We start from the raw sequence: 65,760 nt of genomic DNA, 5'->3' as shown, positions 1-65,760 counted from the left end.
AAAAAAGCATCAAATGTTTTCGGCTGTCAGTAATGAGGTAGTGGACCTCATCAGGGTCCAATCGCCAGCTATCCTTGGCTTTTGTTGGAGCTCAATGGCAACCCTTGCTTTGAAAAACTCAAAGGCAACTTTTTTGAGGAGTGGAGAAGAGATAGAAAGAGAGAGGGAGAGAGCAAGATGGACAGAAAGAGAGACAGACTTCAGTTTCATTCGAAATGGTTGTGCAGGGAAGCTGTGGGCATCCAGCACATGCAACAATAAGAACTCTTTAAAATAAACTTTCACTTTAAAATTGATAACTAAATAATCTATTTTATTTGTATTTATTTATTTAATTTTTATTTTTTGTAATGACGTGGTGGGCATTACAAAAAAAAAAATACTATTATTATTAAGAAAAAAACATTTATTATTTTTAATTCACTTATAATAAATAAAAACTAAAATTATTATTATTATTGATGATGATGATGAAGGAAAAAAGTAAGTTTATATTTTTTTTATTTATTTTTTATTTTTTTTTATAATGTCTGTCAGGTAACTTCATCCAATTTTATTTGTATATTTTTATTTTATTTATTTTGCTTTTTTTCCACGCATATATGTCCATGTGACCTGACGCATCAATGGTTTCTTCAGAAATTATACCTGCCTCTGTAAACAGACAGACAAATAAATAAATAGTGGGCTGCTCATCTGACTTATTTTTTATTTATTTTTTTGCTGTTTACAGAGGGATCATTTTACAACTTTTGCTAACTTTGGGTTGGATTGTCATGGGCAAATTTTAGAGAGAGGATGTGTTGTTGAAGTAGGGGTGGTCTAATTCAGTGGCTAAATAAAAAAAAGTTGTCAACATGGCTGAAATTGTCCACTAAACAACAGCCATTAATCTTACTAATAGCAAGTGCTAGTGCTAAACCTAAAATTATATCATTCTAGTTGCCATTTTAATTTCATAGAAACAGGTTTTAGTTTTTTATTAAAAGGTCAGTCAGTTAGAAGATCCTGCACATTTTGAGCGGTCTGGCAGGTCTTGTTGAAGGCTGAGGACGCACATCAGATTTGCGTGGCAATGTGCATTCTGAGTTGAGAAGGGCCGACGATGAAGATCTTTGAGGAGTTATGAGTCCTTAATGAACCCATCAAAGGCCATAATCATGCAATGATCCACAAGAGGACGTGTCTTCAACTGATTATAAAGAACCATGTGCTGGAATCATTACTGATTGTATTTCTCTCCCCCTCTCCCTTTTCTTTAGTTCAAGGAGGAGGGAGGAGGGGGCGGAAAATTCACTGATTTCCATAGATTCGCTGGAGCTGTCATTGAGGAATCGGGCCAGGACCAAGGCCTCTAGCCTAAATACCACATATTATCCACATCCTGTTTTAAAAATAATTCACCCTTCCTTTTCATACAGTCATTTTTGTCACCGGTTCTCCAGAATGCATTTTGTTACTTTTTATGTGTATGTTTTTTTTTTTCTACACTCGACATAAGTGTTGATATGCGATGCTGGTTCCACCACAGACACTCCATGAAAAGTGAGCGGACCTAACCACCTTTAACAGTGTCCAGTGTTGACAGTTAATACGACATAGTTTATTTGACACCGTAAACTACATATCACTTTGTTTCAACAGATGCTATTTTTAGCAGTAATTTCATTTATCACACAATAACAAGTTGCACAAGATCCCATTATAAATTCTCTATTACTTGCATTTGAAACTCCTGACTAAAGTTTATCCCTCAATCTTTTACTGTTTTCGATAGAGTTAGATAATACTATGAATTACCTGGATGCTAACAGTAGATTAATAATATTAGAAAAGGTAAAACTTAATGTATTTCTCAATTATATGGCTCTTACAACAGGATAATATGGATTCACAGATTAATTATTTTGTTATAACAATTAAAAGCGTGTTGTTTATTAACCCACAGTAAAGTTTCATGTGGCATGTCACCCCCTAGGGGTGAGCTGTGTATTGCAATACAAAAATTTACATGGCAAACAAACAGAAACTACTGTCATTAAATTAAACTGCTTCATGTGAAAACGTCTGCTCACTTTCTCTCTTGCTTATTTGTAAACTATTCTCTTATACCACATTTTCCTTTGCTGCTTACAGGAGCACTGTTCATACCGTCAGTCTTGACACTGGAATAAATAAGAGTACCGGACAAGGGAACTATGGACTTTTTTTTTTTGTTTCTTTCTTAGAACCGGATCAGGCAGGAAGGAATTAACTGTACACTGGTAAGACAAACCTCTCTCTCTTGTGAAGAAAAGAGAGTGAATGTTGTAGCAACACATTCAAGTCAAATAAAGTTTATTGTATTTAAGATCTTAAATTCTTTGAGAGATGGTAGGATTACTAATTAAAACCAAGGCGTGAACGATGACGGTTCATTTGGGGGCAATTGTACTTTTAATATTTGATAAGAAGTATTTCTTTCTACAAATGTTTGTGTGTGTGATGTCCAGTATTGTAGACCTTTATGGCTTCTTAATCACGCAGAAACCGCTTTCCATATTGATAATAAAATAGATATACCCTTGTTATTATTCCTGACAACATCTATACATAGTATGCGCTACTCTTTCAAAAAGGGTATTGAAGAGAAATGTAAAACTTTCAAGGGCACATTGAAAATTAAAGAGTCCAGCCAAAATGGGACAGAAAATATAAATCGGGGCATATATGAAAACGGAAAGGAAGTGTCATTCAGTTTCAAATAAATTCTGTTCTGAACCTTTCTATTCATCAAAAATGTAAAAAAAAAGAAAAAATAATAAAAAAAAGGATGTTGTCAAGCAAGCACCACCTGTTCTCAACATTGATAATAATTAAAAAAATGTTCTATCCGCTCTGAGCAGCACCAAATGAGCCAATAGCGTGTGAATGTGAGCGTAATGGCTTTTGATAAAATAGAAGACTTTTATTTGGAGTGACTGGATCGTGGATTTTATTGGATTTATATGATATAATTATATATTAGGTATATATATATATATTATTATAGTAGAGATAGCCTTATATATATAATATAGCTATAATATTAGCAGTTATATATATATATACTATCTCATATATGCAGGCTGTCTAGGGAGCATAACGTCTCTAGTTTAAAATATTGGACAATTATTACTACACCATATAACTTTTGAATGGTAGTTGGTATTTGTACAAGTAGCGATACGCACAGAATAGGCTGGGTTATGGATACTGTAGCGTAATGGAAACAGTGATTTTTACCATACACAAGATGTCTTGTCATATGAAAAGATGCCAGTTGTAATAAAGGGGGAAAAAATTTAAATGTTTCAATTGCCTCTGATCTCAACTAACAACTCAGAAGAGAAAAAAGAACTGATAATAAACCGCAAGGGAAAGAATTACATATCATGAGTGCACATTAATATAAAATACACATGAGCAATCTTTTCTGACGGTATTATAAACCCTTTATCTCAACAGCTGCTCTTTTATAGAGGATGTTAATATGGCATGAGTTTGTTGACAACTGAGATTGCTGTCGTCCGCTATTATTCACACTCTCTCCCCCACAATGTTTGCGTTTTGAATCCAACATCCTGTTCTATTGAGGCACTGGTGACGAAATTCAAACACAAGCCTTCAGCACGCACTGTTTGATAGTGACCACTTCAAACCTGGTTAATTTCATATTCAATATCTTTCTCTTTCCACTCGCGATTTCCATAGATCAAGTGAGCCTGATGCAGAGCATGCTGTCAATACACTGTTTGAGGAACTGGGTACAGACAAAATGATGGTAAGCGAGTTAATTTGCAATTTGCATAGATGGGGGTTTTAAGTTTAAGAGTGGATGTTTTCTGACTTAGTGTGTGAGGTTTAATCTTGTAGTGTTGGCTGATTTTATGTGTAGACCTTATAGTTTAATTGCTAAAGTGTTAGATCTTTCTATTGCAGTCAATAACTGTATGTCTGCCTCTAACCATTTGAATTTTAGTAACCAGGCCAAGAGTTCCTGAACATGCAAGGAAGAGAAGTAACCATGAGCAGAACGTGTGGAAACCATGTGCAGACTGCCACCTTCCAAGAGCTGGGTGAAGCGAGTGAGTGTGACATAAAATTCTTGGTTTGGGATTTGGATTGTGTGTCTTTTCCAAACATTTTAGATGTAGATATAGGAGGGAAGTGGTTAAACTGGAAAGGAACAGCATTCTGGCACCTTCAGGAAAGGAATACTAAAATCTTGGAGCTTGCCATTCCCCCTTTATGTAGTCAGTGTAATCACTCTAGTAAACAAATAAAAAAAAATGAATAAATGGAGTAAGTGTCATTGCATTTAAGCATTATACTTCCCATCTTCCAATGTGGGCCACTCTCAGTTCCAATAAATTTTATCTTATTGTAATATGCTGATTTGGTGCTCAAGAAAAATTCTTAGTTATTAACAATGTTGTAATATTTAATATAATATAATAATATTTTTGTGGAAAACCACTTTTTTCAGGATTCTTTGATTTAATAAAACACCTAAAATAAAATTTAAGAGAGCATTTAAAATAGTTTTTTGCAACAATATTAATGTATATTTATTGCCACTATTGATCAATTTAATGCATCACTGCTGAATAAAAGAATAATTTATTTAAAAAATAACTTACTCAAACACACATACATTTCAACATAGGCTATTATTCTTGGGATGGAAAGGAAAATCCTGTCTTTGCTCCAAAATCATCACCACATTTTTAAAATCCACCAAAATCCCTGTTTAACCTTTGCTTACTGCTAAGGATTGCTGATTTATTCTATCTTATGTATCACTCGCATTTTCCTCTTTATTTTCCATGTTCATCTACCACTACCATATCCCCATTCAATCCATCATCTCTCTACACATTTAATTCATCATTGCAGCCTGGTGTATGGCCAGTCTAAGCCAGCTTGTATGTATGTGTGTGTCGGCTGTTTTATGTATGTAGCACCTTGGACTAGGTTGGTTTACCAGTATGATGCTCCCTTTTTTGGTGTTTGTGAAGGAAAGAAAAGAATGGGGTATGCTGCTCTCTAATGGAGCCGAGACACTGTCTCTGGTCCTTCAGTGCTTTTTGAGAGCGCTGTTCACTTCAGTGTACTGACAGGGCGAGCGAGTGTGTGTGCGTTTGTGGGTGTGCATGTACATGTGTGGATTTGTCTGAAGAGTTCCTCAACTTCTTCATCTTCATGGTCAGGCTAATGCAGTTGGGACTATGTCAGCATGTGTTAATGTGCCTTTCCAATTAGTTACCACAGAGATACATGTGCCCTAGAGAAGATACAGGATATAGGATGAAATAGAAGAATAGAGACAAAAATTCAAGAGGGAATAAGCACATGAGATGAGAGATGGATGGATAAAAAGGGATGTGCTAAGCTTCAGGACATCAGTGAAGTTTCCCTCTCAATCACTGTCATGGTGGGGAGACCCCTGAAGATAAAGCAGATGAATGTGTGTTTTATATTAATTTTCAAACATAATATTACACTGTTCAAAAGTTTGGGGGGTTGGTAAGATGTTTTTAACGTTTTAAAAGTAGTTGCATATGCTCATCAAGGCTGTATTTTAATTGATCAAAAAAAAAAATACAGTAAAAAATTGTGAAAATCTATTGAAATTTAAAATAACTTCTATTTTACTCATTTAATTTAGTACTGTGATGCAAAGCTGAATTCTCAGCAGCCATTACTCCAGTCTTCATTGTAATGTCAGTTTTTAAAACAGCTGTGCTGCTTAATATTTTTGTAAAAACCATGATACTTTTTCTTCCAAGGATGAAAAGTATAAGTTCATAAGAACATCATTTATTTGAAAGATTTTTTTATTTGTAACAATGTAATACACTCTTTAATGTCACTTCTGATAAATTTAATGCATCCTTCATGCATTCATTTCTTTTTTAAAATCATAATTTACTCAACCCTCATTTCGTTCCATATCTGTATGACTTTCATTCTTCTGTTTTGAATAATGTAGTGGTCTTTTTTTTAACATTTAACTACAATGAATAGAAATCAAAAATTAAGCAAAAAGCTCATGAGAATGAGTGAATAAAGATAACTGTAGTTTTTTTTTTTTTGATGAACTATCCCTTTAAGCAGAAGAGCTCACTTAATATGGTTAAACATCTCTGTTTAATCATTAATGCTACCAAATTTTTACAGTGTGTGATGTGCTTATCTGTTGATTGCAGCCTTTGGGTGCAGGAGATTATTTAGAAATCGCACGGCAGTTTGACACGGTCATCATACGGAATGTTCCTCCACTTTCGAGTCGGAATGAAGGACCAGGCTAGACGCTTCACCACCCACATCATTGACAAACTTTTATGACCAAAAGGTAATGACTCTTCAAAACACATACTACTGTAACTTTGACATCTTCAAGCTCATGCAGGGCCTGTAAACATGTCCATCTGCAGCAGAATCAAAAACACTTGTTATTCATGTGCAATCCTCAAATACATTTGTTTCATAATAACTTTGCAATTCATCTGGTAGCACCAGCAACCTATGGACATGGTTCAATTATGTGTTTAAACTCTCAGGTAAGAGTGGTGATACGGCTGATGCACCATTACACCGCCTCCTGATCAGGGACCCGATGACTGGAGGGGAAGCAAGGGATCGCCTAATGATAGATGAACTCGGCCTGACCGATGTAATGACAACACCCTAACAGTGCCATCTATTGGCATTACATTATAATTCTGAATCTATACATAAACACTGAGAGCACACATTAATGTTGCATGCATTGTAAATAAATATACTTAGTCATGTATAGATAAAATCTTTCTGGTTTATTTTAATGAGCCTTGGTTCTTTGCTAATTTCCTGTAGAAACACATTTGTAATCATTAATTTATTTTGCTTAGGAGGCCAGTGAGAGGCTGACATTGTTCACAGCAGATGAAGAGGTCTTTGCCTTCCAGAGGACAATATCCCGCCTCACAGAGATGCAGACAGAACAGTACTGGAAAAGTGGGGATCGGAGTCGAACATGAACTGAAACTGGAAACTCCCTTGCAGTAACCAAATGCTTCTTAATCGAGGCGACAGGAGAGTCTTTGTCGCCTCCAAAAACATTTGGGATGGTACATTTCCATTAGCAAAAACAGAAATCCTCTAAGCCTAATCTTATTACTTAAAAGCAAGTGGAACTGTCCATAGCTCACATCACCATTAATATGTTGAAACAAAATATCATGGACTGCAGGAGGACAAGGCATATGTTGCCAAAATAAGATGATTTCTAGCCCCCTCTAGTGGATTGTGTATTCTGTTGTATTTAGTACATTATGTACTTTGAAATACACTCTTGCTGTGGGAGAGGGAAAATATATTTATAAATGATTTCTAATGTGAATTTATGCAGTTATGCTTTCTTAAATATCAAAGCATATTTACATATTTAAGGAGTAATAATTGCTATAAAAAGCAATATAATAATTTACATAGAAAGTAATAATTATGAAATAAAAGTTAAAATCATAAATTATCAAGATTTACCCAAAAGCAGTTTTTTTTTATGTGGTGGAAATGGGCTTCCATTCCTTAAATATTAAAATGTTTATGATAAAACATTAAACATTGGTTGTAATGGTTGTGGTAATGTTAATGAATCTCCACAAACATTTTATTTTATGACTTATTACTTTATTTTATTTACTTTACTTTTTGTATTTTTATTTTATTTGTTTTGTTTTGATCAACTATGATGAGCATAACTTCCAAAAACGGTTATTAATCAAGTTTCTTTAAAATCCTAACATTTAAAGGGGTCTATTTTCTGTAATTTCTCATTTTGGTCTGAAGGTGGCAGTAGAAGATGGTTATGTTGCTTATTCACACCCACGTGCTCTGTGTTATTGTTTTTACATGACACAAGCAAGGCATACTGCAGCTCCCTATCTGTTCCTCCCAGAGAGAACTAGACTTAGACACCCTCACCTACAAACAAATCTGCAGCCTACAAACAATACATCTATTACCATATGCGCATAGACGCTAAAGAAAAACAAGTATCATAATACACGTCTTACAAGAGACCTTGGACCAACACATCATATCTCCTATCAGATTCCACGTGACTATATATATATATTCAACAGTGACATCATTGCAAATGTAGTGTTTCAGGTACTGAGGAACAGTTTTAGACATTGACAAGAGCTAGTGTCTACACGGTTATTGTAGAGGACACCTGCAGACTTTTCCATCCACTGCAGGGTTAGGAACAAAGGAAAGGGAGACGAAAGGGGGAGGGCTGATTTTTAAAAAGATAAGGAGTGAATAGAGGAGCAAACAATGATAATGTTACATCTTTAATGACTGAATAAGAAAACAGTCTTCAGTGACACTTGTTGGCCATGTAATAGCATCACAGAATAGCACCACAAATCGTGCAATTGTGTAATATTAGTTCTGTGTGTTTTTCTTTACAGGTATTTCTGACTGTGAACCTGCATAAATGAAATCTTGTATCTCGATTTATGCGATGTGTCGTAACGTACAGGTGGAAGAAGAGCGCATCCTTTACAAAGATCGCCGCTTTCACCGCGCACGAGAAAATACGCATCTCTGCAGGAACAAAGGCGTGCTCGTGTTTTGATAAGACGTCACCGTACTGGAGGAGCGCAAACGGCAGAGCAAATTTCTTTATTATGAATTACGTCATGTGTTTGAATAAAACGAGGCTGGCAGCAGGGGGCGTGACGTGTCATGAAGGACGACTTCACGCAGGGATTAAAGGGCCAGCGGAAGGCAAATACAAGACATGCCTCAACGTTTGTCAGTGGCCCCAGAGCACGTAAAACAAGAACAATTTTCTTTTAATTAAATACCGATATTTTCGTTATTTATTAATTAATGGTTCCATTAAAATCTAAATGTTATTAACAATCATTATTTTCTTTCTTGGGGTAGAATAGGCAATTTTTACATCCACTGAAAGTGCAAAGTAATTTTAAATGCCAAGATCAAGAAAGACAAAAAAATAAAAATAAATAAATGCAGCCTCTCATTGCAGTCTATTCTAAGTACTGTGAAAATACAATTTTGAAACCGAGCTCTGCTTTTGTCATAGTTCTGAAACATAATTTGTGGTTACGTTCAGATAAGTGAACATCCTTTGGATGTTTCACTCTGGGTTTGATTACATGGATGACAAACTCCATTGATTCTTGACTATAATGAATATATAAGGGGAAGTCGTGGCCTAGTGGTTACAGAGTTTGACACCTAAGTTTGTGGGTTCGAGTCTCGGGGCCGGCAATACCACGACTGAGGTGCCCTTGAGCAAGGCACCGAACCCCCAAACTGCTCCCCCGGGCGCCGCATCATAAATGGCTGCACACTGCTCCAGGTGTGTGTTCTCGGTGTGTGTGTTCACTGCTGTGTGTGTGTTCATTTTGGATGGGTTAAATGCAGAGAACAAATTCTGAGTATGGGTCACCATACTTGGCTGTATGTCACGTCACTAATGTGACTGATTGTAGCATTTTCAAAAATTGATAGTGGGAAAAAAAAAAAAAACATTTGGTTACCAGTCATATATGGGCTACTTTTGTGGTTCTATTACTTACTTGTCTGTTTTCTAGAACTTGGGCATTTAAAAACGCAATAGCAACAAATCTTCTCTTCTTTATTGTGACATAACAGATCTGTCACTTGTTTATTGGATTTTGAGAAGTGGGCACTGTGTTCAAAAAATGGGGAAAGATGAATGGGTTTTTACAGGCGAGTTTAAGCAGACTTAAATTATTGGAGAAAACCTGCCTAATTTACTAGAGAGAAGTGTGTTGTTTCCTTGGAAGATCCAGTTATGACTTTTTAGGTCAAATAAATAAATAAAAATAAGATTTGTAACATGCGTTTCCAACATCATTTCAAACCACCATACAGACATGTTTCAAAAAGAAGACAATACTGCACTGGAAAAGTGGAGAAAATGACGATAATTTTGATGAACTATTCCTTTAAGATATTAGGCTACCTTATCAGGCATCTGATTATAGCAATTTTTTCACATGAACTCTCTTCATACTTTACTATTGGCTATTATGGGTTACCTGAAAATGTTGTCTCTAATCTATAACACATTCCAGATAATATGCCCAGATAATGTTGTTTGCGTGTCTGAACTACAATTTCTAGCAACTGAATCTATATTTGGAAATCCGATTAACTGATAGTGCTTGGAGTGACTTGTTTGAACATGTTTTCTCGTCTGTTGGCAGCTGTGATGCGGAGCAGTGGCCCTTTAAGAGGCAATCCCATGCGCGGATTCTAGGGGGCAGGTCCCTGTCAGCTGTAACGTTAGAGGCTGCGCTCCTCTTCTCGCCCTCCTCCAGTCACTCAGTCCTAAATTGAGCTCGCTCGAGTGCTGACAGACGATTAGAGTAGATAGTCCTCCTGTGCCTTTAGATAGGTAGATAGATAGATAGATAGATAGGTGCAGAGAGAGAAAGGGCTTTCTGGATGGGAATTTTCCTCAATGTACCGTTCGTGACATCGAGGCACTGACACGCGCTCTGACAAGACACTGCGTTGTACATTTAGCGATAGTTGCGTCTCTACCTTTAATGGTTAAAGAGACTCCGGAAAGCGAAGAGACATCGGGTCAAACTGGCAAATAATGCAAAATGATCAGTGCAGTCTACGAGCACGCGTAGTTCTGTCCTCGTTATTGTAGTTGTCTTGATCTGACATAACTGCGTTTTGATACTAGCCCGCTTTGACAGTTCAGTTCTTTTGTCACTACAGTGACTTGCTGCTTGTGATGGTAGTGTGCAGTAACGTTGTGGCGCTTTGTCCGTGGCTACTGGCGAAGTGCGTTTGGAGAGATATAGTTGTATTACATCAGTGCAACCAAGTGACTGGAGTGCGACACAGAGAAGAGAAAGGGCTCTGGCTGAATGGTGCGTGTTGAGGTAGGCTATTGCATTTTGCATTCTAATATTATAATGAATACTCATGCATGTATATATACACATACACACACACACACACACACACACACACACGCACATTGTATTCGTGTGGACTGGACTTATTTACATTAGGTACAATTGTAGTGCTGGTTGACAGTTGCTATTTACTTGCGCAGTTTGTGCAAATACACCTTAAGTAATTTACTGATATTTTTAGGCTGTGAAAACGTTGAAAATATTGCAAATACTTGTAGACTCACATAAATAATGTACTTTTAAACATGACAGATTTTTAAAAATGTTTCTCTTATTGGTCCCCTTTGCATTCAGGCAGTTTTTCGGAATCCCGCCAACTATCATATTAATAAAACTGACTAATACTGATATTGTTATGGAATAGCAATACGTTTGTGTCCTAAATTGTTCACTTTCACAATAACAGTGGTTTTAATATCTCATTCGTGCGGTCATCTCCACTGGGACACGAATAATCTAGTATGAGTCAGAGTGTGTCATTATGAAAGTGTAACGAGCAAGAATATGTGCCATCATGCAAGTGTTAAATTGAAATGAAAGCGGAGCACTTTGCGTACAGTAGAAACGCTAATCTTTGTTTATATCTTCACATGAGTGTTGCGCGGACCAACGCATACGCGTACGCGCGCATCCTACATCTCCAGAAGCGTTTAATTTTCACTGGTTCATCAGACACATCGAAAAAGAACACGTTTAATTGTACCTTTAATGGTTTTTGAAATAGTATCTTAAAATCGTCTTATTTTGATGGCAAAATGTTAAATTTAAAGTGCATAATAATCTCACTCTCTGTGTATTGTAATGTGTATGTGCATGTATATAATGCACATTTGCATATAAATGATTATGATATATTTTATGTCATATGGCTTTAAATTGTATATTGTATTTTTTGTCTTTCTTAAATACAGGGAGGGTTGTTAATTATCATTAAGATTTGCACTAGTCGTTCAAGAAGCATTTAAGCACCATTTAGAGTAGAGGTGCATTCATGGAATGTGAATGTGGCTGCTTCCCACTGCCTATTTAACTTTGACCAAGACAGTACAGAGGAGCGTCAGAGAAGGCTGGTAGAGGCGATGGCAGAGACAACCCTGGAACCACTGTCCTCTCTGGACGTAGCCATCGATCCAGATTTTGAGCCACAGAAACGGCCGAGATCATGCACTTGGCCACTACCAGAGTCCAGCTCAGCGAAGCCTGCATCCAATGACACTGACATAATCCCAGAGGAAGAGGATGATGAGGATGACAATGCAATGGCAATCAACACCAACAGCATGGGTGAAGGAGAGGACAATGGCAGCCCAAGCCTGGCTGAGGAACTGCATACCGCTAGCGGTCAGGAGAACACAGGCTCCCCACTTTCTTCTCACCCCACTTCTGCAATCACGGCGAGTCCGGAGACGAGCGGTCAGGGCAGCCAACAGCAAACTCCCCGGAAGTCATCTTCAAGGAGGAACGCATGGGGCAACCTGTCCTATGCAGACCTTATCACAAAAGCCATAGAGAGCACCCCGACAAAGACTGACATTGTCCCAGATCTATGACTGGATGGTCAGAAGCGTCCCATACTTTAAAGACAAAGGCGACAGCAACAGCTCAGCTGGTTGGAAGGTAAGCACTTCACTCAAGCAGTGCCTCCCAGCTGTGTTCCTGAAGGCCAACAGACACTACACATTCTGGATGTCTCTACTAATAAGCTGATGAGTTTAATCAAGTATGAAGGGACATTCTGTCATCATTTACTCACCCTCATGTCATTCCAAAACAAACTTTCTTTCCTCTGTAGAACAAAAAAGAAGATATTTTGCAGAATGTTCAATAGTAATTTTTTTTGTCTGTATTATGGAAACCAATGGCACCCCAAACTGTTTGGTTGCCTACACTCATCAAGATATCTTCTTTTGTGTTTTACAGAAGAAAGAAAGTCATGCAGGTTTAGAATGACATGTGGGAAAGTAATTTTTGGGTGGACTATCCCTTTAAGCAGACATCCAACATGCGTACTGTTGGAGGGCCCCTTCAGGAACAAGGTTGAAATCCACTGCGCTAGAGAATGCGTGTCATAATGTGCGCAAGTGTCTCTTTTATTCCATGCGTGATCTCATTCACCAGAAACACATGTTCTGGCATGTTTGGCCACGCTTACTCACGCGCAGAAAACTGGAAAGGTTTTGAGGGTTCACGTGTGCATGACTCAACGGTGCAGTGACATCTCCTATAAACGAACTATTTGGATGCCAGCATAAAAAAAATATATATTTTTATGCTGGCAAATTAGACATGATCAGTATGGAAAATTTGTGTAGCAAAACAATTTGTTCAAGTTAGTTTAGATGGACTTTGTCTTGTGATAATGTTTAAAAGCCATAAATAATATATCCTCAGAGCCAAGCCTAATAAATGTCCATGCATCCAAATGCCTTTATGTTCATATCCACGCAGCACAGCTTACATAAAACTTGGCAAGGTAAATGTACCCACTCTAGAAGCTGCCCAGACTGTTTATGTAGGAGTTGAATGGCATTAGGAATTGCGTAACATCTTAGAATGGCGCAAGCTTCTCCTTAGCAGTCAGCAGACAGAACTGCCTTCAAAGGGAATGTCATGGCCATGGGCAGGAGCCAGCACAAGACATATGGGCCTTCCATTTACAGAGCCAGGGCGAGTTGGGGGAGGGGGTGGATTGGTGGGGTTGTGAGTTCAAGGTCAAGGGCTGAGTTTGCGGCAGGGGGCCCAGCTCGCCCGTCCCATTGGCCGTAAATAGCCATGAATTATAATAGTGAAAGGAGAGTTACTGCTGGGTCTGTGGCAACGGCAAACTATGTGGACTCTAGCTCAGCATGAAACTGTTTGCACTCCGACTCGTCTAGCATTCAGGACTGTGTGTGTGCACGATCATATTTCTCAAACTGCTATGCAAAGCATTACCTGTCAGTCAAACATGTTTTATGATCAAATACTATTATAACCACAATTCTAGCATGAGTACACACAAATAAAAACACCTCCCTCTGGTCTCTATTACAACCAGCAGTCCAGTGCCTGCTGCCATTTCTGATATTTGGAAAAACGTCTAAACGTGTTCCACTGAACTTTGCTACTGTGTCACCTTCAGCTCTAAATATGACACCTATTCCAGCAAACATCTGACAACTCGGAGCAGATCTGTGTGTACGGAGTGTGGGTGCCGGTTGTAACACAACCTCAGATAAACACTCCTGCAATTAGCAATTAAGTAAAACTTGCATGTACACAATGCATGATATATGTATGCACACACATACAAACGTGTTTTGCATCATTTAAAGAATTTGCCATTATTTGCCAAAGTTGAAGTTTGCATGAAATGGAAATTTTTCTATTATAAACAATTAATGCAAATGTTGATTTTTTAATATTTTTTTATTTTGACCTACTCAAAATATCTCAACATTCCAATAAAACCACTTCACTTAAACCCTGTCTTATTGGATAGATACTTGATACTTGAAAAACAGATGCTTAAAAGATGAAAACATAAGCTTTGAGACGCACTTGGACCCTCTGAAGTATTTCAGGTATTGTCAACATTTGCATTTTACGGTAATTTTTTGCAAAATCTGCAAGAAAGGCCGGTTTACATGCTAATTAGGAATAAAGGTGAAAAGAATAAGTTAAATTAAGAAACCGAAAGAGCATTAAAAGATAAGTAGGCCTTAGATGTCTTATCCAAACACAAAAGGCTGGAATGGCCAAGTACAGGTGCAAAAATGACAGGCTGCAACACTATGGCTATCAGGTCAATGGTCCTCTCTGCTTTAATGAGAGTGTTTGGATGACGTGATCTCCTAAAGGCGTTCCTTTGTTTCTGTTGAACATACTGTTGTGACTGCAGGAAAGAGAGAGAGAGGGAGTGACTGTTGAAGCATAGATGACATTACAGCACCCTCCTCCTACTCTCTGCACTGAATGTGCTATGTGTTTATTTAATGATCTGGTTATACAATCGTGTTGAATGTGAATAAAGTCCAGAAGGTTTCCTTTGGAGGTCTACAAGTGATGAGATTTTATTGATTTATCGTTTTCCTTTACAATGAGCTCTTGCAGAGACAGATCATTCCTCTAGTGCCTAATGATGATGTACTCTACTCTTAAGCCTTTAAATTATTCAGTGCTTCGAGCATTTATTTGGGTCATTTTAATCAATTTTTCAGAGACACCTCTAGAGGGTTTCTCACACACACTTGCACATTTGCCAGCTCACTGCTTTTAATCTTGTAATCTTGTGTCCATCACACACTTGTCTCTATCCTTATTACCCTGCGTAACCCTGCTGTTTATCTCACATCTGAAATATAATCAGATTATGTAACTTAAAAAGAACAAGCTACTACTATAATGTGTTGCACAATTCTTGTTCCTGGAACACTTAATATACTGAGCTGCCAAGCGAGGCCCAATTGAAATCTTTCAGTCACTATGATGAAAGTGGTCTGGTCACCCTCCTGGGGGTCTGTATTCTGCCAATTTAATTCGGCACGGTTCCAGGATGTAGGTGGGCTATTTTCTTGTAATCTGTTTATTGTCAAGAGGGTGGGGTAAACAAATAAAACATTAATATTATATATTCACATTATACGTGCAAAACTGCACTCCTAGAAGTGCTGTATATAGACTTTAAATTTGCGGAGAAAATGTGTGGGAGGTGTGTGCAGACATGTTGCTATGGCTGTAACTGTTAAACTCATGTACAGTCACTGTTTTCAATGTTAATGTTCATGACTGCTTTTATACATGCCTGGTCATGTTTAGGGTGAGTGAGAGGTCTTGAAGTGAGGGTCACATAGATGTTTTGGGAACACAGAAGTAAGCAATTTTCAGTTAATTTAATTTTACCAAGGGCCGTAAACCGTAAAACTACTTGCTCTAATTCGTATGCACTTTTCCCCCTCACCCAGTAGATATTTTCATATTTGAAAACATTTGATTAAAACACTGACTTCCTTATGGGACAGAATCTACAGCGGCATGTCAGAAGCAGATATGCTGTGGTTAAGACATTTGAATGTATTTCTACTTCAGCCTTTGCTTCTTCCCACCTTTTCCGTGCCCCTAATGTACCCGCTCAGTTTTCTAAAGGTGTTGCAGCTCTGACATGAGGCTTTTGAAACAACTTGTTTTGTTCCCGACCCGTCATTTCAAATTACGTATGTCTGCCCGTCACGGTGCAGATAAAGAGTTCACGTTTAAACTTTAACGGAGTACAATAAAGCTAGATTTCTATGTCAGGAGCTTTTGGCCAGACAAAGCCAGCAGTAATGAGAGGAGATGCGGCTTTGTAGAGAGTGATTATTATAGTGAAGGGAGGGAAATGACAGTTTTAAGGAAATACATTGTCAGTGACAATCTCATGCATCAGCCCTTTGAGAGATAACAGAGAAACATTGTCAGACAGGAGTGGGCGATTATTAGCCTGGTTGTGGTGACGCAGAGGGTCTATTTTGGTGCTCATACAAGGGTGTGCGTGTGTCGACTTTTGATTAGACAAAAGATTGGATTGATTAACCCAGATTATGATAGATTGAGTGTGGTTTCTATTGTGGAGCAGGTGTTTAAATATGGGTTTGCGATGATGTAAGGCTTTCAGATCCTCCTTGACTAAGCAAATTTATTTTCTGTGACATAACACCCCAGCGGCCACATGGACGTCTTGAATTTGGTAGTCAAATTTATGAAGGCTTGTGTATCTGACAGAGCCATAACCACACAACCTAAATCACTGGAACACAGGACAACATTTTTATGGGCCCAATAAGTAGGCTTATATGACACCTGACACCTAAACAAAAATCTAGGAACTTTACAAAGCTACAGGTTTGGATGGCCATCAGGTAGATTATTTATTAATCTTCACATTGAATCCTAAGAGCAACAATCACAGAGTAGATCCAAAACTATACTGCACAGTTTTATATCAAATATACAAATAATTATATTTGCAAATAAATGCTGATTTAAAAAAAAAAAAGCAGTTTCCACAAAACTATTTAGCATTGATCAACATTTAATTGTTTTCTGAAGGATCATGTGACAGGGAAATGGCTGCTATCAATTCAGCATTACCATCACAGTAATAAATTACATTTTAAAATATATTAAAATAGAAAACAGTTATTTTAAATTACATTTGTAAATATTACTCTTTCTAGTATATTTGTTTATCAAATAAATGCTGCCTTTGCAAGCATAATAAACTTTAAAAAATGGTAGTATAGCTAGATTAAAATAAAATGAAAATTATCTGGTTAAAATAAAACATTTTGTGCATGGATGAAAGCTTGTAGGTCAGGGGCGTCTGGTCTTGCTCCTGGAAGGCCGACATCCTTTAGTTTAGCTCTTGTCTCAATACAACTGCCTGATTTCTAGCAATCCCAAAGACCTTGTTTGAGGTGTGTTTAATTGGGTTTGGAGCTAAACTCTGCAGGAAAGTGATTTTTTAGGATTGGAAACTATGTTGTAGGTAGTTTCCACCTAAAACTCTTAGGGATTTTTTTCCACGTCACTGTGGTCTTTGGATTGCTCACTAAGTGTCTCTTTGTCTGAATGTTTCTCAATCTGAATTTCTCTTAAAGTCAAAGTCTTTTTCAAGAACTGATATCATAACAGTACAGTTTGTGACACAGCGCCAAACTAACACCTCTTATTGATACAGTGTGTTCTAAATAACAGGCCAATCAGATGTTCCACAGGCGGTGAGGTCATTGCCACATGCATGTTATCTGTTTTAAGAGTCCATTGCCTTGCACATTATCAGCAGAGGCTTATCTCTTTTCATTGCACCTTCAGTTTTTACACACCCGTCTTTAACCTGCCCCGGGGTCAGTTCTGGTGATATGGATGTTAGTTGAGGCCAGTGGATCAAGCTGAATGGGGCCAAAGTGCTGACTTAGCAGTAAAGTCTGCAATGGTTCCAGCTGCTGGACACATCAGCAGTTTGTTATCAGCCAGCTCAGTCAAAGTGAGGAAGCAGTATATCAGGAACATTATGGCCTAAAGTAATGTGGCACATGCCTTTTGCCACGTATTTGAAGGCAGCCAATCTAATTTCTAACACTGTCTGTATTTTTAGTTAGATTTGCTCATTTTTGTCCCATTTACCTTTGCCTGCCCTCCTCCCCCATCCTCTTTCTATACTCCCATGTGTGCCACAGTGTTTATGGGGGCATGAAATCGCTCCACAGCTTGTGGGCATCTCGTGTGTGTCTTACTCAGACTGCCATCACCGACACGCTGCTCTCACTGTTTGTCTTTATTTGTCTGTCTTTCATTTGACCTTCCTTTACAATGCACATTCTCAGAAAAGATCATTCTGTGTCTTTGCCTATGCCAGTCAATCCCTATAATAAAAATAAAAAAAGTTCAACCTAGTCAGTCTACAGTAGCTCCAATGCACTATAAACATTATGGATGGTAGAAGAAACTAACCCATTTAAATTAATACTTAATCATTTGGTTTACTGTATATTTAATCATTTGGAATGCACACACTCATAAAAAAAAGAATCACAGTGCCTGCTTGAAATTTGACAGTGATTGACAACAAGAAATCACTCAGATGCAGCAGACAAGGAGATTTTTAGTGCAGCTTTTATGGAGAATCTTTACACAGAATTTGTTTAAAAGAATAGTTTTAAAAACATTTTGCCATCACAGAAATAAATTGCATTTTAAAATATATTAAAATAGAAAAACATTCTCTTTTTTTTTTTAGAAAATTGTAATAATATTTCACATTTTACTGTTTTTACTGTATTTTTGACCAAATAAATGCAGCCTTGGTGAGCATAACTGAAGTGTATATAAATAGTTTGCTTGAATGGCATGGAGGGTCACAGGGTTTAATGAGTAAACATGCTCCTCATTGACTGCACTCTCAAACAGTCACGCTTTCTGAATCCCACAAACCAAGCATGCAGAGTTTACACATTCTGCAGTATATACAGATACCCTCTACGACACCCCCTTTGTTTTTAAGGAGTAGTTAAGAGGCCCTGAGTCTGTTTCTTTCGTTCCCATAGTGTGTGTTGATGCTTTTGACATGCACACAGGCAAATGGGCACAGACATACACACACACACCCCTTTCTGGGAACAGTCATGCATTTCCTTGCTCATATGCTTCAAAGATAGGCCTTTTCTTTTATGTGCGGATGAAAGCATGTGCGCATGAATGACCGTATGCTGTAATGTAGCGTGAACTCCCACATTGCAGCCTATTTGTGTGTTTGTGTATATATTTATATACACACAATTTTTATCGTCATCACTGACAGGAGCCACTAAACATGTCTGTATCTGCGGTTTAACAGTGTCCTTTTCTGTTTCTGCTTTTTATTTCTCTCTGTGTAGAGGCCCAATAAGGGGTTACAAGGGGTACCAGAAAAAGGGGCCCCTTGCCTTCTTTCTTCCTTCTTTTTTTATCTGAGTTTTTGCAGAGGTTTGGTTTTGGTAAAGTGAAGTACATTATCTTAAAATTAATGTGAAGTTGTACACAATCCACACTGTGCACTCTTTCCAATAAAGCTACAGTAGAAAAGAAATGGAAAGAGACAAATGGATAGATAGAGATTGGTCCAGTGGGAGAGGATTGCTGATGATCTAGCTGGGAATGACATCAGCTCTCGACTGAAAGGGCTTTTAGACTGATTGATTTGCACATATGCGAGTGAGAATATGACGCTGGTGTGAGTTAGCATTCACAGTATCAGTGCCACATATGATAGTGTGTGTATTATTGGTCTAAATGATTGGTAAAGTCATTGCCTTTCCCAACGGATTTTCTTCCGTCTCAGTGCTGCTTGGTAAATATGGGTTAGTGTGCCTTTCCTGTCTCTCCTCTCCCCACTTCTTCTCCGTTTGTTTTTACTTTTCTTTTTCTTCCACCCAGCCTTTTGCTCCCTTCTATTTTTTTCCCTCTTCCTGCAGCTGTGCAGCGGGATCCAAGGATTTTCCAGGAGAACACAAAGGCCAGGCTTTCTGACACGTAGTGTTATGCTGAGTTGCAGCATTCATCTGAAGACGCTTTCAACCCTTGGTTAATATATTAGTGTTATTTTGACTTGTTGTTTGATTGACTTGTTGTATACAGTATGCTTAGTAAAGACAACTTCTCAGTGGTGTGATGTGCAGTGTGAGGATTAGTCTCTAAACTTGAGGCCTAGTCAGGTGGCTGGTCATATGAGCTGACTTAGTGTGCGATGTGTGTATGTACGCATACAGTGTGTGTGTACAGAGAGCGCGCGGAGATTAAACGAAGGATCATAGTGTAATCTGCTGTGTGGTTACATCAGCTTCACTATCACACCATGCTTCACACCAGATTGCTTAATGGAGAGAGAAGTTACACCACGAAAAAGAAAAAGGTGGAGAAAGTCAGGGGAAGAGTAAAGGCAGATAAAAACAGTCATGCAGATAAAAAACAAAAACAAAAAAAAAACAGCCAAGATAAATAAGGATGAAGAAAGAGCTTTGATTTTCCTACCAGTTGCTGACCAGGATGAGTCTTTTGAGGATGCACAACCTTTTTGGTTTTATTTCCAACCTTTAATGAATTGAATAAATTTTGGTTGATCCTGCACATATAATTCACACACACTAAAAACTATTTTTGTTAAAAATGCTCTGCGGTTTAAAAGTTTGGGTGCAGTTTTTATTAAAATACCTTTAAAAAAACTTTTTTTTCAGCAAGGATGTATTAAATTAATCTAAAGTGACACTAAAAAAAAACTTTTTCAAATAAATACTGTTCTTTTTAACAAGCTTTTCATCAAAGAATCCTGAAAACCATGGTTTCCACAAAGATAAATAAAATTAAGCATCACAACTGTTTTCAAATTTTACGATAATAAGAAATGGTTCCTGAGCATATTAGAATAATATCTGAAGGATCATGTGACACTGAAGACTGGAGTAATGGCTGCTGAAAATTCAGCTTTGTCATCACATGAATAAATTATATTTTAAAATAAATTAAATAGAAGTTTTTAGTGTATTTTGGATCAAATAAAAGCAGCTTTTGAGAAACTTTTTTTTCAAAAACATAAAAAAAAACCTTTTGAACAGTAGTGTAATTCACTTCGATGTATAATCAAAGTTTTTTTCCTTGCATTTTTTTTATTAAAATGTAACTGAAAAAAAATCGGATTAATCATTTGTTATTTTAATTGATAAAAATAATTATGTTTAAATTTTTGTAATTAATAAATGTAAGTACTGGAAATAAATAAATAAATAAATATATATTCTGTTCTATAGGTTTAACAAATCAAAATGTTTTCAAGTATTTTAATTGTTGGGAATCACTGCTCTGTTATATGACCTCCCAATGACCCTGTTTGGTGTTTGTTGAATGTGTGTGTGTCCGTGTAAGTTTATACAGGAGTTTGTGTTTCTTTGTGTGTGTGTTAGGGTATGCAGTGTATATTTGATTGGCCAACACTACCCTCTTCATAGTCCACTGAGGTTTGGTCTCAGCGGTGAGCAGGCAAATTTAACATCAGTCAGATACCCCATCATTTACAGAAACAAAACCCAGCACAGACCTTGGTTCAGGAATTCTGAAAATCATGTGCAAAGGATGAAAAACATATATATTCACACATAATTTCCATTCTTGGAGAGCATTTTTTTTTCTTGCTTTAACTCTAAAATTGTACAGAGACTGTGAGAGCTTGTGCTGAGGATGAGGTGCATTATTGGCTGACTTGCACTCCTCCCCTGTCTGTGATTGGCTGGAAGGTTCAGTGGGGCATTCAATCAGCGCAGTGGAAGCATATGTAGGTCAGTGTGTAGCTGTGCTGCGTGATGTGTTAGTGTGTGTGTACTGTGCGGTCGTGTACTCTGGCAGTCCTCCAGCTCTCTCTTTCAGAGTTACAGAAAAGGGCGGAGGGGGAGGGAGTGAAGGAGAGGACAGAGGGAGGAGTAGACTGTGAGGCCTCTTCTATCCAGTCTGCGCATTAACGACACTAAACACATTAGTGTTTAGTCTCAAATTGGTGACAAACATTTGGAACAACTTTTCTGAATGTAACGCCAAACAGATTTGCATTTCGTGGTCACAGATACTCTTTTAATCCTGTAAAAAGAATCTTGTTTCCAAAGAAGACATCAACAATGGCTGGTTCCTATGACACAACCTCTGAACCAACTTTGCCCAAACCACTACATATAAATATACATGGATGCAAACATAAATCTGTCTCATTTAGTGGTTCTCATTCTAACTAGATGTAACACTGGCAACCTAAACAGACCTTGGAAAGCTGTAGTGTTTTCAAAGGAAGTGGATTTACAGTGAAAATGAGAGAGAAAGAGAAAGCCAGGGTGAGGGGGAAAAGCAGGCTTTGAGCGTTGTCCAAAACTACAATTCTGTATCTGTCTTTAACGACTGTGCCCTGAAAGTGCCCCATGTACTTCTAAAAGCACTTCCCTCTGGCACGGACAGGAATTTAGCTTGAGTCCCTAAAGTGTGCCACAAAAAGCACCGAAAGTCTGTTGAGCTGCTAAGCTTAACCGCAGTGAATAGCTATCCCCTCTAAAAAGCTCCCACTGCACACACACACACACGCACACACGTGTTAGGCAACCTGGCATGGGCAAAAACATCAACTCTCTTATATCTCCAGACGCTGGATGTCTAGACGGAGAGAGCGCGAAAGGGTTGGACAAAGAGCCTCATGAGCATCTCTGTCTGTGCATTTTACAGTGAACCAACCCGCACACACTTATATATGCACACATACCCAAATACAAAATTACTAAAAGCCTGGTGGGCACATTTTACCCTTCAATGAATTATGAATCACTGTTGTTAGGCAGATTGAATGCACAAGGTCCTTACCCTAGATTTCATACAGCCCACGTGCAAAGCTCAGCAGTTTGTCTAGACACACATTGTTAGCAGAAATATGTGATCCAGTTACTTTTTACACAATGTATACAGGCTACCTGATACAGAACCTAGCTGTCTTTTGTCTGCCTGTCTGTCTTTCCTATCTTAGCTGTGTCTAGCTGTCTGTCCTAGACATCCATTCATCCATCTTTATTAAAATTTGTTTTAAATGGCAGTGAGGACCTTATAAACTTTGTGTTGGAAAATCCAGTGTTTACACAGGAGTTTCGTTAACACATTGAAACACATGTAGAGTGTATAAAAAAAAAAAAAAAGCATCAGCTGACAACCACACCTAAAGAGTACACATGCATTATTCAGTTATTTCGGACCCTGTAAGCAGAACCTAAGAGTAAACATCCTGCACACCTCTGTTGCTTTTTTTTTTTTGCTTTTTCGAAGTCTCATCATCTGACCGAGACTTCTGTATGTCTGCAAATAAAAATAGAACATAAACTTACTTCCCTTTTCTGATTGCTATTTAAATCAGCAAATTATGGCCTTAGTCACTGCTGTGGGTGAACAAGCGTTAGCATTTTTGATGCAAGGAAAGCAAAGTGATTTTTTTAAAGACGTATGCAGAATGAGCAGGGTTGCAAAAGCTGTGCACAGCTTCAATTTTGTCATTTGTCTCAGAGGTCAGTTTAAATCAAGTTAGGACATTTGATAAATATAAGTATTTTTTATTTTAGGTAGGATGGAGATAGAAGTGTATGTGTGTGTGCATGGGCGTACATGTATACAGTATGTGTCAGTAAGAGGGTTGCTATGCAGGTTTTTCAAGTTGTCTGATAGTTGTGCTCTCCGATCCTCAACTGAAGAACTTATCAGCACTTTTTGCCCCTCCTACCCCCCTTTTCTTTCTATGTTTCTGGAGGGATTACTGCACAGACCTCTTTCAAAAATGGTTTCATGGTGAGATTGAGCCTTTGGATTGGCTCCCTGCTCATGTATGAGTGTTCTTTAGTGGATGGAAACCAGTGCTATGTGCTCACTCACGTATGTTGATTGTATGAAGTTCCAAAGCTCTTTTTTTAATTCCAGAGAGAGGCCCAGTTTGTATATTAGTGTGCATGTGTAATGATTCTGGAAGGAGTCCAGTTTGCCGGAGAGCGTGTGAATGTGTTGGAGCCATGCCAGAGAGTTCAGCGCAGTATATGAGTTGTTAACTGGAAGGCTTTTGTTCTGGGTTCCACTAGAGAAAAGCCCTTTACAAGAGTCAGCCAGTCAAAATGGCAGAAGGGAGAAAGGAGAGGAGGAAGGAAAAAAAACAAATGTCCTACTTGTGAGACTGATCTATTATTGAGGACTTCACTAACAGCCTTCAAGATTCTGCTGAGATACCCCTGCCATGGAGATATGCATTCCAGTCCGTAATAAGCTGAATTTACCTCAAGAGGTCTTCCAGGAACTGTGGCTTGCCTTGGAATCTCACGGCTAATTATGCCCCTAGACATCATAATTCAGACACTTGTGTTTTAATGCAATATAGGCATATCACTGTAAACAGATGAAGTAATAGCTTATATATGGGTTAAAAAAGTATTTGGATATGTAAGTGCACTTAAAGGAATAGTTCACCCCAAAATGAAAATGTTATCATTATTTACTCACCCTCATGTCATTCCAAACCTGTATGAGTTTCTTTCTTATGTTGAACACTTCACAATTTTAAAGAACCAAACAGTTGTTGCTCCCCATTGACTTCCATAGTAAGAAAAGAAATACTATGGAAGTCAATGGTGACCATCAACTGTTTGATTACCAGCATTCTTCAAAATATCATGTTCAGCATAAGAAAGAAACTCATACAGGTTTGGAACGACATAAGGATGAATAAATGATGACAATTTTTTCATTTTTGAGTGAACTATTCTTTTAAGTGACACTTAAATGACTGATTAAAAAAGTCTGACTAATAATAATAGTATGCACATTGATAATAATATTAATTATCTTTAGTATATTTGTAATCATGCCCCTGACACATGTTTAATTCCATTCATAATTCCATTGGTTTTATCAGTAAATATTGATGATATATGATTAGTTGCAAATAATTTGATTAATTGCCATCTCTGCAAACAAATGATGACCTTTTCTCACAGCTTTCATTTTTTGTAGTTACTTTGACCAAACTGGTCTCAAGTTGCTTTTTAGTGTAACATAAGTGTCCAGATACTTTTTAAGGCCATTGAACACTGTATATGAGGTCTGGAACAGGAAATAGTTGGAGAAAGTGCTCTTAATGGTTGTGGAAGTGAGGTCTAAGAGCAAGACCCGCGACACAGTAATAAAGTTAAGGGCAAAGGTCTGTAGGATGTTCTACTGATGTCACTCAACAGCTAAGTGGATATGACTCCTACGTAATAACCTATTCTTATTACCCACACCTGTAAAACTGTTTATTTACACTTTTACAGTAGACAAACTGCTGCCAAGAAGGTCTAGAATACTTACAGTAACCTATTAGCATTCCCATTTAAAATAAAATGTATGAATTCTGTCAGAATACTTGGCTTCTTTTGCATGGCTATCAGTATAGAAATGCTCTTTGCAGGCAGATTGTGTGGTTATGACATCTACCAGAACGGGTTAAGTGGACCATGCTAACCACGGAAACCTTGACCCCTTGAATAGAGCGCAAGGGATTGTCATATATCTCTGTGAAAGGAAAGTGCAAGAGAGAGAAAGTGTGGAGGGGGAGGGGCGAATCAATAGACAGACGCAGCTCAGAGGACATGTCCGTGCGGTGTGTTTCAGTGTGTTTCGTCATGATGGGGAGCTGCAGCATTAGCGAGCTTGTGGTTAAGCCTTGTGTGCTTCGGAGAACCAGAACAAAGAGACATGAAGAAAGAAAGCTAGATGAACGAATAAGTGACAGATCAAGCCTCCTAAGCCAGATACACAGAGAAGAGACTGTGCTGTTTAAACCAGCCGTGTCCCAGACACACAAACCCTGACCCAGCACAAGAAAACACACTCTTGTTTGTTTGTTTTTGTTTACTGAGTTGTTTCGTTAGGGGTGTGGGGGGGGTTGTTCAATTCAACTAGTGTGTGATTGGCTTGGAACAAAAAACATGCTTTGGTTTTAGGGTTTTTTTTTTTTTTTTTTTTTCGTTATAGTGTATAAATGAGAATGCAAATGAGTAAAGTAAAAAACACAGAAGCGGAGAGGATGGTATGCGTATTCCTGCACGTCTCAATATTTCTATGTTTAGAACATTAATCTCCTATTTATCCAAACACACGTATGCAGCCAAAGTGACCCCATCCTTACTCATCTAATCAATCTTTTGAAGGAAGACATTAGCAGGCACCACTCTTGGCTGTTTTTAATATTTCGGAGTTTAAAGGTATACTCAGCAATTTTTAGATTATGTCAAGGTGGTCAGTTTGGATTCAGCATCATGCCAACGAACACGTTTTTAGTTACTGATGCACTGTATAAATGCTTTATTCACAGTCAGCCATGTTTCATTTAGCCTATCCTAAAAGCCTGTCCAATAAAACGGGGTTACTGAGATAAAATGAATAATATTCAGACAGTCATGTGATCATAACCTGGCGGCCCCCCTGTGGCGACCAATAGAATAAAATTATTAGTATTTGTTATTTTATTTATTGTCAATGTCTAATGTTGTATGGACCCCAGTAACTGTCATTGTATAGACAAAAAAATGTGCCCTGTCACTTTAATGAAAAAAAAAGCTTACTCTAAGATTAACTCTTCAGGCTACACAGTGTACTCAGAGAACATGAACTTGTCATCTTATCCGAAGCCACATTGCATCAAGCAATGATATCGTCCTTCTCCTTTTCCCTCTATCTCTCTCAAACACATGCATGACACATGCATAACCAGAACAGTGGTAACATGCTGTACAGAGGCTGTAAAGAAGTACAAGCAAACAAAATACCAAATTGGTATAAGAGCCAGAAGAGTAGATTTCTACATTATTTAGACATTAAAAACTCTCATGAGATTATAACTTAGAAGTAGGTCACCTGGTCACTCAACAAGCGTTTTATTTAAAGTCTGAGCATTACCACCCAGATTTGTGTGTGATACAATGTGCATGCACGTGCAACACAGCGATTGTATTATTGTTTGTGAATATCACATCAGCAGAAACAGGAAATCTTGCGGCCCAAAAGTCAAGGCAGCAGGAACTAGGGGAGGGGGGTGAGAATTGCTGGCACAGCAGAAAACCCGTGACACACTCTCTGCTGTAACGCTACTTTCTTTGTCTTTTTTTTAGGTCCGTTGAGACCCTCATGAATTATACATCCCTGGGGTGCAGGCTGTAAATTATCATCATACAGTGATACTGCATGCATTGTTGTTATCTATTTTTTGCAGGAATGTGTGTGGGGTGCTGGCTCTCCATACTTTGCCGAGCTCAGCAAAGTAAAATGCAAGTTTCTACGCAAATATTTCCACACAGGCACATGTGCACACACAGTAGTTTAGCTAAAGGTCAGGAGATGAAGGCTGGGGGTTAGTTTTAATAGGACCTCTGGTGATATTTAGTGGGCTAAAAGTTGAGGTCAGGGCAGTAATGTTTGCTCAAAATCAGTCACCTAAACTGAGCCTGTAATTGCTCCCTGTTCCATCCACTTTGTAGTGAATTCTGAGTGAAACAATTTCATTTTCTATATAGTTATATCCATATTTTATATAAATAATGCACTCTTATTTATCATGCACAACCAATATATATTAGTCTGTATTATATTTCACATAATCCAAATCAAGGGGACTCCAATACAGCTGTCTTTATTTCTGCAAAATTTCTTGAAAAATGTATTTAATAATTAAATAAATTAATAAATAAAAACTGACTTATTTATTTAAATCTAAAATAATTGTTTTTAACTTAATACATTTAGCCTATTTTAATATTATATTTTATATATAACATTTTGATTGATTTACGTAAACATTATTGTTTATTTTGATTATATGAACAATAAATAAAGGATAATAGGAAAAAATGGGAAAAAATAAAATAAAATAAAACGAAACATTACCATGGCAAATTGACAAAACAATCAGTGTAATTCTATATTATTAAAAAAAAAGAGAGAGAGAGAGAGAGGAAAATAAATATTTCACCAAAGAAAGGTGCTTTATGTTTCAAAAGGAGGGACACAAGCCAAAAGATTAATTTTGATTGGGTGAGTCACATTAAAAGTGATTAAAATGGCCATTAATCATATTTTGACTGCAGAGAATTCTTTAATAATGTGCAGGTTGCGATGTTGCTAACACACCCCTTAATAAGGGCTTTGTCATCTTGACTTGTTTGGGACGCATCCTGCTCTGTGTTTTTGCATTGTGCCATGTTTCTTAGTCTCTCTTATGTGTAAATAATGTAAAACAGGCCTGCCTAATGAATAGTGAATGAGAGAGCGATTTCGGACACGGTATTAGTGAACTTTGATTGCTAATTATCCAGTCTTAAACAACAATCCACTTCAACACCAATTCATGAAATTCATATAGGCATACAATGAAATTGTAAAACCAAATGAAATACACTCTTGCCCCTTGAGCAAGCTGCGTATTTGTGATCATAGCTAGAAAAGCCGCAGTGTATACACATTCTCAAACACACAAACACCCACAAAAATAAAACAGAACAGAGCCTTTTTTAAATCCAGCCCAGATGTGCATAAGAGCGACAAACATTTGCATAGAGATGGAGCCAAACACTGATAAAGATGTTTTCAGTTACTCCCGAGAGCCACAGCAATGTGACTACAACAGCCACTATGAACAAATTCATTATGAGAATATTATTAGAGTAAAAAAAATGACTGTTGTATTATGAGTCTTTTTTGAATTACTCTACATTTCCCGTATTCATCAGTGAATCATCCCAACAGTGTCACGCATTACTGTGCATGTGACAACTTTACAGAGGCAAAACCTTTGAAACCGATTATTTACTGAAATGTCACAAGCTCTGTCTGCCATTATAATAAGCTAAATATCGCAGTGGTAGTCTTCTAAATACGTGTTGCTTGTTCAATACATGCTGCTTGTATTTTGCTAGACAAACAGGTCCCTGGCACGATAAAGTGAGAACCAAATACAGCAATGATTGAGAACAGATTTGTTGGAGCCATGAGAGCTAGTTTTATTGCTTTACTGAGAAAAAAAAACCCCTCTCTGTTATAACATTTGGAAAAAGAAATCTTGCTTATACTAGCAGACCTGTCTGGCAAAGACTTATGAATAAATAGGTCCCTACTCTATCAATTTGGCCAGGTTAACCTGTGACATTAAGGGACACAGTGTTCCAAATTGGAGCTAAAAATATCACACGTGTGGCTGATGTCTGTTCAGTGTTGTTTATCTGTTGAGTCTGTTGTGGGTCTTTCATATTCCAAGAGAAATGCCAAAGAGGGTGTGGAGCAAGAGTTTGGACGTGTGGGAAGTGAGTTGAGCAGCCTAGAGAAGTACAGGATAGACACACACTGAAAGGATTGTCACACGTGTGTGTGTATTTTATGCTTGTGAGGAGTTTACTCTGATGATAAACTTCAAATCCAAGGCCAAGCACACATTTCTCATGGATTTGATAGTCAGCTTTCTCTTTTTCACCAACCCTCTTTTACATTTCAAGACTTTGCGTAGCCTGTGTAGTATATCAACCTCAAATAGATGATCTTTAGATGTGGTCCAGACAGTTCTCTCAGTCATTCATCATCACCTGACAGGAAGGGCACATTTAGTACTTCCTGATTAGAGAGAGGACATAATCTTCTTCACTGGATTGGTTAAATGCAGTTTTAAAACACTGTACAGATGTATGTCAGAATACTTTGTCAATGATCAGGGTTTTACTATTATTATTATTACTTATCAGTTAATATTTTTAAATATAGAAATAAATATTTTGTAAGTATTTTTTCCTATATTTTATTTTATATTTTTTTTACGTACTTATTAAATACAGTAATGGTGATATTGATATTTCCTATATGGACTTTTGACATGACTGTATACCAGTGTTGTTTTAATGTCATTGAGATAATATAGGTTTTTATTAATATTTATTATTATTTTTATTTTAGAATTATTTTTTTATTTTTATATTTTCATTTTAATTTTAGTTAAAAGTTTAGTAATTTTGTTATTTTATCTAACTAATTATTTGTATTTGTTTATATAGTTTTCTATTATTATTTTTTTATTTCTACTTTGTTATTTTAGTACCCAAAATTAAATTAAATTAAAATGAGAAATGCTAAATGTAGCTAGCAAAAATAATTTTTTAATATATATTTTATTTATAAATTACCCCCAAGTAATTTAGTTCTAAGTTTTATTTAACTATAATAACCCTGTTATATACCATCAGTTTATGAACAAAATAAAGGAACTGGAGCATAATTATAATGTTGAAATTTCTGAAAAATGAAAAGTGGGTTTAAAGTCCTTCTTATTTTTAACACCACCCTTCCTTCCTTTTCTTCTTGTTTCCATCTCCAGTGCATTTGTTTAGAGTTGAACGAATGGAATTTGAACGTCTGTGACGTCTCAATGAGTCAGTGGCTGTGACATGCTAATGAGAGTGGTTGCCAAGCTCTTGAATCAGAGTGAGCATGTTTATACGAATATTTGTGTTTGCAAGCTATAAATTCTTAGCGGAAATGTGAGAAAATCGAAGTTAGGAGTCATTGTGTACATTTGCTGGACAGCACAGATGACATATACAAGGCTGAGGTCAGCTTTACAACGGGTGTGAGTTTGTGCGTGCCTGTATATGAACGATGTGATTGGCTAAACAGAGTGGGCTGGGAAGGCCACCACTCCCTGGATCTGAAGTCCCAGGATAAACAAGGAGGTCTTTGAACATGCCACATTATGCAATGTGCACACAACACATACACATACTTGGGTAGTCTTACATGCTTAAGATGCTTTGTACTGGTCATGTTTTGGAAACATTCGCTCCAATGATTAATTCTGTAAAACTCAAATCTATGGGAAAAATAAAAATTTCCCATAGATTTGTATGCAGTTATGTAATTGTTTCTAGCTGGTTAGTCATGCATGACCTGCACAATTATTTTCATTTGTGTGTTTTGTACTTTTAGCTAGAAAACTCTTATATTGTTGGCTGGGATGTACAGTATGAACCTCTGAAAGAACAGTAGAATAACAGAAGAAAGAGAACAGAAAACACAGAATGTACTGTCAGAGAGAACTGGAGCCCCACTCCACATGCAGTCCACTACAGTTTTCAGTCAATTCATATACAAACCCTCTTTCTCTCTCTCACACACACACACACACACACACACACACACACACACACACACACACACACACACACACACACACACACACACACTTACACTTTTGAATAAGATGCACACACACAAAAGGAGAGACGTCCTGTGCTGGCCGAAAATGCACATTTTGGTTGGATGGAATGGAATGTTCTCTCCTTCTCTCCAGCAGTCAAGGCAGCTGGGAATGGGATGAGGCGAGAGTGGGAGGGTGCGGGTCAGTATGCTTGGACCGTGTGTGTATGTGTGTGTGTGTGTGTGTGTGTTTGTGTGTGTGTGTAGCTGCATTTGTGCATAAACTGCCTTTCTTTTTACCTTTGCTGTGTCAGCGATAGTGTCCATCTAGTCAAAGAAATTACTAAACAAAATATTTGTTAATGAGAGGCTTTTTGATATTTATATTTTATATATAATGTATATCAGCTATACAATACATTAAATTAGTCAAAAGTGACAGTGAAGACTTTTAGAATGTTACAAAAGATATTTCAAATAAATGCTGTTTTCAAGAATCAAGAATCTGAAAAAATTTAGTTTCCACAAAAATATTGAGTGGCACAACTGTTTTCAGCATTGATGATAATAAGAAATGTTTCTTGAGCACAGTCAGTATATTAAAATGATTTCTGAAGGATCATATGACACTGAAGACTGAAGTTATGGCTGCTGAAAATTTAAATCAAACTTCTCCATCACCAAAATACAGTACTTTTTTGTAATATATATAAATAAAAAGGTTATTTTAAATTGTATTCATATTTCACCATATTACTGTTCACACTATATTCTGATGAAATAATTGCAGAATTGGTGAGCATAAGAGACTTCTTTCAAAAACATTTTTAAAAATCTTACCGGCTCCAATTTTTTGAATGGTGGTGTATATATAAACCAACCAGTTACTGTAAATATATTGACTTACTGAATATTGACTTAATAAATATTGGCTATTTTCTGAAAAGACAGAAATTATGATTAAAACAATATGGTTTAGAATTAACACTGGTCTGTTTATTTCTATTTATTTCTAAACTGCTCAAGTGCCCTGTTGTCTTCCCTCACAAACTCTCTCAAACTTGTTTTGTCTTTCTCTAACTCTCATCTGCTCTGACCCGTCCTAAAAACATAAACACTAGACTTTGAATGTTTTCATTTCCTTTGGTCACAAACATAAAAGCACACATGGACCAAATACTAAGAACGCCAGTACTTGGGTTTGCTAAGAAATAAGATCTATTCCTGCAGATTTCTGGAATTGTAACTTCTGTGTACACCCTCACTTACACACACACACACACACACACACACACACACACACACACACACACACACACACACACACACACACACACACACACACACACACACGCGCACACACACTCTGCATGTCATTGAAAGGCAACCACAGTGAAATGTTCAGCTGCCAAACCCGTATTCATACAATGGCCCTGCCTTGAGTTACTGCAGTAAGTGTGTGCTCCTGCTGCTGAAATAATGCTGGGTATGTGTGTGATGAAGAGAGGGTGGGGGGGAGGACTTTTATGGGTCCTTATGAAGATGTGAATTGTGTTTTGTTATGTGGCATGGTGTGTGAACTGCAATAAGAGAAAGAGATTAGTTGCGCTTTGCTGGCTTTCAAGCTTTCAAAGGAACTGCATTCACATGGAAAAATTAGACATATGCCATTGGGCTGGTTGATATATAGTATAGAATATTTACAATATGTTCAGAATTAATTTTTTCATTATATTATGTTGTGTACTACAATATTTTTCATTTTTTGCCCATTAAAGAGTGTCAGTTTCAGTTAAGAATGAGAGCATCAAGACAGTTGTTTTACTATCATCTTGATTTAAACTTTATTTGCTAAAATGTCATTTTGATTTATTTATTCGAATCAACCAGATCTGAAACTCTGATTTAGTAAATCACAGTGAATTAAAAATTTCACAGAAGTCTAATGTGATTTTTTTTTTATGTATTAAATTAAATACATAATATTAAGATATTAAAAAATAGGGGGAGGGGGGGATCTATCCTTTGTTATCCAACATTTACTATATGCAATATTTATTTATTTTAGCTATTGCTTAGCCATAGTCTCAACATCAAAATGATGACAAACCTACAGTTAGATTGTCTCAATATTTAAAATGTCCTCTTAATCAATATAATTTTCTCCCCGTCTAACTCTTTCTTAAGGGTTGGCAGGTTTATATCCCTGTGGTTTTGGTTTGGTTGATTTGTGGGCAAGTGCCTGCTGGTTACAGGTTTGTATAGTCACTGGCTTCCTGACATAACAAAAAATTACCAGTCAGAGTGCAATAACATTCACAGAGAGCACCAGATAACCAAAACACATCTCTCAGAAAAAGAATGTGAGCGAAGCCATAGTTGTGTGTGTGTGCATTGCGTGTCTGCTGACATTGATGGATTGTTACCACATGTTGCTGACGGACAAAAAGGTCTCTGTGTTCCAGAGAGATTCTGTATGCAGCTGGGTGCTCAGCGCACACACACACACACACATGTGTGCAGAGAGATCATATGCATCATACTGACTACTAGACATTTACACAGAATGGCAAAAAATGTAAACAGAACAGGTAAAAACTGATATTGTTTTAGAGTTTGTCAATTTTTAGCAGTAAAATACCAAAAAATTGTTAGTGTCCCATTAGTTTTAGGCTGAAAGGATGAGCTTTGCAGATTAAGGAAAGTGTGGGTATGTATTTTCTGACTGAGAGGATAATTATAGGGTTTATAGGGTGTGTGCACTGCACTTGTGCATTTCATAGTTTGTATGTGGTGCATAGTAAGTGAGCATTTTATTGAGGTATACAACGTATTGATTGATACGTTTGAGCTGGGGGCTTCCTGCACAAATATCTCATGTGGGGGGATATAAATCCAAACCTTTTCTTTTTCTCCAAGCTATATTATATTTTATGGCAGTGCAAGGGCAGTAGAGTTGCTATGAGTCAGCTCTGAAAAGTGTTAACAACCACAAAGACACTGATACTCTGACAATCAAAACACAAGCACAAACACTCAATAAACACTTATTAAGGTTTTCTCCTGAGGGCCTTACCTAGAACAGGATTACACAGTAAGGAAAATTTCAAATAAGAGAGTTATATGAATGGAAAGAAGGAAGAAAATGTACTGTATTTGATGTAACTGGCATAAGTTTGTTTTTTTGGTGTCAGTGCCACAAGTTTGTTTAGAGCCGCCAAGCAAGCAGAGGAAGAAAATTAATTGGTTTTAATGACTTCATTCACAACATGCTGCTCCATTGAGGTTTTAGTCATACCCTTCCGCCTCTTTTCCCTCATACACACAAACATTATGTCATTAATCTCTAGAGAGACTTGGCACTGTAAACACCAGTATCCGTGGTATCGCTCATCATAGCTCAACACACACATCTCGGGAGTCACGGGACAGGGTACTTAAGTTGAGAAATGTGCTCATCAACATGAACTATGCTTTTATGTCTGAGAGTTGTAAATAATAAGGCGCAGTATATATTAGAATGTATATGATAATTTAAATATTTAGCATATATTGATGTCTGTATATCCTAGTGCATCCTTTTGCATTATTGAAGGGAGAGAGAATGTTTTAGAAATGTAACCTCTCTGTTCTGCCAAGGTTACCAGCTGAAAAACGTTTCCTCTGCTAAGTTAGTATAGTTACACGGCACAATGTGCTTTCTCAGCCTCTCGAGATCACATTGTACGTGAAATACACAATGACATCTATTTTCCACTTGTTTCCTATTCATTAGTGCTGAAAAGTACCTGCTCTTCAGATATCATAAATTATGTTGTCTTGTACGTTACATAAATTGCATATAGACACAGACAGACGACAGACAGACAGACCGACAGACAGACAGACAGACAGATAGATAGATAGATAGATAGATAGATAGAAAAATGTACTTGTATCAAGTGATTATTTCCTGAATCATGTGATCATATGATTAATAACCATCCGTTTCTCTGCTCTCTGTCTGCTTTCTTTCTAGAACTCCATCCGGCATAACCTGTCCTTGCATAGCCGTTTTATCCGTGTACAGAATGAGGGGACTGGAAAGAGCTCGTGGTGGATGATCAATCCTGAAGGGGGGCGGGGAGGTAAAATGCCAAGGCGACGTGCAGTCTCCATGGACAATGGTAACAAATACACCAAGACTGCACGTGGGCGTGCAGCCAAGAAAAAGGCAGCTCTGCAGGCTGCCCAGGAGGGTTCGCTGGAGAACGTTTCTGCTGGTGGTCTGTCCAAGTGGCCAGGAAGTCCCACTTCCCGGAGCAGCGATGAACTGGAATCCTGTTGGACTGACTTCCGCTCAAGAACTAACTCCAATGCTAGCACCCTGAGTGGACGCTTGTCACCTATCCTGGCCAATCCAGAGCTTGATGATGTTCCAGATGGCCCACCCCTGTCTCCAATGCTCTACTCCAGCCCCAGCAGTCTTTCCCCTCCCTCGTCATCCTCATCAAACTCCAAACCGTGCCCTGCTGAACTTCCAGGGCTAGCTGACTTGACTGGCACAATGAATCTCAATGAAGCTGAAAACCTAATCGTCGATCTGTTGGACAACATCGCCACACAAGTGCAGGTAGTTCAAGGGTCTTCTGTGTTCAGTTTTGGCTCCAAGAGCACCACATCACCCACAAGCTCCTCTTCATCCCAAACTGTGAGCAGCAACACCGGAGGATTCAGTAACACCATTTTTGGTTCTACAGCAGGAGGCCTACGTCAGACGCCCATGCAGACCATCCAGGAAAACAAGCAAATGTCATTCTCCAGCGTTTCTTGTTTTGGGAACTCACTTCAGGAGCTGCTGAATTCTGATTCTCTGGTCACGCACAGTCATAGTGACGTCATGATGACGCAGTCCGACCCACTCATATCACAGGCCAGCACTGCTGTCACCTCTCAAAACTCCCGTCTTCGCAATGGCCTCATGCTGCGTAATGATCCCATGATGTCATCCTTCAGTTCTGTGCTCAATGGGCGAAGTAGCCACCTCCAGAACAAGCAACAGGGGCCCAATGTCCAGGGTTCTTTGCGTTCCCTCTCCAACAACAGGGCGCAAAGTCTAGCTAACGATGCTAATAATTTAGTCTCCGCAAAACAGCACCTCCAGCCACAGCCCTCCATGTTGATGACCGAGACTTCGCTTTACTCTGGCCTGAATGGAAGTAACGGGGTGGGGATCTGTCACCCCTCAGGAACAGATTGTTTTCCATCAGACTTGGACCTGGACATGTTTAACGGCAGTCTGGATTGTGATGTGGATTCCATAATTCGCTCAGAACTTATGGACTCTGATGGACTAGATTTTAACTTTGATGCACTGGTGCAAAACTCTGTTAGTCTGAATCCTGTGGGAAACTTCACCGGGACAAAGCAATCCACTCAAAGTTGGGTGCCTGGCTGAAGGCAGTCACTTAGGTAAGCCAAAATATGCAGTCATACAGTGGCTGTCCATGACATGGAGAAACAAAAAGGCAATTTGATGAAAGACAAACAAATTTCAGTTTGATTAGAAAAGAAATATTTTAATAGGGGCCATTCAAACAGGACAAAGGCAAGATGCAGCACAGTGGAATGGAAACAAGGTCTAGAGACACTTTTTTTAAGCTTCTTTCAACTAAAGCACTGTGTTTTTTGGAATGCTGTGTAATGCGTGAGATGCTGCAAAGACCCGAGACACAAACACACTGGTCAAAGCTGTCTGTGTACCACATGTTTACATAGAAAAACCAATGGAAAAGTACTGCAGTGGAAATGCAAAATCACTTTTTGATTGAATGGCCCCTTATACTGTACAGGATGTGTTTTGTTTTTCTTATTACATTTCTTATTAGAGTATTACTTACTTTTCTTTCTCTCTATCTAGGCTCAGAACTGCAGAGAAAACAACAAACAAGAGAATAACAACTACAAAGAAATATCCTGCACAAAAAAAAAAACCATCCAACAGACTTGAAGTATCCTTTGCCAAGTTTGCTGTCTGCGGCAAGCACTGGATGATATGCCTGTTTACAGGTCCATCTGACTACAACATCCTGATGATGTTTACCTTCAGTTCAGCAGACCAAGACTATAACAAAAGACTGCCCATTGGAGAAACAAACAAACAGCGAACTCACAGATCATTATGCAACATTATGCAATGTTTTAAAATGATCCCTTTGTTAAGAGGTGATGTAATCTAAAAAGAAATTTAAAGAGGCCTGTTGTAGCTTTCCTTTCATAAACATTGTTTCCTTGGCCGGGGTCTCTCTCTATTTTGGCCTGTTGTAGCTTTCCTTTCATAGGCTACTTCTGTCATCCTCATAGCACTAACTGTGTAGTCACTGATCGATATAGAGGTGGAGACTTAACCTGAAAAATTACAGAGCTCAGGTGGAGTAATGTAGCTCGACACCGTGCACTTCAACCATTGCTTTCATTTTGAATTCGCTGTTACCATTCAGTAGTTAGCCTAGTTTCCAATCTGAAATATAGTTTGCCTCATAATAATACTTAAGTAATAAATTTTTGTGATTGAATATAACCATATAAGAAGTAATTACTTTGTGTGTACTGTCTGTAACTGTACAAAAAAAGTGGTAAAAATCGAAAGCTTAGCAGGTGGAGGCGTCTTATTTAGCCAGCAAAGTTATGTTTGGACTTCTCGCATATAAATGTAGCCAAATGTAATGAATAAGTAAATATTAACTTGCATCGTGGACATTTCCATGCCATACCAGGTGCTAAATAATCAGTGTTGAGCCCTGTCCTATTATTAAGGCCATCTGTGTTTCCCTGGCCACGAGGGCATAGTATAATTGATTAGCATTAGCAATTAGCATCATGGCAGCATTCAATGATTGATGGGCCTTTCCTCTGGAAGCCATCTTTACTGAGCAAAAACAATAAGCTATCTTTTATATATTTGCCAAATTACTTGAAAATGTAGGAGACGCTGGCAGCCAAAATCACAAAAACACACAGTGAAATTGGGGACTTTTCTGTCCCTATATGCAAAATGCATCACTATTGCTCAGGGGAGAGTGGGGTCTCCATTACAACATCAGGGCCCTGTCTTGAATTAACTGCAACCTGGCTGTACACAATTTCAAAAACTTTTTATGGACATTTGTACATGAACAACAGACTTCTGATGTAAGGAGATGAAGCAACAGGAATCCATCCTGTTATTGTCAGTTTCTTGATGTCTTTATGGTGGGTTTGTCACTATATTAAACTTTTTTTTTGTTTGTTTGTTCAGTTGTGCTCAACTATTATCACAAATCATGTACAAATCCTAATGCTCTGTGTTTCTGTCCCTCGAAGTGGGTTACCCTTCACTGCATACGTCCTTGTAAGCATGCATGTAAATGTACATATGCATAGTGTGCAATGCATATATATGTATACATCCTGCTATACTTATGAAATTTAGTGTTAATACAGATATACTTTTAAAGTCCATGTGCCGAACAAAATAAAATTGTTGTTAATTGGGCAGTTGGACAGACATGGCTTACAGCAGGTGTGTCAAAAGAAACATTACAGTATGCATTTAACTCTTTATGCACACTACATGCATTTCATAAATGAATAAAGCTGCTACACTAATAACCAACAATTTGTTAAAACAAAAGCAGAACAGATGAAATTTACTATTTCACATATCTTTTGATTATATGCTTGCAAATTTGGTAATTACGGAATATTAATCAAGCATCATTGACAAGAAAAAAGAAGTTTAGATGCAAGAACATGTAACAATGTAAATTAAAGTGTTTATATGTCCTAATGTAGGTAAAAAGTAAAATCTAGTACAAAATACTGATATAATAAATGAATGCATCATTTAAGCCATATATTTGACACACCTGCTTTACTCCAAGATTCCACAACCTAAAGCTTTTGCCGTCATCATATTCAATTGTCAAATTCAAATTGTAGATAATGCTATCCAGTACGCAATGAAATTGCCCCTACAAGGCATCTGAACCTTGTAAATTTTTATTGTCTGAAAAATTGCCTTGCTTGTATTCTTACACCTCTTTCACTAGAAAAATAAACACCATAAAAATTCTTGTTTTTCCAGATGACTGACACAGGTACATGTCTTCCCATATACAACTAGTTGAGCATCCTCAAACAATACAGGTTTTAATTACTACACCCATCATTATAATCAGCAAATACCGCTATTTCCACATTTTCCCACCTTGAGCGTAGCCTTCCTCCCTCACCGCCTTCTGCTTATTACATTTGCTCTTTTACTTCTTATCTTATAGTCATATGACTTCTTTACTAGATGTTTGTGAGTATTTTTCCTGTGTACTCCATTTTGAATTGTAATCTAGTTTGTATAAGAAATGTTGCGCATGTAAATAAAGCTTGGTTTGAGCTATACAGTATGTCTCTGCTGTTGTTTCAAGTTAATTTAAAATTCAATCCATTTAAACCTTGAACAAGTCCCAACAAGATGACTTTCCGTCAACTATGTTGTGGCTTTGGCTTATTTTGAGTGACCTCTTAAAACAGCAGTCACTTTGGCGAAAGACTAAAATAAATATATTCGTCAAGTGTTACATTGAACCTTGGCTCATGCCCTTGGGAAGTTATGGTGCACTGATAATATATATATATATAGACTTTGGTACACCTTAATGTACTCTCAAAGTGTCAGTTACAAGGTTTAATGTCAATAAAGTTGTCAGCATCTCTTCTCTACATACTAATATAAGAGTTCACAAACAGCTTATATGTACAAGTGACATAAGACGCTCAACAGCCAATACTGACAGGGGCATAAGAAATGTCTGGAATTCCCCACCTGTCCTATTGAAACACAGATGCACTCACTCCCAAAGTTCACAGGATTGTTATATAACTCTAAAGGCAATTCTGTTTTTGCCAATACTATGGATCAGAGGTCTGTATATTTATGTGTGTATTCAAGGTGTGATCTTTGCTATGGGAACAATATTCGGAGTCAGAAAACAAATCTGACTTCAAAGTTAAAAGGTCTCCGTCAAATTAATAAATTTTGATATAAATCTTGCTTTAAGACCAGTGCTGTTATTGTTAACTAAAGATACAAATAAAACTACTAAAAACAACTTTTGTGTATCTTAATAGCACAGCATCATGCTTTATGATATTTCTGTCTCACTCACGTGTGAGCACATCAATATATTTATGATGACAGATAAGTAACAGTGTGTGCAATTAGGTGTGTAGAGCGTGAGGTATTTTATAATAGTGCATTTGTGTGTAAACAACAAATAAAGTGCTATAAATGGGCTAGTGGACGACTATATTGTGTATCACAGGCGTGCCATGAATGCCTTCACCTCTGACTCCTCAGGTGAGGCCAGACTTGTCAGTGCTGCGGTCTGACCGGTCAAAAGCTGTGTGACGAGAGATTGATGACATGGGGATTGGAGAACTGTGGTGTGGTGATGTCATTGCTGAAGGGATAGTGTGTGACATGGTAAAAGAGCGACAGAGAAACAAAGAGAGAGAGAGAGAGCCAGTGTGAGGGATCTCAGGTTTACTATCCATTAGGCAGTAGAATAAAATCTGCCTCAAAGCAGTGTGACGTAACTGAAAAACACCATTATGCCTTGTCACACACTACACGTACAGTACACCAGCAGGACATAGGCATGTATACCACTCAGCATTTAGAGCAGGGATGGGACAGGATAGTCAACTAGTCATCTAATAACTAAAAAGAGCCAATTAGTGATTAGTAAAGAGGACTTGTTTTTCTTCTTTAGTGCTTATTTGAGAACATCATATGTTTCAAGGCATTAAACACAGGAAGGAAAACACAGTTCAACATTTGGAAGAAAAGCGCTGAGCAAATTACTACAAGGTGGAAAGGGGTTTGTACAATGCAAATATTGCAGAAAGATAAAGATTACATCTCTGCATTAAGCCAATTTAGAGCAATGTCGCTAATTACTGTCAGGCTTCAAATGAATGCTGTACAATTTTTCTATTATTACACATAATTTGTTTTGTGAGAACTATGATAGTGTTGTGAAATAAAGGGTACAGTTATTTAGGTTTTATTCAATGAATATCACTTACCCTATTAAAGGGCTACACTCCACATCCATACAATATACAGTATCGTTTGTGCAGTGCTGTGATCAGTGAGAACCTGAAATCAATGCAGACAGAGAAATCCTTAGGTGAAGCACACATCAATCTACTCGATCAGCTGTGCATTACCTCGCTCTTTTCAACCACACAGAGGGCTGGTCTAATTGCACAGCACAAGATCCTGTGAATCTGTGGTAAATCCTATCTTCAGTCACTGTAGCCTCATTTAACAACTGTATCTAGTACACTTGAATCAGTTACAGGGACTTCATCCCTGTTTAGTATGTCTCCTCTTCTAGTGCTGCATCTCACACATAAGTAAAGAATGTTTATTATGGTCTAGTAACAATTTATAGCCTATATCATATTCATAAAATCATAGTGACATTTATGTTTACTTTTCTGAAAAAAATGTTGAGAAGGTCAAGTTTGTAATATGCCATGTAAAGTCATATAGAGTATATGGGTCCAGAACTGAGCCACCATAGATTTATTTAGGTATTTTTTCCTTGTACTTACATAAAGAATAGTGATATTAAAAAAAAAACTGCACCTGGCACGTGTTTTTATTTGGCACATTGTTGTTGTTTTTTTTTTTGTACTATTTTTGAAAATTTTCATCTTTTTTAAATAGGACAGAATTGGATAGGAGAGCAATAAACAAGATTGTAAAAGGACTATGAGCCAGGATTCAAACTCAGGTCATCTGAGGTATAAATTCACAACAGGTCACACATGACTCAGACTACTATAAAATACAATTTGAAATAACTTTAGATAAACGTCTGACTGTAATGTGTCATTAAGAATCATGCCAAGTCACTAGCATCACCAAGAGTCAGACCTTTATTTCTACAATTTGTCTTGCCATTCCTCATTATTTACCATCCACATCACAAGCATTTAATACTAGATCATTTTCATTTTATATAAAAAACATGTCTCTCAAACACATGCATGCACACCTGTGTATGCATGGCAGGGACAGAGGGGGAACATTTAGCACTTGATACTGTTGTAATGTCCAACAAAGATTCTCTATCATCTGATATGTGATCCTTTTCTCCTATTCCTTTCATCTTTCAGTGACCATCTCTCTCCTATGAACCATCCCTTTCTTTTATTACAATCTTTCTATGTCACTGAGACAGAATAAATGAGTCCCTATTCTTGGTGAGATAATAAAGCGATATTCTTCTGTTTACAATCTGTGCCCTTAGTGATTTCTGACATGATTACAAAAGGAAAAGTGGACCAAAGTGATGATTTTATTAGCACCATTATGTGCATCTCCTCACATAACATAGACATATTCACCCTGACCCTTCTCACACGGACACAAACACCAACCATCCAACTGCACACTCATCTCTGTTTTCCCAGGCCAGATGAGAGCTTGTAAATTCTATTCATTATAGGGTATACAGACCCACGGACATAAGCATGGGGTGTGGGGGGTTGGGGGAAGAGAGAAAATAGATAGAGCACATTTATGACAGGTCCTTAAGGGAACCTTCTAATCAGCAGTGAAGGGAGAAGTAGGGCTGTACCTACATAAAATCTTGGGACAGGGACAGGGGAGAGGGGGGAAGGCAAACAGTAAGTATAGCACCCCACAAACACAAGAAATAAGACAAAGAGTCCCATTGTGCTCACATCCAATGAAATCCTCAAATAAACCTCATAGAAATCATATCTAAAAGAAAATTTTTGAATTAAAGAAAAAGTCCTTTTACCGTCTGTTGGCTGACTACATTATACTGTATATGCATGTTAGGTGACATCTCTGCATCATATCACCTGCCATTATGACTGCAATAATTAAGCTATAATTAATGTTAGCTGTGCCAACATTCCATTATCTAACAACATTATTAATGTGCATTAGTCTGATTATTTTCTTACATTATGTGCAAGTAGGTGTAGAGGGGTGGATAAAATGGCCAGTTTTTTTTTTTTAGCTCAGGGTTGTGTGAACAATATTGTCCTGCACATTCTCAGAAGGGTTTGACGAGAGGTGTGTCACACAGTGACAAAAAACACAGTGTGGATATTATCACCCAGGGTTGGAAAATTAATGGGGGTTTGGGGGTAAAAAATAAACACCAAAATTTAAGATATTGGTGCAAAAATCCTTCTGTATTATTTTTTTATTTTATAACATATGATACTCGTTCAGCAGTATGACATAAACCAAGTGTGTTGTTTTTCCCTGAATATCAGCTTGCCTGCAAATGAGATTACTGATTTAACACAAATGTTCAATAACAAGAACTTAATATGAAGTAAATTACGTATTTATTGTCAATACTGCCTGTCTAAAAAAGATACAACAGATCCACTGCATTTTTAATCTGTTAAGTAAAATATTTCAATGACCCATTAAAGGCAGTCACTTGTTTTGTTGCTGAATGAATCAGCGGTTTTAGTTTCCTTGTCAACTGTATAATTTTACTTATTTACATACTTTTTTCATTTTCTATTTAAACAGATCACATTGTATGCAATCGTCATGTAAATGCATAATCCTCACATGTTTCTTTGCTAAAGCTACAGGACATCTGGGATTGCGTTGTGATGAGGATGATGATGCAATGTTTTGCAATGTCATTTAAAAATGTCAGGATTGTTCAAACCATAGAAATTGAAAATTTCAGGTATGATGGTGGGGTTATAGTGGGTAGGGACGAGTGAGTAAAGACCAATCAGGGACTGTTGTACAGCAGGAGCATGCTTGGATTGGAATAGATTGCTCAGATTAACAGCCATCGCATTTACCATTTGCCATAGAACAGAAGTGCACAACTGGAGGCTAAGCGCTCATCCACCAGAATCTAATTGCTTATTCTGTACATAAATGCATTGGTCGACCAGCCACACAAGTTGGCCATTATGGCCCATAATATGTAGCCTCAACACTTTGCATTATATCTTGTGCAACAGCTTGCTGAATTCATTAATATTTGTCTAAAATATATAGCACCCCCACTCAGAGCTCACAGAACAAGTGAGAGAGTGTGGCCCCTGGCTTTTTTTCTGGACAGCATCGTGAGCAGATGAAGTCAATCACAGTTCTGTCGTCACTGTGTCATCAACAAAGCCACTGTGTTAGAGAGGAAACTGGCAGTGTCCAAAGGCAGTCAGCTGCTTGTTCTCACTATTGTTTCTTTCAGCAAATTAGTATGGTTAGATGGAAAGGTCAACAAATTTTTCCAAAAGCAAAACAAATCCCGCCTAATATTTATGTTCATGGGTAATTCCAAAACAAACCATTTCAGGGTTTTTGTCTCTCACCACCATACTATAAAGGTTATATTCAAACAACAATGCTGTATATATATATATATATATGCATGCGTTGTGTGTGTGATATATAATAAGGCATCCTGTATAAAAGCAAGCTCTGCTGCACCATATGTCAATGCGCTGGCCAAAAGGGTTATGGCTCCAACAACAATTACATGTTTATCCTTACAATCCATCCTGGTAAGTGGTGTAACATAAACTTGACCGCGTGTTTTTTATTTATGCCGAGCAGGCTAAAGCATGTCTGGTACACCACGGGTGGTTTTCATTTTATGTCAAATAAGGTCCAACGAGTGACTGAGTAGGTGCTGGCATGAGACATTGACAGCAATGTATTTTTGGGATTTTGGTTACTTGTGCACCACTTTACAATCTGAACAGTGCCCCCGAATAGTTATTTTTGTTCCTCTATCATGCTTTCCACAAATCCAAACACAGATAAATATGCAAAGCAGCATGTGAACACTACAACAGCCAGACAGGGCCCAAAAGTGGAGGACTTCAATTATCTCATAATTAAAAGTAAGTTGCATTTTAAGCGATCATCTTTTCTTGCCTATTGTTTCCTGCGAGGGGATGTGGACATGTTTTTGATTAAACATTTACGAGAATTTTAAAAACATGAATTTTATGAAATGAATGATGTGCACAGATACAAAAAAAAAAAAAAATCAAGACAAATATAAAAATGTTATAAATATTAAAATAAGATAAGATAAAAAATAGAGAATGGCCAATTTTGATTACATTTGTCACTTTAAACTCAATTAAATATTAGTTTCATAGTTTTCTCTAAAACAAACTCATTTACTTAAATTCTTCGTCATACATTCAAGTTTTTTCCTTATCACCAGGTGAGGGAGTGAATGTGTGTCCCAAAGACTGCCCATAAGGAAGTGGTGTGCCAAGGAGACAGCAACAAGAAAATGATGTTCCTTCCTTGCAAAGCAAACCAATTAACCTCACTGACGTAGAAGAAGCGCAACCACCGTCAGTGGGTGTAATATGTGTATGTGTCCAGGGTTTCAACAGATAATTAATTTTACACCGTTTTCATGCAGCCCTCTAAACACAGTTTGTGTGCACTCTGTGGAAGCGTTATCTAAAATCTGACAAGCTGAGAAATACAGTACACATGACATACTGTTATCAAGATTGCCATCCTTGGCACCCACACACTCCCCTAGTGACAATGAAAGAGGGCAACCATATCAAATGCAGCGCTTTGGGCCAATGAGCACTCTCATACTAACTCCTTATTGTCTATCTCCTTCAATCACATTACACCAGTGAGACTTCTTGTATCCATGAGAATGAAGCTTGTAGAGCTATTTTAAATCTAACCACTGAGCCAAAAGATGGCTCATATATGTGCAATTTGACTCTGAGGAACAGAGAAACAGTAAAGGTTTGTACGTATAGTGTTGGACTGACGTCTCATGTCCAGTCTCATTTGCAAAGTAATTTTGACTGCTGTAAAAAATAAAAATAAAAAAATAAACGTGTTTGTGAACAATGCTTCATGTATTGTATTTGCATTATGAATAATATTTAGTCTACATCTTCATCAATTAAAATCTTTGACGTTTCTAGAAAATAATTTAGTCAAATGGTGGACAGTTTAAACAATGTGGACAGTTTCTCAAAATGATAAAACAAGCTCTGTGGGGAAGTTATTACGATATCAGCTTACCTGTCCGTCTCGTGCGTGATTACGTCTCCGCCTCACAGATGCACTTGGCGTCCTCTGTTGGGCTCTGAATTTTAGGATTTCTCACTAAACACCAGCAAATACTATGATTTTGGAGAGGAATAATAAATTAAGGATTTATTTTATTTAGACCAAATAAAAATAAATGTATTTTCTTTATCGAATACGTCAAGTTTTTGAACTGTCTCCCCTTGTGTTTTTCCCCGTGGGAAATAATGTTATATATTAAGGCAATCTTTATTTAATTATGGATTATGATTCCTAATTAACTTGTTTTAAAATAAATGGAAGAAAAGATTACATAAAAAAGCTCAAAGGCAGTAAGGTTTCACACAACAAGAGCCATCCCTGTGCACAGGACCATGCGCGAATGACGGCGTAGTCCGTTTGAACCCTGAGGCGTGCGTGCGTCCCTCTTTCTGCTGGGTCGAGCCACAAGCTCGTCTTTCTGGATTAATGAGATGATCTCTTTTAAAACCGTGAAATCAATGCAAGGCCAAATCGTTTGGAAATGAAGGTAAATGGAATATATTGTTTTGGTTCTGTGCTGTTCACTGTAAATCGTCTATACTACAGAGCAACAAGTTTATCTAACGTGAAAAGTAGATTGCATGCAACACTTGGATACTTATATTGTCGTGGGTTACTGTTTTTTTTTTTTTTTTTATTATTATATTAGTATTGTTCGGTTACCTGAATACAATATCACAGATAGAGTTGTTCATTGTAAGAGTTTTTATTTATTAATGTTTTCTTTAAGTTTTTAGTTTCTTTGTGCTTTATTATATTTTGAATGTTTGTGTTTTGCTACACACAGAGGCTGAGGGCGTGTAGCAAAAGCGTTGTGCGTAATTCCATGTGTGACGGTGCGTGAACGCGCGTGCGTAGTCACACTCAAGGGGTGGCGTTCCCAAAAAGCCAATTAGTTTTGCAAGTTCCGTTGTTACCAAATGATTTCAGTTGGAACATGCAACCGTAGTTGGCTATCCTTTTTTTTTTTTTTTTTTTAAAACGCAACACTGTGGATGTATAATGTCATCTGTTGGGTATGATGGGGATAGCATTTTTAAAAAGTAATAAAATGGAAAACCGTCTTACAGGGCAGGCAATACCTCATTGCTGTAATAAGCCCTGATGTAGAACTTAGGAATAATAAAAGCTGACAATGTCAGAAAAGTATAATTGTTAAAGTCTGACGTGATAATATTCCTGGTACAAGCTTTAAATCTTTAATATTTACAGAGAAGAGCAGATTGATTTTTTGTTCCAAATATAAATTTTTTCTCCTTCTTTAACTATAGTTATGCATCTTTTTTTCCCAGAACATTTTGTGGTTATGAGGATAATGGGCCCCGGTTTCAAAGGCAATAATGATAGGCTGGTACACAACCCCTAATTGATCAACATGTCTTTGAATGGAGCTTCAGATGACAAACAGTGAGCGTGTCCGACATGAGCACTGGCCTCAGGAGACAGACGATGCTGAGAATAGTGTCCAGAAGCCCGGCGCTAGTTTTTTTTTCTCGAGGGTCAAACCCCCCCCCCCCCCTCTGTGCCAGCATCAGGCGGCCTTTTTTGCCACAGCCGCAGGAGAAGCATCGGCAGAAGCTCTTTGTAGAATCATCTTCTCCGGTGCACAAGGTTGAATGGACGAGACCACGACTCTGCATTCGAGTGTAAAACAACATTGGTAAATATAAAATATCCAAAAACCACTAGGAAAGTGTGCCATGATAGTTTTATGCTGACTGTGTGTAAAATTGCATTATCCCAAATGTTTTGAAGAGTGTTTAAATCCGAGAAATAAAGCAATTGTTGAACTAGTGACACGAGCAATGTCCCTAGTGGTCATTGTGGGCAAGCCGACGGGGGGGTTCCCTGAACGAAGAGTCATAAACCCCATGCGATTTCCAGTGTTCTGTTTAGTGTCGAATTTTGAAATGTAAACATAAGAATATGAATTTAGGACGTATAATTTGTGGAAACTGAATTAAGACTGTATATTACATGGAGGGGAATGCCGAGAAGCCAGAACTGATTGCACTCGTTAAAGTGCTTGAATTGTAACATTAGCTGTTTGATTATTCTTATTAAAACTAGTATGTCTGGGTTTTAATTCCCTTCACAAATTTCTTTTCTAGTCTACATGCCCGACATTTTTGAGCTCCTGACTCCAGGCCAGGCTCGGGAACTCGTATCAGCCCACTGGAACATGTAAGGAGCCTTTCCGCAAACTTTAATGAACTGACTTGCTGCTATTCAAAATGAAAACCCAGGAGAACAGTAATTCAAGAGTTTCTCCAGTCAATCCCAGAAACCGTGGCTGTCTGTAGTTCCCGGGGATGAGGAATGGCAGGTGTTGATTGAAAGGGCAACATGGCTGGAAAAAAAACAGCCAAAGACCCCAGCTGAACGAGGGGGAATGCAAAGAATAGGATCAGGAGGTTCCGCGAGCCAAACTGCTTATTTAGAAACAGCATCCATAAACAGGCTACCACCCCATGAGGAGCCAAAACTCAAAGAGTAAGAAAAGAACTATAAACAGTGTTTTATTAATCCTGTTTGTTTCCTTTTTTGTTTCTCCTTTCAATTATAAAAGGTTTTAGCACTTTACAATAAGGTTAGTTACACCTTCAGTAGACTTACGAATGTAACATGAACAAACAATGAAACAATCATTTTTATTTACACTATTATTAATACTTTGTTATTGTTAGTTAATGAAAATACAGTTGTTGTCATTGTTTATTCAGAATGTTAGTTCCCAGTGTGCATTAACTAATATTAACCAAACACATTTGATTTCCATAAATGCATTCGTAAACGACTAGAAAATAACAGTAAGCAAGAATTACTATATGCTGATAGAAAGATTGTTCATTCTTAGTTTGTGTTACGAATGTTGTTAATTAATTCACCTTATTGTGAAGTGTTACTTGGGAGTGGCCAGGTAACATGATGTACAGGTATTGTCACACTGAACCAAAATAAATAGACAAAAATCTGGATATAAATTCAGTTTACATCCCCAGGATGTAACTCTGTGCTGTAAAGTAAATGCCCTGAGGCTTTGTTGTAATGATAAAACAAAATGTGTGTTTGTTCCTGTTCAATAGCTTTTGCTAAGAAATAATAAAAAAACAACTGTTTTAAAAACATGTTTTTTGTTTTTCAATATTCATTTAAAAATCCTGAAAAATGTATCATGGTTTTCGCACAAAAAATGCTAACTAAATTAAGCATGTTTGCAACAGTTTTCAAAGCATATTGGTAATATATTATAGATAATGTTGATAATTTTAGAAATCTATTTTTTTTTGGGAGCACCAAATTCAGCGTATAAGAATGAGAATGCCTAAAAATATGGTTTTTATATAGTTAACTTAAAAAAAAAAAAAAAAAAAAAACCCGGGTTATTTGTATTTTTTAACTGTAAATATTTCACAATCTTACGGGTTTTGCCCTTACTGTATTTTTTATATTAGGAATAAAGTGTGTCCTTGGAGAGCGATAGAGAAATTTCCTCTTAAAAATATAAAAAAAGACATATTGATTTAGAGTTAATGTATTATATGCGTTTTTTGTGCATTGTTTAGCTAAGCTGGTTTGTTGTGTGGGCCACTTCAGATATGATTCCTCTAGAGGCAACGACATGGAGGCATGCCAACCAGGTGACAGAGAAAAGCTTACAGTGTTTCTGATGTTACAGAGCGCATCAAAGCAAAATTCTTCCTCTGTGAAACAGACCTGCACCATACTGTACTAACATCAAAGAATGCGTTTGCCAGGAGCAGGGAAATAATACTATAGTATTTGGGCAAGTGGTCTTCTATAGTGGACTGAACAGTTTGATTGTATCTGTATAATGTACCCTTCCATTTGTAATGTATTCGAACACATGTTTGAGAGTGTTTGAAACCTCTGTAGTATGGATAGACAGTGAAGCAGCATGTTTTATGACAGGGTACCTCACAGGGAAGGAGGGATACGACGTTTGTCCCTGTGTGAGCTTCATAACCACACAAAACATCTACTGTCGGACGGATCAATTTCAATCCCTCAGTAAAGCGCTTTTAGGCTCTGTGGCCATAAGAAGGGAGCAATAAAAGAAATTTATTATGTTTGTGTTGACATCTAATCAGGACAGGACCACTGTTTCAGCAAAACATAAACTTGTTTGTGTTTGTTTAATCATATCTTAGGATCACAGTAGATCCCGACAACGTTTTGTAACTCCTTACCGCGTTGCCGAAAGGTATATGCAGAGGTTAAGAGTGGTATTCTCGGTATTGTGTGTACAATCCATCCAGAAACAACCGCATACAGTAGACCCACACTAAAAGATTGTGTTTTATTCACATCCCAAGCGCTATCATACATACGTTTTACGCAGAATGCGCCACTTATGAAACATCGTAATGCTGTCCCAATCGTGAGATTTGCGGTTTACTGACACTCTGGAATTTGATAGTAAGTAAAGGATCAGGCAACACAAGCCCAGCTCCTGGAGCTACAGATGTCCTCGTCATAGCGCTACTATCCTCCTTGTATATAGTCGCTAACTGGCCATATATTGGATTATGAGCAGGCCCGGTGTGGTGGCCGGGCTGGCTGACTGGTCGACTGTTTACCAGCAAGTGGGACAAGTCCTCGATTTTGAGATGCACTAGAGAGTGAGGGCGATGAGATCGGAACGTCCTACTGCGCGAAGGGCAAATAACCATCAACAATGAGGCAAATTATCAACGGACGAGTTTACAATTGCCCAAGCAGGATCAATATGCCATCCCCCAAACATGTAATTGTGCCTCAAGAATCATGGGGAAAGCCATCAAAGGTCATATCCTAGACGGTGTCGCTATTCTAAAATTATGGGGGGAGCGCCGATAAGGTTACAGATAACAATAACGATGAATAAATAGAGAGCATTATAATGGTCAAAGATCTATAGCATAATTGAGACTTGTAAGGAACAAGGACAAGTACCATTTTGAGGACCATACTATGGGCAGTTTAACACCCCTTCCCCCTGTCTAATGACAGTAAAGACTTAAATCGTGCGGTGACGGGACTTCTTGAATATTTGGAGATAAACAATTCACCGATGACTAGCTCTGAGACAAGCACATGAACCTGTGGTTTCCTGTTTGTTTGTAGTATCCCTTATATGCACGCAATTTGTAATGAACAATTTACACAATCACATTTTGAAACGTTATCTATTTTTCCATTTCAAAAAGAACACCGTTAAAAGAAAACTTATAAAAAAAAATTTGCAACCACTGACAGTTAAAGAAAAGAGGGAGATAACGAAAAACTAAACTGTCTGGCGAATGAAGGCACAAAACAAATCAGAACAAAAGTATCAAATAGTGACCTCGTTGTGTTGTGCCATAGGGGAAATTCATTGATAATAGGGCTGCCATTTTATAACTTAGAGTAAATATATAAATGGTTTGTATATTATGTTGTCTGAACAATGTGATTTAATGTTGATAGCAGATTAAGCAGTTTTAAACTTTAGACTTGGAAAAAGACAGTGTACATAGGTTAAACATGTAGGTTTTTGGTGATTCGATCTATAACAGTGATTTCATTTTATGCTCTCGAGATCTGCTCTGTATGAAACCTTTAATTTGTGGTTGTGATTTACTAGGATACGGCAAAACTGCATACAGTTGCAAGAGGATTCAAAACCAGGTATAGCTGCCTCTATCTATAATTTTTATTTAGTCTGCATTTGAAAATCGCTAACCAACACGTGCTTTAACACACAGGCAAAGGTCCGCACAATCTTTGGTAGTAGCCGCAAACAATTTGATCGGATTGGAAACCAAACCCTTTTCTAGCAGCAAAAAGGTAGTCTCGAAGGTTCTTTGTCCCAGAATGCCCAGGTTGATAAGCCGTTTGATCTGTTTGTTTATTCGGCACGCCACTGCTTCCTTCAGCTGGGTGCCACTGGGAAACGCAAAAATGCTTCACAGAGACATGTGAACAGAACAGACTACTACTGAACAAGCATGTGGGTGTGAAACTCTGACCTTTTCATGCGTCTGCTGAACGCCTGTATTACATTTCATTCTTTTAAAAGAAGGCTCAGTAACTTACTGAATTTCCCTACCGGCTCATCAAGTACATATGTCTTTCTTTTTTATATATTGTCTGACCAACGAAGAGAAGAGTGGGAGACCTGCGGACCAGGAGCGCCATGTCATTCTGCTAGTACAAAGTCCAAAGCGTTGGGCATGGAGACACAGAGAGATGACACAATGGGATGACTCTGTGTTCTGGAAAAAAACAGGGTTCTTCCTTTCTCTTCAAGATTTTGAGGTCATTTTGCTGCAGGTTAGTGATTAAGTGCTCTTATAATGTGCTTAATATGCACCAGTAAATAATGAGCTGATGACCTTGAAGAGAGTAAGGTCACATTGTGTATTGCTGGGACCTCACGCAGGAAACCAACAATATGTTTGCATAGAATTGGTCCAGTTCACAAAATGACATATACTAAAAAGATGTTTGCTTTTTTGATTTAATGCTAATGCTGTGGCCAACAACCCCGAGTTCAACGCCTGAGGCGCTCGCAAATACATATTTAATGGTTTATTTCAGGTTGATAACCTGATGACTTTGTCATATCTTTTGTGAACTTAATTTAACATACCCTCGCATGGAAAAATGTTACATTACATTCATAATTTTGGGCTCATTAGACAATATAATATAATCGCTAATGATATTCATGGGGCACTCCGGTCACACTCTAACAGTCTTTCGTTATTACCTTATGGAATGCCTTAGTAAATGATTTAAGGAGAAGTAAAGCACAGTATGCAAAGATACACATAGTCACACCCGCACCCCCGCCAAAACATGAGGCGTTTTGTTGTCCATTGCGGCCTTGTTAGCAGTTTCTTCATGGTCGCTAAAGACCATCTTTAAAAAGATAGCCCCCAGTTTGTGGGAATTAGTTGTATTTGCGCTTAGACAAGTTCCATACTAAAGGGCTGCACTTTAGCATTCTTGCAGGTGTCCCAGAATGTAAAGCAAATCATGGCAGGGAAGAAAGGAAAAACACAATATTCTGCAATGGCAGAGTAATAAAAACCGAGCTTTATGTTGAGCTTGGACAGCGTATACAGTTTGGGAAGCTGCAAAGCCTGTGGGGGGAGAAGAAAACGTTAAATGCTAACATGCCATCGAATAGTCAGTTAAATACTTTAAGGTGTTCACTTGTGAAAATATCAATCGGAAATTCATTTAAAAGATAAATAGCACATATTTGATTTAGTGGTCGCAACTAGCCTCTCTCAGTTGGCACTGCATACAATAGCATATCAATATTCTCCATGGCATGTATCAGATGGTGCCGCGTTGGGGAGAATGTCCAAGCCATCTTGGAAGACAAATTTGAGAAGCAGACATATTTGTTTTGAGCAAAAATAGCTTTGAAAAATGCAGCCGTGAGCTGATCCCGCTAAAGGCAATGTTAGATCACGTAGCCAAGCATAAGGCAGTGGCCCGTCCACACAATGAGTTAAAAAGGCATGTAGCGATGGATAATTATTCTTCCGGCGGCGATACACAGCTAGTCTAGGATTGCAAAGATGAAAAAAGATTACTTATCAATTTTAATTGAGCCCAGGGGATTTTTAGAGATTTTGATACTCTATTGAAGTCTAATCTAACTTAAAAACTTGCTAACATACTAGGCAGTACCATGTTGTTGTGCTCAGAGCCGTAGGAACATTTGGAAAGACAGTAAAGATCTAGTAATAGCAGTAACGCACTTAATGATGCATACCATACAGGGGGGGGAATTTTGCCCTGAAAGGGCGCATGTTAACTCTGTCAGTGGGTGTTTGACCATGTGGGGCCAAATGTCAGTGAAATGTCAGTAAGCCTACTCTGTGTACACATCAGTTTGTCTGCTGAATGAAAGAGTGGCTGTGTATCCCCACAGACTACTCTTCTTTCACCTGTCCTTCAGCAGGGACGTAGTGAAGGATGACAATGCTGCAAATTAATACTGTGTGAGACGTTCAGTTTGAAATGTGACCTTGACACTGTTATCTGTTTTGTGCACTGGAACATACAGTATACTGATCAGGTTTTTTCAAAAACAACCCTTATAGGTGATGCCGTGTCAGATGAGACTGTGGGAGAGCTGTGTAATGCAAGTAGCAATAAATGGTCTTCCATGATGCGCTGGCATAGAAAGGCCATGCTGGGAAGGCAGTTTAAAAAAGAGGTCTGCCATCCTTAGAACACGTCTTCAGGCTTATAGATGTGGGATCGGATCGAACTTAACCTAACATTAGCTAAACTTATTCTGGCAGTGAGTATATAGACACACACCACACACACACGAACACACACACACGCACACCCTATACACCACACACAATATGTCTTGTATTAGGTTAAAAAGTCTAGGTACAAATATTCATATGATGATCTGGTTCAGAATATTATTAATAAATAGGGATCGATTCAATAAAAATCACGCATATAAAAACAATCAACAACATCAACAAAAATCTCGTAGCTGCTTTACTCCAATAAAACTTATCGCACAGTGGTGCAAAATTATTATTTTTGTTTTTAGCCAAGCGTGTAATTTTTACCAACTATTTTTTATAACTGTAAAATTGATTGCAGTATTACTATTTTAGTTTTTTGAACTTTTTGTTTTTTTAATTAAGATTTTGAACAGAAAGTGGTGGAAAAACGACTTCTGTGTGCTGTACTGACATAGAAGTACATTAAAAAGTTATTTTTTTTAGAGTCTGTAGAGGCTGAATTTAAAAGGCCATTAAAGCGGTGGTCATAACTTTCATCCACAAAGGCATACGTTCATCATTCGACTAATATTCAATTCTGTGTGCACTATTCGCCCCAACAACACTAAACACTTGGTCATCATGCTGACTTGCTGCAAGATTGTTCGTCATAGACGCCGCTAAATGAAAAAAAGTCACATCGTTTCGTCAGGAAAAACATTATAGTATTTTTGAAAGACGCAAAAATTTAAATGGGCCCAACAACATGATCATTTACAAGGTCTGATCTTAAACAGCCTCTAGCAGGACTTTTTATAGATAGAAGGAGCCTACGAGTATATGTAAAGTTTGAAATGCGCAGCAGTACCTTTATGGCTTGTTGGTGCATGTATATATCAAGCTCAGATGTGATTGTAAAAAAAAAAAAGAAACCAACTTGGCTGAAGCAGGCTAGGGGCAAACTTTCATCTGCGATTCAAAATCGAGCTCGGAATGCTAGAAACGACCCCGACTGCCCTGTTCGGCATCAATATGGCTGCATCCTAGGTTCGATCTTGGTTATTAGCATATACTCACAGGCATGTTACTAAAGCCGCAATCAGTTGTTTATCTCAATCATCAACCCAGCACCGCACACTGTGTGTTATGTGTGTCCACCACCACGACTAGCCCTTCTGGCTCTGCTCCATGTGGAATGTGGGAGTAAAGGTGAGGCCGTGTGTACTAGATGTCGGTTTCACCTGAAGCTCACACCTCATCAGGAACAGTGCCCTCGCTGTCACAGGATGCTGCTTTCTAACAGGCTTCATATCGGTGTGACTGCTGGCAGTTTGTCAAAGATACTGATGGCATGGTCCAGTCATCAACTTCAGGCGAACATAACTTGCTTGCAGCGAAGGTCAGAGTGGTCGGCGGTCAGTGTCGTATCAATCGCAGAAGCATAGAATGGTAGCAGGTGGTGTAGATCGGTGGAATCGGCGTAGTCTTAGGATTAGTGCACAGATGACAAAGTATGGCCTTTAAATGGTTTAGCTGTATAACCGTCTGTTTCCGGTATGGCAATGCATGATTTCTGAACACCCATACTGTATACGCCCGGATAACCTACAAGCAAATGAAATACACTAGACAAACCCTTTACCAAATTGTTTATCTAAAAATGACCTTCTTATGGCTTGCTTGTCCTTTTTTGGAACACAAACAGCATATATTTCTATAAAGACCCGCTTTGGTTTACGCCATGACTGGCAACATTGGGCATGGAACAAGAGAAACCACTTCTAAAATAATGTCCGTCCATATATCTATTTGCACAGATGTAAGAAAGGTCATTCCAGTTTTGGCAACATAATAAAGGTGGATACAGTGTGACAGAATTTTTAGTTGAAACTATTCCGGGCTTAAAAATTGGCAGAAAGGATATTTTCTTGTGATGGTATTTCTCAATCGTTTATCTTGGTCTGTCTCAAAAACAAAAGGAAGCGCATCATGGTCATGTCCCACAGTGAACGCGCGAGGTTATGTGCTTCCCGTGATCTTCGCCTATGTGCTAGGAACAGTGCTTTGGGCAACACAACACACATCGACCAAGATAGAAGCCAAGGATAAAAAACAAACAATAGGTTGGGGGGCATTGCAACGACTGATAAATCTGTGTCATGGAGGTACTTTAAAACAGGAGGAAATCAGCATGCTTTAACCCCACCACGGTAGTTTCGTCTGCAGAACACCTGCTCTGGGAGCGAAACGGAACAAAATGAGGCGTGTGTGGAGGTTGCATGGGGCGAATAAAGGGTGATTGAGCATGTGCGTTCCCCCTCGTGGGGCTGTTGCTTTTTGCTATTGTCAGGGAGGATGCGAAGCCGCTTATTTTCGCACTTTCGGCCTGCCGTCCGTGGCATAATAAGGGCAGGTCTATTATTCCTCAGCGAGCAAAGGAGCGGTCGCACAGGAATGATATTAACCGCGGCCCAAACAAAGCGGGCCGGAGAGAACGCCGGCACGCAAATGGTAGGGTTGGGGGGCACAGCGCACGGCCAAGGGGCCGAGAGCACACGCGAGGAGGGGGTGGCAGGCGGAAAGGGATGATGTGGTGGGTGAGAAAAGGTGTTTACGGCGCGGACATGGTGCTCTAGGCAGCTCTAGGCCAGGAAATCACCTCGGCAGGTACCGAAATTCAGTGTCGTGTTGGGCTCCTGGATGGAGAGTTTTAATCGAGGCTCACTTTAAAGACGGCTCTTCGTTATTTCTTCTTGATTATAGATGCCATTCTGCTTTATTATTAGGTCTCTGCAGCTAACAGCTGCAGCAGTCCCTTCATTCAGCAACACTTCATTCATCACTCAAAACACATGTACTCTGTACATGTTCATTTGTGTGGATTTGCTGTGTGTTTTCCTCATAGCACACAGTTGTTGCTGCCACTAGTGCTGTGACGCATCTTGACTACGCCCCGTATTTGAGGTTCAATAACAGACGCAGTTGCTTGTTGAGAAATATAGCGTGACCAGTCCGAGTCGTCGGCTCTTCCAAGCAAGTAGATCTGTCTGCGAGGTGCTAAGGGCAATCTCTAACAAAATACTCTTCTGGCTACTTCATGCGAGAACGCCGCCGCAAAGACCTGGACATTGCTGCCTTAATGTGGCGCCGAACATTCATAGGTGAGTCGGTGCGGGCAGTTGTATTGGCTACGTACGGGTTGTGTCAAATGCAAATTAAATGTATTGTTTGTTAAACTAGTGATTGCAAAACGCTCTTAACTCTAATGCTCAATAGTTTTGTCTTAGTGGACTTTTTTGAAAAGACTATTGTAACCTACTATATGAATTTTATAGAGCTGCCCAAAGGCTACAACAATGTCTATTCATTCTGAACATGTTGATAGAGTTACAAAGATTTTTGCATGTACATTTCGTTGTCAAGGCCTAGAAATGCACATTTGGATAAGCAGTAGTCGGCGTCATATTCATTTTTCTTTAGATTGTGGAAGTTCACATAATTTAATTTAATTCCAAGTTTGATAAAATGCTAGAATAAATAAATGGGCAAGATAATGAATGTAAATATTAAAATAGTATACTAATAATAAATTTGTTATACAAAACAGCAATAACTAAAGAATTCAAATGGCTTGTACTTTTCGTTACATTAAAGTATTCAATTTATAAAAGTTACATATATAAATACTTGATTTTTATAAATGAAACACGGTATGTGTATTTCATCACATCATATTACGGATCGATAATAACATAAACTCAAAAAAAAAAACTTTGAGTTAAATTAGATTACTTGAGTTATTTTAATATTTTTAATGTTTTATAATTACAATTATTAAAAGTCATCCGGGAGATTCCCCATAGCAGTTTCTAGGCCCTGGGGAATTGGCCTCGCCCCTTGTGAGACCTCACTAGTTAAAAGTTTTGTAATACATGTGCTGTAAAATGCATTTTAAATATCCGCCCAGCTGAGATAAGTTCTAATTTTAGTTTGAGGAATTGAGCTTTTTGATTAATGATTGATAAAGTTGTGACCATGTGATTGTGTGTGGAATACTGCTGTGTGTGTATCGGCTGCTTCAGCAAAGCTGATTCGCACCTAGTCTGAATGGCTGTGCATGGCACTAGCTGATGCAAGCCCGCGTTGCTGCATTGCAGGCGTATTTTTGGACCTGCTAAGGCAAAAAACACAAAAAAACCAGGCAGGAAACAGGTGAATTTGGTTGGGCCCAAAGTATCTGTACACTTTCCTGGAAGCGGCTCAGACATATGCTGAGAGCACAGGGGCATACACACACACACATGTAACATATAAGGCTGCATGTTGCCAATGCTTATCTGGCTGCTTAAGATGAAACTTGACGCAGTGGTCATAATGAAGGTGTGTGTGTGTTTTTTCTGTTCATATTTATTTCAGTACAGACTTGGATTTCAGATGTTTCGTGTTCGCTAGGTCTCTTTACTTCTGGTACTACAGAGTAATGAGGGCATGTGCTCCCAAACTCATAAGAGTAATAAACACAGTTCACTGTGTGCTACTTAGCATAAACACAGTTCCACATACACCCTGTGCATCACCAGATGGGGGGGACATTACCTGGCACTGCATAGCACTGCTGGCAGAGGTCTCTCTCTCTGCACCCCACTTTTTCATACATTCTAAACGAAAACAAAGGAGTACTGTTTCAGGAGTATATATGATATTCCACCATGCAAAGAATCTAAATTACTGTAAAGTGGGATAGATAGATGTAATCATTTATCCATTAATACCAAATAAGTCAAATTGAATAAATGCGTTAATATATGTATATGAATATTAAATGTTATATTGCATGTGTTGTCTTAGACCTACTAGTTTACATGCTTGCCCTCTGTCTTTTTTTATGTGCAGGATCTAGTAGTGCGTCTCCTGTTCACACTAGGAAATCTGACAGCAAAGAGCACTGAAGCCAGAGAGAGAGTCTATGAGGAGGAAGGAGGGATAGATGTCCTCTTAGATCTTTTTCAGGTCTACCAGGAAACACCATCGTCTCCTAAGCAATGCCGTGCCCCTGAAAGCGAGGATGTCCTGGTCAAACTGATCAGACTGCTGGCCAACCTGGCCATCCATCCCACCGTGGGCACGGCACTGGCTGCCAACACACTGTGTGTACAGCTGCTGCTGGAAGTGCTGGGTACAAAACATACAGTAATCATGAAATAAACACACTACTCTAAGTGGTTAATTAATTTATAGTTCATTCAACAACAACAACAACAAAAAGTGTTTACAGAAAACCACTGGGAACGATTTCTCACAGATACCGTAGTGCAATTACTGTGCACTCAAAGCATTGTGTACATGACAAACGCGAGCAGAAGCGATGACTTCTTAAACACATCAACACACCATTGTGATGTAAGCCTGCTTACTTTGAACTTGAATGGATGTGCAAGTTGAGTTGCTCTGCACAGTGCAATCAAGCACGCTGTCCCTTCAAGATCAGTTACCGGCATAGGCCCCTCAAGTTGCTACATCCCTTCCAATGACGAGAGAAGAGCCAGACTGTAAACCTTTTTTTTTTTTTTTTACTATGCATAGCTTTTTATTTTTGTGCAGCCTGGTGTTCTCAGGAGATCTTGCACTGTGGTTTGATGGTGATGGATGGAAGTCGGTTTTGTTCTGCATGAACGCTTTCAGAAGCAGGCACTTAGTGAAGAGGGGTTATGCATTTCCTTTTGAAATAGAGAAAGAGATTTTGTGTCCTAGGGAAATATACATTCCGCGGTATATTTAGAAATTTGAGAAACAATATTAAAACTTTCTGCCTGATTCCCGCAGTTAGAAATGACAGTTAGAGGATGCTGTAATTTTTAGAACCGTGAATGTGGACAGTTAGAGAGGAAATGGGTGGGAGATTTATTGTTTCTTCTTGCTTATCTACCTTATGTCTGGTAGCTACATTAAAATGACATCCCGTTATGATGAAAATAAAAAATCGAGAAGGAAAGAGAAACTGAGAAATCAAGGGTGTAACAATGACTGAGCATTCACCACAACAAAAGGTGTTTCAAACTAACATGCTTTGCAGCGTGAGTACAAACACCGACAGAGCAAACCGCACTTCAACGGAAATACAGGATCTTAATACAGTCATAAAGCGCCAGCAGATTCTTGACTACTCACTTTGGATTTATCGTAAAGTACTGACACTGTACCACACAAATGGTTTCTCAGAACTTAAGGAGGAAGTGACACCTTGATTAGCGCTCTGTAAGATCTTGATCTTCAGTACCAAGAATTGAACCATCTTGAAGCTGCTGTACTATAACATGTCTAGACAGGTGAATGTGAAATAAAGTATTCGGCCACAGTAGTCTGTCCTATAATGAGGTTGGTAAATAAAAATATTTATAGTAGTTACTATCTGTTTTTGCTCGACAACTAGATAAAGTTTAAAACAAAACCAATGGAATCTCTACAACAATTTCGTTTCTTTTTTTTTTACAAATTGGTTTGAATGATTCAATGACTAAGGTCGGATAGTCTAGTTTCTGATTTGAACAAATTGATATTTGAATTGCTAGTTCAATGTTTTCACTGATAAAGACAAGTCATTGTCGCCCACTACCTGTATATACTGCAGAAATTGTTCAAGGGTTACAAAAGCATACAAGTAACCCATTATGAAAACTAACCTTGTTTTTACTACAACTAAACACCCAAAAAACCCCAATTATTGTTAGTTTACACCATAGTAACCACAAAATGAACTGTTATTGTGCTACATAAACGTTATAGTGCCCATGGTGTTGTAAGTCAAAACTGTGTTTATACAAACTGGTAAATCAATCCATTAAACAAACAAACAACATGGTTGTTAAGATACATGTATAATCATTCAAAATAAACCTCTAAAAGCAAAAACAAGTGGTTTTAAATTCTATATGAGAATTTATTCAGTCTAATTTGAGTATCACTGAGATACAATTATATGCTTCATTAACATTTTATTTAATGTTTTTATTTTATATTGTCGCTTTCATTTTAATTTAATGCGTACAGTTTCTTAGGGGTTTTTCCTTTTGGGTGGGTGTTATCTCGTAAAATTTTTATATTTCAGTTTTTAGTTATTTTAGTACAGTTATTTTAGTTGTTTTAGTTCAAGTTAAAAATAAATGGAAAACGCCTTTGTCAACTAGCTCTTTTAGTTTACTGGTATTTTTTTAGTTAACTATAATAACCATGTTTGAAATTTGCTAGATATAACAATGTTATGAAATTCTTAGTGTTTTTCAATTAATGTAGAGTCGCTTAAACAGATGGTGTTAGAATATAGTCCAGATCAAGGAAATAAACATGTCTGAATGAATTAGGCTGCTCGTATTTATTAATGCATCCTGATTCTATTATTTATGCCGTTCTGTGATGAGTTTTCTCGTCCTTGTCCTTGTCTCCCTCAGGAGTTGCAGGTGTGTGCAGGAGAGTGAAGAGTTAGTGGATTAATGCCCGTGGCCCCCATCAACAACCTGTCTTTCTACCAAGGCGAGAGCTCAGTGGTCCATTACCAGCACACACACATCTCACAGTGTAAGAAGAGTGTGTGTGTGTGTGTGTGTGTGTGTGTGTGTGAACAGCCTTGTATGTTGCATCTGTCTTGGTCCTCAGTGATGTCCCCTCCTGTCTGTCCTTCTGTCATTGCAGTGCTACTAAAAGCTCTTGCTGAGCTCCAGTATGGATGCTGTTTTTGGCAGGCCCACACGGTGTTGTTTGGAAATCTGTCAGAGATCAAAGACCGTGAGACACTTCATCATGCAGCACAAAGGTGTGTGAGACTCCTCTCTGCCACTTCTTCCGTCATTCAAACTCAGTGGCTGATGTTTGTGTTGGTCTTCTGTGTCTCCCAGTGGAGCAGTATGTGGTAACCATACTGGATCCAAGACCCCGATGTGGTTTCTCTTGCATGGGAGTTCTCCATAACTGTCTGCAGATCCAGGAAAACATGGGCATGCTGGGGCCACGGGAACCCACGTTCAGAAGTAACTCGCCTCTCTCTTTAGTGTGCTTTCAACTTTTAAGTGTACTGTAATATGTATAAGTACTATGCATTCTCTGTCTCCATCTTGCATGCTTATTGACTGTCCTGCGTGACTTCGGGCTCAGACTGGCATTTTGGCTGCTGTGGGTGTTCCTACTCTGTGGAACTGCTCTTTCGATGGAGAGCTTCAACACACTCAGAGCTGTTTGAGATCTACGTCTACACCGTACATATAATTACAATAACAAATTTCACAATTAATAAATCGAACTAATATACATTATATTGTTTATATTAGATTAATAAAATTCTTATTATATATGACAGTAATATATTCATATCTACAACCTAAATATATGTTTGTGTGTGCGTGAAATATTTTTATTAATAATAAATGTAAGTGTATTATAAGGTCTATTAATAATTACTTTTGTTTTATATATTATATATATACACATACACATACGTATGTATACAATATATACATTACTAATTATTATGTATTTAACTTAAATTAATTCAGTTTGACATTACGTTTGGCATGCCCAAATATGACATAAGAAATCACTGTTTTATTTTAATGGTTAAAATTTTTGTATGAACTTAAATGAGGGTAACATTTTTTGTCCTTGTTCTATACAGACAAGGAGCTTTGCATGCCTTCTGATGATGGAGTCAGACAGGTTCAGCATGCTGGGAGCTGCTCTTTTTGCCTGTAGCTGAGAGGATTAGACAGCGTTTTTATATTGAAGACATCATTACGTAAGCTCCACTGACACACTCCTCCTCTCCAGATGTCACACGCTTGTCTGTGTGTGTGTGTGTATATATATGCATGTACTGTATGTACACCTACAAGCTGAGGAATGAGCCCGTTGGTGTATATTTCACTGTACTGTAATCCAAGATTCTTTTGATTTGTGACCTAGGGAATTTGTCAATTATGACCAACACATTTTTTAAATAAATAGTTCAAATCAGTTTAGTACACAACATTATGCGCGTCATAGGAGAAAATGAATTGTGTCGGCAGAAGGCAAGCCTATGTTCATAAACACCAAAAACAATGGTACCTGCAGAAACACTCAAGAGCATCTCCGTGATCTCAAAAGACTTTATTAACACAACCACTTTCCAGAAAAGTCTGTAAGGAAACACAGAATAAAACATTGTCATACTTAATACAGTCACATGAAACTGATATAAAATGGCACTGGCTTCCCTCCTTTTAACAGGTTACGAATTCACAGCTACAGTCCATACATTAATATGAAGTTTACAAAGCTGCCCTAGAGGGATATTTACAATCAGCTTAAAAAACAATGAACAAAATGGGATTTTTGTGAAGTTTATTCAAATCACTCTTTATTGCGATTTTAACTTTTCCTCTTAGTCTCAAGCATGTGAAGTCTGAAGCCGTTTTAAACTCCTGCACAACATCCAAGGGTTATTTTTTCAGAAACAAAAGAACAGAACAAGATATTATGTTATTGTTATTAAGAGGGGAACCCTACTTCGGTCTCACATTATTGTTTTAAAATGAACAACATCTAGCCTATGGTGAATTTCCATTTAATGGCCATTTACTGGCACTAAATGACCAGCAGCCTCATAACCACAAACAGGGAAATTACAAAAACAACATAAGGGAAAATTTCCTTATGGTCCCAGGTCAACAATGTTGCTTTCTTTAATCCCACTGTGAGAGGATGAATTTGCGGTGTTCAACATTGTGTGTAAATCATTAGTGCACAGCAGGGGATGCTTTTCTTATAGGCCTGTAGTGTCGGTGCTGATCTATCACTTTGCTACAAGGGTCTCTGGTGGTGGGTGGATGTTAATGGACATAAAACATTGATTATGTGACCTAAAAGCTATATAAATGATATCTTAAAGTGGCGTTAGTTAATAAGCACGAAAATAAACACATCAGTTCTCATGGTATAAGGTGTTTTGGACTGTAACAAATTCTTATTTAATACTAAATGTGTTTGGTGGAATGCATCATCCTAATGAGACTTTTTGGGAAGAAAGAAACAGGAAAGTTTGATTAAATTACAAATGATACAACCAGTGAAATAGCCATGTTTTATTTTTTAAACAAATAATTCCATATAAAATTGTCAGTAACTGACATCAGTCTCTCAAGTCTGACTTAAAACCTCCTCATATCCATCTTCCGAAAGAAAAAAGGGCCATCCCTTAAGTCCTGCCATCATCAGAATGCCGTACTTAACTGGTGTTAGTAAACAAACAAAAAAAGGACAGCAAGAATCGACTCCACTGAAAAGAAAACACGCACACAGGACACTCGGAAAACAAAACTGTTTAGTTAATTGGTTAAAGTGCTAATAATGAGAACAAGCATGGGTTTAACGCCACAAGCGTGCGGGTCCGCTGGTTCAGCGTCTGAGCTCTGTAAGATTGTAGCGCACCATAGGCAGCCACATAATGACAACGTTCTGCTCACTAGACAGCACTAGAATAGATAAGTTACGGATACATAACAGGAGGTATTTAGTTATAATAAACCCCAAAATAAAACAAGGAGTGCTGGAGGTAAGATGACCAGTGCATTCAAAGGAAGACAGATAAGGCTGGTATGGATAGAGAAACAGGGAAGCACGTCACAAAAGGAAGACCTTTCCGCTTTGAAAGTCACCTAACACAAATAAAAAAGATCGAAAATGGTCATCGAAACAAAATGGCTACATAAAAGCTGAAGCTTAACATTGTTTTTAAAAAAAGTGCTTTGATATTTTTAATGCGTGAAACCCCAAAAAAAAGAGCCTATGTTTGGATTTTTTATTCCCCCCATAACATTCACACATTGGAAATGTCATAATTAGACAAAGTGGTGTCTTACAAGTAAACTCTAACAAGGGCTCAGACAGCTATTACTTTTGAATTGCGCTTCTCACACTCACACTAACACAATCGTTCCTGGATTAGCTTATAGAAATGGGTGATGGTTGGGTGTCTTGAGGCCTCTCAATTGAGGGGGAAACAGCAGCTTTTTTATGAACCAGACGGGCAACTCCGCATCGGTTGCCTGTTGGC

General features: G+C 38.0%; 1 pseudogene; it reads left to right on the top strand.

Moving 5' to 3' along the window:
• Positions 1-10,875: 10,875 nt before the first annotated feature.
• LOC109055950 lies at positions 10,876-37,550 on the top strand (annotated as a pseudogene).
• The last annotated feature ends 28,210 nt before the right edge of the window (positions 37,551-65,760 follow it).

Source organism: Cyprinus carpio, chromosome B20 (assembly GCF_018340385.1).
Source record: "Cyprinus carpio isolate SPL01 chromosome B20, ASM1834038v1, whole genome shotgun sequence".
Classification (NCBI taxonomy): Eukaryota; Metazoa; Chordata; class Actinopteri; order Cypriniformes; family Cyprinidae; genus Cyprinus; species Cyprinus carpio.
This window is presented reverse-complemented; position numbering and strand designations above follow the sequence as displayed.